The 72,089-nt window shown below is 39.5% G+C and overlaps 3 protein-coding genes across 4 annotated transcripts; 2 read left to right on the forward strand and 1 right to left on the reverse strand.

The window, feature by feature from the left end:
• Positions 1 to 6,910: 6,910 nt before the first annotated feature.
• Positions 6,911 to 8,102, forward strand: LOC137280859 (uncharacterized). Its single transcript, XM_067812053.1, has 2 exons — positions 6,911 to 7,067; positions 7,222 to 8,102. The coding sequence occupies exons 1-2, from the start codon at positions 6,911 to 6,913 to the stop codon at positions 8,100 to 8,102; spliced, it is 1,038 nt and encodes a 345-aa protein (XP_067668154.1).
• A 26,303-nt stretch (positions 8,103 to 34,405) lies between these two features.
• Positions 34,406 to 60,341, reverse strand: LOC137282374 (uncharacterized). Its single transcript, XM_067814118.1, has 3 exons — positions 60,146 to 60,341; positions 38,642 to 38,809; positions 34,406 to 37,173 (listed from the first exon to the last, which is right to left on the reverse strand). The coding sequence occupies exons 1-3, from the start codon at positions 60,256 to 60,258 to the stop codon at positions 35,199 to 35,201; spliced, it is 2,256 nt and encodes a 751-aa protein (XP_067670219.1). The 5' UTR covers positions 60,259 to 60,341; the 3' UTR covers positions 34,406 to 35,198.
• Positions 50,272 to 52,556, forward strand: LOC137282373 (uncharacterized). Of its 2 annotated transcripts, none has more exons than XM_067814116.1 (4): positions 50,272 to 50,519; positions 51,380 to 51,448; positions 51,613 to 51,714; positions 52,292 to 52,556. In XM_067814116.1, exons 1-4 carry the CDS (start codon positions 50,407 to 50,409, stop codon positions 52,314 to 52,316), a joined length of 309 nt encoding a protein of 102 aa, XP_067670217.1. In that variant the 5' UTR covers positions 50,272 to 50,406; the 3' UTR covers positions 52,317 to 52,556. The 2 variants fall into 2 exon arrangements, with proteins under 2 accessions (XP_067670217.1, XP_067670218.1); XM_067814117.1 differs by having other exon boundaries at positions 50,408 to 50,519; positions 51,616 to 51,714.
• Positions 60,342 to 72,089: the final 11,748 nt, after the last annotated feature.

Genomic DNA, 72,089 nt, shown 5'->3' on the forward strand with positions numbered 1-72,089 from the left:
TCTTGCTACTGGCCAATACGACATCGTCTTTTGTTGGTTACCCAGTCACGTAGGTATTTCTGGAAATGTGATGGCCGATCTTGCTGCCAAGGCGGCACTCAACAAATCTGTGACACCACTTTTTCTTCCATGTTCAGATTACAAAGCTTGCATTAGAATGTATATCCGTGATCTGATGCAGAAGAAGTGGGACACTCAAGTAGGTATCAATACATTACATGAAATAAAACCGTATATTGGTTACACCTACTTGGGTTGTTAGTCCAGATTTGAGGAGGTCATCATGCGACGATGTCGTATTGGCCACACAAGATATACACATAAATATTTGCTTAAAGGTGAGGATCCTCCGTTTTGTATCCCTTGTGATGGAAGAATCACAGTCAAGCATATCCTGCTTGACTGTGTCGAGTATTCCATCACAAGGGATCAGTATTTTAATTCACGAACTCTGAAGGATCTTTTTAATAACACAAGCTCTCATTTAATCATTGCATTTTTAAAAGAATTAGATTTATTGTCTGAATTGTAAATAGATAAATATTTTATGATTGGAAGTTTAAATTGAGAACTGTGCTTGTTAGTGGCTGTATCCTCAAAGGGGGTTGAAGTACTGTAAAACTATTGTCCCCCTGAGAGGGTACGTAAGTCCACAAACATTCAAAGTAAATTCAAACTTTCATGTTTGTAATCGTAGCATAAGTGTCTTTTTTATTTGCATGGCTAGGTTTCCCAAATTGCTGCCAGCTGAGGTGATGATGTAAATCCAGCTAGGGTCCATGCAGGTAGCAAAGGTACTGTAAGTCCCCATGGTCCCTAGTATGGTGATCTACCTTCAGTTGTTGGCAATCTATAGCCCATTTTTATCTTGTATTGTCCTGTATAGATACATTGTTTTAGGTATAGTTACTAGTTTTATATTCTCATCTGTGATATTCTAGTTGTTTTACTGTCTCTTGTTGACAGGTTTTATAATAGATATATATATTTCATTTCAGTATTAAATGTTCTCGTCACGATATGGCTGAGATATTGCCGATGTGACGATAAATATTAACTCACTCACTCACTCACTTTATCTCCTGGAGGAGAAAATGAATGGTAACTCATGTACTGCCTTAAATCGAATGAATCGGTATGCTTAAGACAGGTTTCTTGTAGACAGAATGCCGAAGGTTTAAAATCCTGGACTAACAACTGTGTCTCATTAAAAGTCTTTCTAAGTCCTCTGCAATTCCATTGGACTATATTAGATGAATGACTCATGGAGGTTCAATGGGTGATCTCTCACGTGAGCGTGATGAAGCAGAACTCCTCACAGAACTCTGTGATAACGGAGTTACATCCATGTCCATAGCACTGTAGGTGTTAAGGACAGGTACCTCGGATGAAACGGGATTCCTGGGAGATTGGTTTCTATTTAACTTTTTTTCTATTACTTTTTGTGCTTTTTCCACTGGATGGTTGTTCCACGACTGGTTGCGTCTGACTTTCAGCCTGAGAAGTAGAAGATGAACTCGATGTTTGGCTATCAACCATGATGACAGGTGGTATTACAACAGGTTGTTCCGAATTGATGCAAGTCAAGTCCGTCTGACATGAAACAGACGAAGTTGGAGCCGCCTGAGAAACAGCATTAGCATACGTGAGTGTGGACTGAGATGTGGATTGAGAGCCTAGTTGAGAAGTCAATAGCTTCCTGGCTTCTCCAAAAGTAATGTTGTTCTCACATTTTTGTTTTAAGATTTTGGATTCGGTTTGCCAAACAGGGCAGGATTTGGATGAGGCCATATGTTGGCCACCACAATTTGTACAGTGCAGTGCTTGTTGACAGTCGGTGTAATCATGATTATCGCCACAGCGTTGACAAGCTATGGAGCGAGTACAAGTCTTTGATCCGTGGCCAAACTTCTGACATTTAAAGCATCGGAGTGGAGTGGGGACATACACCTCCACTCCGATGCTGACATAACCAGCTTTGATAGAGTGTGGTAATGAAGATCTAGCGTAAACAAGTACGTATTTGTTGGTTCTATTGTTGAATCTTCCTTCCTCCGAGTAAAACGTTTAACAGAAGACACTCCTTGTTGTTTTAATTCATCAGTTATTTCCTGCTCCGACATACCAGACAAGGAACGGGTCCGGTCACGTACTATGCCTCGGCAGGAGTTGAGTGTCCTGTGTTCAGAAACAATCACCGGAATATTGGCAAAGTTAGTGATGGATAACAGATTGAGGGATTGTTGTTTCCTTACACATTCTATCAGTAAAGAGCCAGAGCGCAGCCGGGTAACATTCTTCACCTCGCCACAATGCCCATGAATAGCCTTAGAAATGGCAAAGGGGTTCAGTTTAATTGGTAAGTGGTCTTCAGCTTCTATCAGGATGAATCGAGCCCAGGAGTCAAAATCTGGAATACTCTCGTCAGAAGAAATTGATTCTAGATGCCTGCGTTTTGAACCAGTGTGATTATGAGCCATGGTGACATATATATAAATTCAACAACCCTGCTCCCCACCCACCATGGAGTGTCAGCAGGGACGGTGTCTAACTGCATCGGATTTCCAGCATGCAAACACCAGGGATACAGGGTTGCTATACTCCAGCAAATATGACTTGAATAGCAATACTTGTTTACTAAAACGATTGCAAGGCTGGTTCTACCCATAACAACTATTTAGAAACAGAGAATATTCAGCGGTCAACATCGCCAGATTGGCCCATGAGCCACCGCCTTCTGGCATAGGACTCTAGGCAAACGGATAGTTTATAAATTCAAACACAAAAACAGTCAGTTTCAGAAAAATGCACAATAAGATGCAATAGGTGCATTAATAATGTTGTCCATGCGCAGGGCATGGCGTGACTGGCCGATTGATAGAACCGGGCCAGTTCTACCACCCGTCTAGGTGAAGGTAGGGCCAAAGTGGTGTGTTGGGCAATAGGAACACAGTTGCAGGCTCCTATTGCCCTCAACCACCAGGATCCCCTCCTCCACCGACACAGGGCTGCAACCCACGGCAAACGGGTTGGTGGACCAAATATACCCCGGGTCCACAACGGGGGTGTTGGCGAGCTTTTGGCGTTACCCAGCACCCACCACGAGGAGGTGGCTCGCCACGGGTGCCATAGGCAGGGTTAGATTCATTAGCGTATAATTTAGTAATGTACTGTAAAGCGAATTTTATACGGCGCTGCTCAAGAGACGGTTCATCAGCCTCAACGTAGACACTGTCAATAGGTCTAAAGGTCTAAAGGAGTGCCTGTTCCACAGTGTGTCGCTCTCGTTTTTGATGATTGTTCGATGTTGCAGGACCCGATCGTACAGGACGGACAGCTTGCCTAAGTACTGGTTTTGAATCTACCGGGCCAGGTCAGAGCCATTCTCTTCCCACAGTGGTTACTTGTCATATCTTCCTACGTAACCTCTGTTCTAATACGACCTTTCATGGTGCGAGTGATTGGAGGCAATCAGAATTAGTAGTGCAATCAGCGACCTTGTTTCAAAAGTGATCGTTCGCAAGATCTCGGTAATTTCCGGATGCATCGTGAAAACTAGAACCTCTTCCAGTGAGTGAGTGAGTTAATATTTAACGTCACATCGGCAATATCTCAGCCATATCGTGACGAGAACATTTAATACTGGAATGAAATACATGTATAGTCAAAAACCTGTCAACGAAGGACAGTAAAACTACTAGAATATCACAAATGGGATTAAAACTAGCGTGGAAGGTTAAAACTTATATCACTATTTGGACAATACAATATACAATCAGGCTACAGATTGCCAACAACTGAAGGTAGATCACCATGCTAGGGGCCATGGGGACTTACAGTGCCTTTGCTACCTGCATGGACCCTAGTTGGATTTACATCGTCCCCTCAGCTGTTAGCAATTTAGACACACCTAGCCACAAATGAAAAATACACATATGCTACGATTAAAAACAGTGGAAAGTCTAAATTTACTCAGGAGGACAATAATTGTACGGTACTTCAACCCCCTTCGAGGATACAGCCACTAACAAGCAGTTACGAAATTAAACTTCCCATAATTAAAATACATTTATCTATAGAACACATCATTCAAAACGAATAATTAAATGAGAACTGACGTTTGTAAAAAGATCCTTAACGGTTTTGACATTGAAATATTGATCCCTTGTGATGGAGAATTCAACACAGTCAAGCAGGATATGCTTGACTGTGAGAACCTCTTCCAGAGCGCGATACTCAAATGTTTCATCTAGACAGAACTCAGTCATCTCATATTCATTTCACGACATTGCTTGGATTTGTCAAGTTGAATCTAGGTCGATGTAACACCTGATTGGAAAGAAAAAAAGGGAGATAAATCTGCTGCCATTTTTCGCCGCTAGGGTATTTTATGAGCACCGCGAAATATGAGAAGTAACCTGGGAAGAGGATGGGTCAGAGCTGGTGACCATGTGAAACTCCAGTGAGATGTTGTCGACGCAGTAGCTGCTCACATAGCTTTTAGGTGTGCTCACAACTTTGCCATAGTCATTGAGTTCATATTCCGATCGTTCGCCCAGTGCAGCCTGGTAAAACGGCGCTCCCCCTTGAGCAACTTGAAGTCGAGTGGCACGCAAAAACGGTTCCCATACGCTTCAGAGATGGTTTTTTCATACTCCAAGATCTTGGTGAGCTGGTCTTGCAATTTATTTCTATCGGATGGACTGAACGACATACTGGCCATGGTGATTTAAACCACCCCTTACAACCTTCATGAACTGCAAGGGTTGGAGAAAGCCATGCAAATCATGGTTGGATCGACGACCGTGCTGTCTATGAGACGATAAATCCTGAACAAGCGAGAACTACAACAATTTGATCAGCAGATGTTGCAATGAGGAGAGATTACAGGAGGAAAGACTGGCGCGAATGGAGGCCGCTTCCACCAACTGAAAAGCCCTTTGATCCCAAATCAGTCACATGCGCGAAACCATTGACCGTGTCCTCAACAAAGACAGTATGTTGGCTGACAGGATCCGAACTCTGCTCCGAGAGCAAGGAATCACCATCGCCACCGTTCTGATGGCACTGGGCTTCATTATATCGACTTTGGTCATATCCCTAACCAACGGCGGCAGAAGTGGCACACCACCAATACCAGTACAGCCAGGCAGTGACAGCAGTGACAACCTCGGACACGGGATTAAAATCAGCTGAAATCATTTGGAGAAGCCCTAGCTAAGCTTGCTGGGAAAGCTGCCAAAGTGCTTCCGAGAATCCTGGGGAGCATCATCTTGCGGCTGCTCAAAAGATTGTCAAAAACAGTCACGTGGCTCAGGAAAAAAACCTGTTTGCTTTTGACATCGGCGTGGACAAACTGGTCCCTAAAGAATTATTAACCGAATTAGGCACAACCTCTCCACAATCCCGACAAATGTCAGGGCCGTTTTGCGATTGACGTGCTGCTGAGTGAGTGAGTGAATTTAATTTTACGCCACACTCAGTAATATTACAGCTATATGGCGGCGGTCTGTAAATAATCGAGTCTGGACCAGACAATCCAGTGATCAACAACATGAGCATCGATCTGCGCAATTGGGAACCGATGACATGTGTCAACCAAGTCAGCGAGCCTGCCCACCCGATCCCGTTAGTCGCCTCTTACGACAAGCTGAGTCGCCTTTTATGGCAAGCATGGGTCTAACGTGCTGCTGATGTCTGGTGCCAGCAGATATTGTGATGACGTTGACTCGAGTTGATCGTGGGGTTGATCCCCAACTTTTGATCAGCAGTCGCGATAACAATGTCGTTGTTGTAGCCTCCTACTATCATACACATAGTCAACTTTTGACTGGGAGTTTTCCAGATCTTTGGATGGCACTTGGCAGATACATCAGAGCCACAATTGCATCCTCGACGTTTGCCATGAACTGTTTCTGCACGCCATAGGCCATCTCTTTGCCTAAGATGTTGGGCTGCATTTGCACCTGCACACCCAACAGGGCCCACACATACATTTGAATAGATTTGTTCAGGGTGCCCAGGCATGTGAACCCTTTCGACATGTCCAGCATACACTTACCACACAGCGAAATTAAACTGATGCTGGCAGAACTGCATCAGGTTGCAAAACCAAGCGTCCACCGTTTTTGCAATCATGCATGTGTAAGTTTAGAGTAAAACACTCCCGGTGCAAACATATTGAACGTATACGATAGTGCCTTGTGCATCTGTAACATGTACGTTGTAAAGCCATTCCGCTGCTGCACGCGATCGCCAACAAGTCACCTCGAAGTCACGCTCTGCGACATCATTTACTACCCATGGTCTGTCGAGCATCAGCGTGGCAAAAAACAACAGGACATTCATCAATAGAATTTGCCACGATTTGTCCGAGAGTTATTACAACGAATGCATGCTGAACAAAGACATTTTCAAACCCTTCAGAGCCAATCTAAACTCAACGAGTTGGATGGCACGCTCAACAACTCTTCAAACTAAGCAGAATCATATCATCATCAGAATCATATCAGAAAGATATCATCGATCCTGATCATGACATATGACCTCATCCGCAATGACGTAGACAAATGGACCATACCCTCGGCCTTTGGAGGCGAGCTGTTAGCCCTAAAAGATGTCAAGCACATGGTCGTCATACGAAACTTGCCGTAAGTACTCACGTTCACCGATGACAAGAAATGGACGCTTTTTTGGCACATGGAATCGACTGGATGATTGACATCGCACTCAGCTCTCCACTCCTTTTCACGGAAAACAAGACTCACTACCTAACGAAAGTCATGAACAATGGAACGCTGCCCATGCAAAAATGTAGCGTGGTCCTCATTCCAATGCCACATACAATAGCTCACATGCTATAGAAAAACCCTGCAGTTGGAAATAATGTCGAGTTGGGTGGTGGACTTTGATGGCATGGACGTCATTCGAACAGATCTGCCGGCAAATTCCACGCTGGTACATTCAAGCCTTCCTCAGTGAACCATCGAACAGCAGCATGGAGATGAACTGGATGAATCCCCCTGTAGAAGACCTACCTGAAATTCAGAACATCACGGCCACCTCAGGTAAGTCACTTCACGACAAGATCAGAACCAACCACGTCAAACACCAGCGACACAAAGAAGTTAGTCATCTACGATGTGGTAGACCTATATACCAATATACCCATCCAAGAAGCCATTCATATCCTATCCACTAGACTGGAAACATCTCCACCAGGCCTAGACACCCAACTAACAGCTCAAAGCACCGTCGATCTCATTAGCAAACGCTTCGAGACTTCATATTGCAACTGGAATGGCCAGCTCTACCAACAGATCGATAGACTGCCAATGGGATCCCCTCTATCACCAGTACTGACAGAAATGTACATGATTGCCTCTGAAGGAACCGCCCTGAAAATTGCACCATTCACCCCAAAGCATTGGTTCCGCAACGCAGATGATGTCCTAGCCCTCCTGGACGATAACCAAGATCCAGATGCCCTGCTGCAACACTTGAATTCCCAACACCCAAGAAATCAGTTTACAATGGAAGAAGAGACACACCAACAGCTTCCCTTCCTGGACATTCTTCTCCAACAACGCCATCAATCCATAGCCACCAGTGTTTACCGTAAACCAACACATACGGATCAGTACATTCATCACCAGTCCAACCATCACCCCCAGATCAAGAAAGGCATAGTAGCTAGGCTGGCACGAAGAGCAAAAGCCTTACAAGACCTTAACGAGTACCCACCCCATCCAGTCAGCAACACCATCACTAAGACCCTGAAAGGAACTTCTAAGTCAGCTAAACCAGAACCTTCCCCCATCAGAAATATACCATACAATGGTCGTATAAGTCATTGCATCAGCCGTCTCATCAAGAAAACAACAGGAATAGACGTCACCTTCCGTAGCGACACCAACCTGAAAACGCTACTATCAGCTAATGCACGCGGGCCAACAACACCTAAATGCAATAATCCAGCAGGATGCATCTACCAGATCCAATGTAGTTGTAAAGAGGCATATATCGGAGAAACTGGTCGACCACTGGCTAAAAGAACACGAAACATCAGTTCAAAATTTGGATCAGAAATCTGCTGTATGTGAACACATCATGCACAACCCCAATCACAAGTTTGTTTGGGACAACATCAGGACATTAGGTTGGAACGCTAATGACTTCAAAAGTCGAAAGCTTCTTCAAGGCATTGCAATCAAGCGGAACAAGACAGTGGTGTTTACCTACCCAATGCATGGAACCACCCTATCCTCAGTGTCTAACCTTTATCTAAACATCTTTACCTGCAACTCGTTAACCTAATCAATAGAAGCCTGCACGCCAATCAGTTTCAACAATCAGTTAAACCCGTACATCAATTAATAGAAACCTGTATATCTTGTTACCCATTGTTATCTGTCTGTTGTTATGTGTATATATATACTACATCCCTTTAGTTTCACCATCACTTCACCTGAAGAAGAGTGAGTGAGTGAGTTAATATTAAACGTCACATCGGCAATATCGCAGCCATGTTGTGACGAGAACATATATGACAAAAAAGAATACATAGGGATATTATGAAGAACCTGTCTACGAAGGACAGTAAAACCACTAGATTATCACAGTTAGTATTAAAACTAGCGTGGAAACGTAAAAAATGATAGTATCACTATTTGGACAGTACAATATAAAAACAGGCTATAGATCGCCAACAACAAAGGGTAGATCACCATACCAGGGACCATGGGACTTACAGTACCTCTGCTACCTGTATGGTCCCTGGCTGGATTTACACCATCCCCTCAGCAGTTGGCGACTGTATGCAAGATTAGCCACAAATTAATATGACACATATTCTACGATTAAAAAAGTGGAAGATTCAATCTGACTTAAACCGTTTTGGGACTTATGTACCCTCTCAGGAGGACAATAATCTTACGGTACTTCAACCCCCTTCGGGGATATAGCCACTAACAATCTTAGCTGGTAATTGAACTTCCAATCATAAAATACTTATTTATTTACATGTGAGTCAATAAATTCAATTCTTTAAAAAATGCAATAATTAAATGAGAACATACGTTACTAAAAAGGTCCTTCATAGTTCTTGATTTAAAATAATTGTCCCTTGTGATGGAATATTCAACACAGGCAAGTAAGACATGCTTGACCGTGATGATTTCATCACAAGGGATGCAGAACGGAGGAGCCTCACGTTTCAAAAGATATTCAGGCGTATACCTAGTGTGGCCAATACGACATCGTCGTAGTATGACCTCTTCAAATCTGGACTGACAACCCAAGTAGGTGTAACCAACATATGGTTTTATTGCATGTAATTTATTGATACCTACTTGGGTGTCCCACTTCTTCTGCATCGGATCACGGATGTAAGATCTAATTGTAGCTATATAATCAGTATAGGGAATATGAAGTGGTGTCAGAGATTTGTTTAGCGCTGCCTTAGCAGCAAGGTCAGCCAAAGTGTTACCAGAGATACCAACATGGCTGGGTAACCAACAGAAGACGATGTCGTATTGGCCAGTCGCAAGATAGTTCAATAAAGTTCAATAATTTCTATTAAAAGTGGATGTTTACATGCTAGGTGTTTAATAGCCTGAAGGCAAGAAAGAGAGTCTGAATAGATTATGTACTGTTTATGTTTAGGATGTCTTTGAATATATTTAAGAGCTGTTAATATGGCGTTAGCTTCTGCTGTAAAAGTAGAACTATTATCTGGTAATCTGGAAGATATTGTTCTTGATCCAATGACAGTAGCACAAGCCACTGCGCCACCGTCCTTGGACCCATCTGTAAATGAGGATTTATAATTGCTATATTTATGTTTCAATTGATGATATTCTTGTTTGTATTGTAATTCATTAGTTTCTGATTTTTTAAATGTAGTTAATGTTAGGTCGACTGGTGGCCTAACCATCTGACAAGGAGGAGAAGAAAGAAGACGGGAAGGAGCTATGTTTTCCAGCTCAATGCCAGCCGAAGAAAGAAAGGGTTTAATTTTATACGGTGTTGTGTAAGAGATGGTTCATCGGCTTCAACATACAGACTGTCAACAGGAGAGGTTCTAAAGGACCCAAGACAAAGTCTTAGACCTTGATGATGAACAGAATCTAATAATTTTAAGTTGCTGTTGCAGGCTCCACCATATACGATGGAACCATAATCAAGTTTAGAACGGACAAGTGATCGATATAGATGGAGGAGGGTAGCTTGATCACCTCCCCATTTCGAATTTGATACCACTTTCAACAAATCAAGTGCTTTCAGGCATTTAGTTTTCAGAGATTTAATATGAGGCAGAAACGTTAGGTGTGAGTCAAAAATTAATCCCAAGAACTTGGCCTCCTTGACAACTTTAATGGGAGTGCCATCTAGAGATAGTTCAGGGTCTTTATGTGGTTTATATTTACGACAAAAATGTATGCAATTAGTTTTCGATTTAGAAAATCTAAAGCCGTTTTCAAGACACCATTTATTTATTTTGTTTAAGCACAACTGCAACTGCCGCTCTATGGTATTCATATTTTTACCACGACAAGAAATATTAAAATCATCCACAAATAACGAACCATCAATAGAATCATTTAAAACTTTCGATAAACTATTCATCTTTATACTAAAAAGTGTGACAGATAAAATACTGCCTTGTGGAACACCCTGATCCTAATTGTAATGATCAGACAGGGTAGAACCCACGCGGACCTGAAATTGTCTATCATTTAAAAAGTTGGCTATGAATTGAGGCAAACGACCTCGCAAACCAAAGTCATGTAAGTCTCTTAAAAATACCATGTTTCCAGGTTGTGTCATATGATTTTTCTAAATCAAAAAAGATAGACACAGTGTGTTGTTTTTTAATTAGTGCGTTTTTAACAAATGATTCAAAACGCACTAGGTGATCGACAGTACTTCTATTTTTACGGAAACCACATTGTATATCAGTGATAAGGTTATTTGTTTCCAAGTACCAAACAAGTCGATTATTTATCATGCGTTCCATGGTCTTGCAAACACAGCTAGTCAGTGAAATAGGTCGATAATTAGACGGATCAGTATGATCACGTCAAGGTTTAGGTATTGGTACTACTATAGCGTCACGCCATGAAGATGGAAATTTACCTGAAGTCCAAATATCGTCAAAAATAGATAAGAGTGCCTCTAAACAGGACTCTGGTAAGTGGTAACATCCATTATCAGCTCCAGTAGCAGTGTCATGAGCTTGATCAAGAGCAGAATGGAGTTCATGAATAGAAAATGTTTCATTATAATCTTCCCCATTATCTGAGTTGAAATTAATACTTCTTTTTTCTTGTTGTCTTTGATACGTTTGGAATTTAGGTACATACTTTGAAGAGGAAGAGTGTTTAGCGAGGGTTTCACCCAGTTTATTAGCAATATCTGATTTATCAGTAAGCAATTGGTTTCCATGTCTAAGATGATGGACAGTAGATTTAGTACCTTTACCCTTAATTTTCTGGACCATGTTCCATACCTTGGACATGGGTATCCGGGAATTTATTTTGGATACATAATTTTGCCAAGATTGGCGTTTGTTCTGTTTAAAAGTACGCCGTGCTTTAGCATTTAAAATTTTAAAATTTATTTGAATTATGAACCATACGATGGCGACGGAAATAATGTTCTGCTTTTTTCCTTGCCTTCCTAGCTTGTTTCTATTCATCACTGAAGCATGGTTTCCGTATATGTGGAACTGCAGAGGACTTTGGTATACACTCATCAGCTATGGAGTTCAGTTCATCAGAAAAGCGTTTAATAGCATCTGGAACATCAATAAAACGTTCAGGTTTAAGTTTTTCAGCACACAATGTTTCATATAAAGCCCAGTTAGCCTTTTTAAAATTCCACCTTGATGATGGAGGAACATCAGATGGAGTTACAGATTTTAGTATAGTAGGAAAATGGTCACTTCCACAGAGACCATCATGGATTGCCCATTCGAATTCATTTAGTAGTTCTGAATTTGTGACTGACACGTCGAGAGCAGATTAAGTTCCTGTACCGGGATGTAAATATGTATTGGAGCCATCATTATAAATACATAAATCATTATCTGAACACAATTCCTCCAGTACTTTACCTTTACCATTTATTGTTTCACTACCCCAGAGTGGGTTGTGCCCATTTAAATCTCCCATACTAATGCAGGGCTTTGGGAGTTGATCATATAGAGCCTGAAGATAGAGTTTGTGAAACGTTGAAGACGGAGAAACATACAGAGAACATAATGTAAACGCAACGTGCAAAGTTAGTCGCACTGCAACAGCCTGAAGATTAGTAGTAGGTGTAACTGGGCTATGGAAAACGTTCTGTTTAACTAGAATGGAAGACCCTCCAGTGGCCCTGTCACCCTTAGGCGAAAAACAATGGTATGCACTGAACGAACGTAGGTTAAGAACATTTGTCTCTTTCAAATATGTCTCCTGCAGACAAAACGCTGAGGGTGATAAATCTTGGATTAAAAGTTGTAATTCATGGAAATTATTCCTTAGTCCCCTACAGTTCCATTGTATAATAGGATTATGATAAGCTATCGTTTGGGAGGATTTATTGGGGATCTTCCCCGTACCTTTTTGGCGATCGACAATCTGTGTGCCCTGGAGCGGACGTTTTCACTCACGTCCATGTCCTCAAGGGATCCATATTTGTTGTATAAATTGATTTTATTGTCTGACCCTTTGGGTGCTCTACCACTAAGTTTTTTCAAAGAATCTGGCTTTGTACCTTTGCCTTTAGAGAGCTGTTTAGACTTTGTAGGCTGAGATGATGCGTTAAGATCAGAGTATGTTTCACATTGGCTTTGAGATGTACTAGGAACTGATTCTGTTGTTTGGGTCGATATTGCAGGTGAGAATATCAGAGGAGATTCCGTTTTAACCCAGGTCAGGTTTGTCTGACAGCATACAGATGACGTTGTTTTAGCGGTTACCGTTTCTGACGATGTTCTGGTGATAGAAGCATAGCTCTCCTTATGTTCTGAGCTTTGAACTAGCTTTTTAGCTTCCGCAAAACTAACGTTTTCAGTGAATTTTATCCTATTTATCTCCATTTGATGTTTCCAAACAGGACAACTTTTAGAGTAGTAGGAGTGGTCACCCGCACAGTTTCTACATTTTTTAACATTACTGTCACAATCTTCTGTTGTATGTGTCTTTTCGCCACAGTGAGCACATACAACAGACAATGTGCAAGTATTGGCGCCATGACCGAATTTTTGACATTTAAATCACCGCAAAGAGTTTGGAATGTACATGTCCACATTGATGTTACAATAACCTGCTTTAAGAGATTTTGGAGCAGTTGGTGAGGAAAAGGAGAACAGGTAAGTATTGGTGTTAGTTACAACATCATTCTTCCGGATTGTGAAACGTTTTACATTGAGTACACCCTGATCTTTCATCTCAGAGATGATGTCAAGCTCTGTCATATCCGCAAACAATCGGTCACGATCTCTGATGATTCCCTTGCTCATATTCAGTGTTTTATGAGCCATAACCGTGACTGGAACGCCGACAAACAATTCTGTGTTCATAAGGTTTATGTCTTGCTGCCTTTTCCCACATTCAACCAACAAAGCACCGGAACGCAGACGTCTAATATTCTTGACATCACCTGCAAGGCCCTGTATACCCTTGGATATGGCAAAAGGGTTCAACTTTAATGGAGTCTTGTCAACAGTTTCAATTACAAGAAATCGTGGCCAGTATTCCATTTGACGTGGGCAGTCTTTGATCAGTATCAATTGGATCAGTGTCTAGTTGTCGTTTGGTGTTTTTAGGAGGGTTTTCATAAGCCATGGTTAATTTCCAATAGTTCGTTATCCGAGCTCCCCACCCACCAGGGAGTATCACAAGGACAATGCTAAAACAAGTGGGTCTCCAACTTGCAGCACCAAGGATACTCGGATGATATACTCCAGCAGCAGAGTTATTAATAACACATCTACGAGATTGGCCCATGAGCCACCGACTTCTGGCATAAGACTCTAGGCAAAGTGCAAAACATCATACATCAAAATCATAAACATGTTTAGAGAACAATTCTGCCAAGACCAAAAGTAACACATTTTCCAAACACAGTAGTGTATTGACAAAAAATTAAGTCCATACACAGGGCTTGGCGTGACCAGCCGATTGATAGAATCGGGCCCATTCTACCACCCGTCTAGGTGAAGTAAGGGCCAAAGTGGTGTGTTGGGCAAATGGAACGCAGTTTAAAGCCCATCTGCCCTCAACTACCAGGATCCCGTCCTCCACCGACACGGGACGCAACCCATGGCAAGCAGGTTGCCCAATTTAGTCGCCTCTTACGACAAGCAATGGGGTGCTGCGGACACATTCTGTCCCGGGTCCACACGGGAGAAGAGCACTTAGCGTTACCCAGCACCTACCACGAGGAGGTGGCTCTTCATGGGTGCCCCTGAAGAAGAGACCAGGAACTGTCTCGAAACGTCGTGACCTTGTATAATAAAGAAGTTGAACCATAAAGCATTTTTAGTTTGATTCCACCAACTTCTAAATGCCTTTGAAACAACTAAGACCTAACTGGTTTAAAAAATAAATTGCCAACGAAATAAACGTTGTCATATTATCGTATAGCCATCAAGAACTCCCAGAACAAGTCGTAGGGAGGTCAAGATTTTTTTTAATGATTTCATCAGATTCAGCATGCTTTATTTATGCAAATACATGTACTTTATATGATAAAAATACATTCACCAACGACGTACAAAGGACCAATTGAACATAATATTATGAAAACTACACATACATACAGTATGGGACTGTACCCAGCCATAGGCGACATGTCGAAAACACTCAAAAACACCATAGATAGACTTTGGTTGCAGCAGTTAACGGAAATCATACAAATTGAACTAGAACGGGAGTCAAGCCAAGCGTTGTACAAAAAATATCACAAGGCCATTAAATATATTCGACACTGAACTAATAGCAACCAACACGCCATAAGGCGTTGGATTGCTGTCCACCATAGGCAAGGTGAACAAACACAATAGAAGATCACATTTCCACCATGCTCGCGGACAGAAAAACCTCCGAGGAGGAATTCTTGTTTTTTTCTGAACTCGGAAAATACCACCGAATGAAGCAAGTGATTCGAGCCAAGCTTCCTAAATGCCCCGCCTTTGATGAAGAGTGAGTGAGTGAGTGAGTTAATATTTATCGTCACATCGGGAATATCTCAGCCATATCGTGACGAGAACATTTAATACTGAAATGAAATATATATATCTATTATAAAACCTGTCAACGAGAGACAGTAAAACAACTAGAATATCACAGATGAGAATATAAAACTAGTAACTATACCTAAAACAATTGATCTATAGAGGACAATACAAGATAAAAATGGGCTATAGATTGCTAACAACTGAAAGTAGATCACCATACTAGGGACCATGGGGACTTACAGTACCTTGGCTACCTGCATGGACCCTAGCTGGATTTACATCATCCCCTCAGCCGTCAGCAATTTGGGAAACCTAGCCATGCAAATAAAAAGACACTTATGCTACGATTAAGAACATGAAAGTTTGAATTTACTTTGAATGTTTGTGGACTTACGTACCCTCTCAGGGGGACAATAGTTTTACAGTACTTCAACCCCCTTTGAGGATACAGCCACTAACAAGCACAGTTCTCAATTTAAACTTCCAATCATAAAATATTTATCTATTTACAATTCAGACAATAAATCTAATTCTTTTAAAAATGCAATGATTAAATGAGAGCTTGTGTTATTAAAAAGATCCTTCAGAGTTCGTGAATTAAAATACTGATCCCTTGTGATGGAATACTCGACACAGTCAAGCAGGATATGCTTGACTGTGATTCTTCCATCACAAGGGATACAAAACGGAGGATCCTCACCTTTAAGCAAATATTTATGTGTATATCTTGTGTGGCCAATACGACATCGTCGCATGATGACCTCCTCAAATCTGGACTGACAACCCAAGTAGGTGTAACCAATATACGGTTTTATTTCATGTAATTTATTGATACCTACTTGAGTGTCCCACTTCTTCTGCATCAGATCACGGATATACGTTCTAATGCAAGCTTTGTAATCTGAATATGGAAGAAAAAGTGGTGTCACAGATTTGTTGAGAGCCGCCTTGGCAGCAAGATCGGCCATCACGTTTCCAGAAATACCTACGTGACTGGGTAACCAACAAAAGACGATGTCGTATTGGCCAGTAGCAAGAGTATTATACAGTTCAATAATTTCAATTAAAAGCGGATGTTTACAAGAAATATTTTTAATAGCCTGAAGACAAGAAAGAGAGTCGGAATATATCATATACTGCTTACGTTTAGGGTGTCTTTGAATATATTTAAGAGCTGTTAATATGGCGTTAGCTTCTGCTGTAAAAATAGAACTATTATCTGGTAATCTAGAAGATATTGTTCTCGATCCAATGACAGTAGCACAAGCAACTGCACCACCGTCCTTGGAACCATCTGTAAATAAGGATTTGTAATTGTTATATTTATGTTTCAATTGATTATATTATTGTTTATACTGTAATTCATTAGTTTGTGTTTTTCTAAATGTAGTTAATGTTAGGTCAACCTGTGGCCTAACCAACTGCCATGGGGGAGAGGAAAGAAGACGGGAAGGAGCTATATTGTTTAGCTCAATACCAGCAGCAGCAATAAACGGCTTTATTTTGAGCCCAAGAGGTGGAACAAGAGAAGACTTTTTGCTATACAAATCCTCATAAAGGGGATTGAAGACACAGTTATATGCAGGGTTAGATTCGTTAGAGTATAGTTTTATGATATATTGTAAAGATAATTTGATACGGCGTTGTGCAAGAGATGGTTCATCGGCCTCAACGTAAAGACTGTCAACAGGTGAAGTTCTGAAGGACCCAAGACAAAGTCTTAGACCTTGGTGATGGACAGGATCAAGAAGTTTAAGATTGCTTTTGCAGGCGCCACCATAGACGATGGAGCCATAATCAAGTTTAGAACGAACGAGTGATCGATATAAATGGAGAAGGGTGGCTTGATCCCCTCCCCATTTTGAATTTGAAACCACTTTCAACAAGTCAAGAGCTTTCAGGCATTTACTTCTAAGTGATTTAATGTGTGGTAAAAACGTTAAGTGTGAATCAAAGATTAGACCCAAGAATTTGGCTTCCTTCACAACTTTAATGGGCGTCCCATCTAGAGACAGTTCAGGGTCTTTATGTGGTTTGTATTTACGACAAAAATGTATGCAGTTAGTTTTCGATTTAGAAAATTTAAAGCCGTTTTCAAGACACCATTTATTAATCCTGTATAAACACAACTGCAATTGCTGTTCAATGGTATGCATATTTTTACCACGACAAGAAATATTAAAATCATCCACAAATAACGATCCATCAATTGAATCGTTTAAAACTTTAGATAAACTGTTGATCTTGATGCTAAAAAGAGTGACTGACAAAATACTGCCTTGTGGAACACCCTGATCCTGATTGTAATGATCAGACAGGGTAGAACCCACGCGGACCTGGAATTGTCTGTTATTTAAAAAACTTGGCAATAAATTCCGTCAAACGACCTCGCAAACCGAAAGCATGTAAATCTCGTAAAATGCCATATTTCCAAGTAGTGTCATATGCTTTTTCAAGATCAAAAAAGATAGACACAGCGTGTTGTTTGTTAATCAGTGCGTTTTTTACAAATGATTCTAAACGCACTAAGTGATCGACAGTACTTCTGTTTTTCCGGAAACCACATTGTATATCTGTGATAAGGTTATTAGTTTCCAAGTACCAAACAAGTCGGGCACCCGTGGCGAGCCACCTCCTCGTGGTGGGTGCTGGGTAACGCTAAGAGCTCGCCGACACCCCCGTAGTGGACCCGGGGGGATATTTGGTCCACCAACCCGTTTGCCGTGGGTTGCGGCCCTGTGTCGGCGGAGGAAGGGATCCTGGTGGTTGAGGGCATTAGGAGCTTGCAACCGTGTTCCTGTTGCTCAATACACCAATTTGGCCCTTACTTCGCCTAGACGGGTGGTCGAATGGGCCCGGTTCGACCAATCGGCTGGTCATGCCAAGCCCTGTGCATGGGGTATTATTATATTTATCAATGCACATACACCATTTGGAATTGTTGTAAATTTGGACTTGGCTTTATAATCTAAAACATTTTTGAATTTGAAATATGTTGCTCTGTATTTTGCCTAGAGTCCTATGCCAGAAGGCGATGGCTCATGGGCCAATCTGGTAGAATTATTAATCTTTTAATTCTTCTGCTGCAGTATATCATCCGGGTATCCTTGGTGCTGCAAGCTGGAGGCCCGCTTGCTTTAGCATTGTCCTTGTGATACTCCGTGGTGGGTGGGGAGCTAGGATGATGAACCATATTAGCTTAACCATGGCCTACGAAATACCACTTAAAAAAACAAAACGTCCACTTGATATTGACCCTGTTGATACTGACCTGAGACCATCTGCATCGATTGAATATTGGCCACAATTCATTGTGATTGAGACACCTGACAAGACACCATTAAAACTGAACCTCTTTGCTGTGTCCAAGGGTATTCAGGGTATTGCAGGGGAGGTGAAAAACATTAGACGCTTGCGTTCGGGTGCCCTGCTAGTTGAATGCGGGAAAAAACAACAAGCAACGAACCTCATGAACATAAAATCTTTCGTGGGCATTCCGGTCACGGTCTCTGCTCACAAGACCTTGCATACAAGTAAAGGTATTGTGAGAGATCGTGATCGATTGTTGGATGATGTGTCGGAACTTGATATAGGATCTGAAATGAAGGATCAAGGTGTGCTCTATGTCAAGGCTTTTCAACGCGGAGAAACAACGAAACCATCAAAACGAATACGTACCTGTTTACTTTTTCATCTCCAAATGCACCCAAATCAGTGAAGGCAGGCTACTGTAACATACAAGTTGATACCTACATCCCCAACCCGCTCAGGTGTTTTAAATGCCAGAAATATGGACACGGTGTGAATACTTGCACATTGTCTGTTGTGTGTGCTCACTGTGGTGAGAAGACACACACAACAGAAGATTGTGACAGTGATTATGAAAAATGCACCAATTGCTCAGGCGACCATTCGTCCTTTTCTAAACAGTGTCCTATTTGGAAAGAGCAAATGGAGATCAATAAAATAAAATTTACACAAAATATCTCCTTTTCTGAGGCCAAAAAACTGGTAAAGAGATCTGAACTTTCAGAAAGTTATGCTACAGTAGCAAAAACATCATTGGGGTCTAGTTCTAAAACAACGTCAACCACAGGCTGTCAAACTACCTTGACTTGGGTCAATTGCGACTCTCCACAACATTTGTGCACTGCTATATCATCACAGACTGAGGAATCACTTCCTAGTACCTCAAAGACTTCGTCTGATCATAAATCAGCATCTCAGTCACACTCAAAGTCTCAAACTACAGCTGAGAGTCAACAAACGGTGAAAAGTAAACCGAAGCCAAAGCCTGATGCTTCAAAACAACAAAGTGGCAGAGCTCCTAAAGGATCACAAAATAAAATTCAATTGTACAATAAATATGGGTCTCTTGAAGAAATGGACGTTTCTGAAAATGTCCATTCTAGGGCACATAGCTTGTCGCCCTCCAAAAGCGTGCGGGGTTGATCCCCAATAAATCCCCCTAAAAGATAGTTTATTCCAATACTATTGTACAGTGGAACTGCAGAGGATTGAGGACTAATTTACATGAATTACAGCTATTAGTCCAAGATTTTACACCTTCAGCGATATGTCTCCAAGAGACATATTTAAAACAAACAGATACATTTAATTTTCGTCCGTTTAACACATATCATTGTTTTGCACCTCCGGGTGATCGGGCCACTGGCGGATCATCCATTCTAGTAAAAAAAAACGTTATTCAAAGCCCTGTTTCACTTAATACTAATATGCAGGCTGTTGCAGTGAGAATTACGTTACATGTAGCGTTTACGCTATGCTCTCTTTATATTTCTCCGTCTTCGACGTTTGCCAAAACTGATCTTCAAGCTCTATATGATCAGCTCCCGAAGCCCTGTATTATAATGGGAGATTTAAATGGGCACAACCCACTCTGGGGTAGTGTAACTACAAACACTAAAGGGAAATTGTTGGAGGACTTTTGTTCTGACAATGATTTGTGTATTTATAATGATGGTTCCAGCACACATTTACATCCTGGTACAGGGACCTATTCTGCTCTTGACTTGTCTCTGACAACTTCCGAACTACTAAATGAATTCGAATGGTCAGTCCACGATGACCTCTGTGGAAGTGACCATTTTCCTACTATGTTAAAAGCTGTAACTCCATCCGATGTTCCTCCATCATCAAGACGAAATTTTAAAAAGGCTAACTGGGCTTTATATGAAACACTGTGTGCTGAAAAACTTAAACCTGAACGTTTTATTGACGTTCCCGATGCTATTAAATGCTTTTCGGATGAACTGAATTCCATAGCTGATGAGCGTATACCAAAGTCCTCTGTAGTTCCACACATAAGTAAACCATGGTTCAACGATGAGTGCAAACAAGCTAGGAAGGCAAGGAAAAAAGCAGAACATTATTTCCGTCGCCATCCTATGGTGCATAATTTAAATAAATTTAAAATTTTAAATGCTAAAGCACGGCGTACTTTTAAACAGAACAAACGCCAATCTTGGCAAAATTATGTATCTAAAATAAATTCTCGGACACCCATGTCCAAGGTATGGAACATGGTCCAGAAAATCAAAGGTAAAGGTACTAAATCTACTGTCCATCATCTTAAAGATGGAGATCAATTACTTACTGATAAATCAGATATCGCAAATGAATTGGGCGAAACACTCGCTAAACACTCTTCCTCTTCTAATTATTTACCTAAATTCCAGCAGTATCAAAAAGAACAAGAAAAGAAAACTATTAATTTCAATTCTGATAATGAGGAAGATTATAATGAAACGTTTTCTATTCATGAACTCCATACTGCTCTTGATCAGGCTCATGACACTGCTACTGGAGCTGATAACATACATTATCAACTCCTGAAGCACTTACCAGAATCCTGCCTAGAAACTCTCCTAAATATTTTTGATGATATTTGGACATCGGGTAACTTTCCTCCGTCATGGCGTGACGCCATAGTAGTACCAATACCTAAACCTGGACGTGATCATACGGATCCATCTAATTATCGTCCGATTTCATTAACAAGCTGTGTTTGCAAGACCATGGAACGCATGATAAATAATCGACTTGTTTGGTACTTGGAAACAAATAACCTTATCACAGATATACAATGTGGCTTCCGCAAAAACAGAAGTACTGTCGATCATTTAGTGCGTTTAGAATCATTTGTAAAAAACGCACTGATTAACAAACAACACGCTGTGTCTATCTTTTTTGATCTTGAAAAAGCATATGACACTACTTGGAAATATGGCATTTTACGAGATTTACATGACTTCGGGTTGCGAGGTCGTTTGCCTGAATTTATTGCCAAGTTTTTAAATAACAGACAATTCTAGGTCTGTAGGATCATTACAATCAGGATCAGGGTGTTCCACAAGGCAGTATTTTGTCAGTCACTCTTTTTAGCATCAAGATCAACAGTTTATCTAAAGTTTTAAACGATTCAATTGATGGATCGTTATTTGTGGATGATTTTAATATTTCTTGTCGTGGTAAAAATATGCATACCATTGAACGGCAATTGCAGTTGTGTTTAAACAGGATTAATAAATGGTGTCTTGAAAACGGCTTTAAATTTTCTAAATCGAAAACTAACTGCATACATTTTTGTCAAAAATACAAACCACATAAAGACCCTGAACTGTCTCTAGATGGGACGCCCATTAAAGTTGTGAAGGAAGCCAAATTCTTGGGTCTAATCTTTGATTCACACTTAACGTTTTTACCACATATTAAATCACTTAGAAGTAAATGCCTGAAAGCTCTTGACTTGTTGAAAGTGGTTTCAAATTCAAAATGGGGAGGAGATCAAGCCACCCTTCTCCATTTATATCGATCACTCATTCGTTCTAAACTTGATTATGGCTCCATTGTCTATGGTGGAGCCTGCAAAAGCAGCCTTAAACTTCTTGATCCTGTCCATCACCAAGGTCTAAGACTTTGTCTTGGGTCCTTCAGAACTTCACCTATTGACAGTCTTTACGTTGAGGCCGATGAACCATCTCTTGCACAACGCCGTATCAAATTATCTTTACAATATATCATAAAACTATACTCTAACGAATCTAACCCTGCATATAACTGTGTCTTCAATCCCCTTTATGAGGATTTGTATAGCAAAAAGTCTTCTCTTGTTCCACCTCTTGGGCTCAGAATAAAGCCGTTTATTGCTGCTGCTGGTATTGAGCTGAACAATATAGCTCCTTCCCGTCTTCTTTCCTCTCCCCCATGGCAGTTGGTTAGGCCACAGGTTGACCTAACATTAACTACATTTAAAAAATCAGAAACTAATGAATTACAGTATAAACAAGAATATAATCAATTGAAACATACATATAACAATTACAAATCCTTATTTACAGATGGGTCCAAGGACGGTGGTGCAGTTGCTTGTGCGACTGTCTTTGGATCCAGAACAATATCTTCTAGATTACCAGATAATAGTTCTATTTTTACAGCAGAAGCTAACGCCATACTAACAGCTCTTAAATATATTCAAAGACACCCTAAACGTAAACAGTATATAATATATTCTGACTCTCTTTCTTGTCTTCAGGCTATTAAAAATATTTCTTGTAAACATCCGCTTTTAATTGAAATTATTGAACTGTATAATACTCTTGCTACTGGCCAATACGACATCGTCTTTTGTTGGTTACCCAGTCACGTAGATATTTCTGGAAATGTGATGGCCAATCTTGCTGCCAAGGCGGCACTCAACAAATCTGTGACACCACTTTTTCTTCCATATTCAGATAACAAAGCTTGCATTAGAACGTATATCCGTGATCTGATGCAGAAGAAGTGGGACACTCAAGTAGGTATCAATAAATTACATGAAATAAAACCGTATATTGGTTACACCTACTTGGGTTGTCAGTCCAGATTTGAGGAGGTCATCATGCGACGATGTCGTATTGGCCACACAAGATATACACATAAATATTTGCTTAAAGGTGAGGATCCTCCGTTTTGTATCCCTTGTGATGGAAGAATCACAGTCAAGCATATCCTGCTTGACTGTGTCGAGTATTCCATCACAAGGGATCAGTATTTTAATTCACGAACTCTGAAGGATTTTTTTAATAACACAAGCTCTCATTTAATCATTGCATTTTTAAAAGAATTAGATTTATTGTCTGAATTGTAAATAGATAAATATTTTATGATTGGAAGTTTAAATTGAGAACTGTGCTTGTTAGTGGCTGTATCCTCAAAGGGGGTTGAAGTACTGTAAAACTATTGTCCCCCTGAGAGGGTACGTAAGTCCACAAACATTCAAAGTAAATTCAAACTTTGATGTTTTTAATCGTAGCATAAGTGTCTTTTTTATTTGCATGGCTAGGTTTCCCAAATTGCTGCCAGCTGAGGGGATGATGTAAATCCAGCTAGGGTCCATGCAGGTAGCCAAGGTACTGTAAGTCCCCATGGTCCCTAGTATGGTAATCTACCTTCAGTTGTTAGCAATCTATAGCCCATTTGTATCTTGTATTGTCCTGTATAGATACATTGTTTTAGGTATAGTTACTAGTTTTATATTCTCATCTGTGATATTCTAGTTGTTTTACTGTCTCTTGTTGACAGGTTTTATAATAGATATATATATTTGATTTCAGTATTAAATGTTCTCGTCACGATATGGCTGAGATATTGCCAATGTGACGATAAATATTAACTCACTCACTCACTCACCAAACAAGTCGATTATTTATCATGCGTTCCATGGTCTTGCAAACACAGCTTGTTAATGAAATCGGACGATAATTGGACGGATCCGTATGATCACGTCCAGGTTTAGGTATTGGTACTACTATGGCGCCACGCCATGACGGAGGAAAGTTACCCGATGTCCAAATATCATCAAAAATATTTAGGAGAGTTTCTAGGCAGGATTCTGGTAAGTGCTTCAGGAGTTGATAATGTATGTTATCAGCTCCAGTAGCAGTGTCATGAGCCTGATCAAGAGCAGTATGGAGTTCATGAATAGAAAACGTTTCATTATAATCTCCCCCATTATCAGAATTGAAATTAATAGTTTTCTTTTCTTGTTCTTTTTGATACTGCTGGAATTTAGGTAAATAATTAGAAGAGGAAGAGTGTTTAGCAAGGGTTTCGCCCAGTTTATTTGCGATATCTGATTTATCAGTAAGTAATTGATCTTCATGTTTAAGATGATGGACAGTAGATTTAGTACCTTTACTTTTGATTTTCTGGACCATGTTCCATACCTTGGACATGGGTGTCCGAGAATTTATTTTAGATACATAAGTTTGCGAAGATTGGCGTTTGTTTAAAAGTACGCCGTGCTTTAGCATTTAAAATTTTAAATTTATTTAAATTATATGCACCATAGGATGGCGACGGAAATAATGTTCTGCTTTTTTCCTTGCCTTCCTAGCTTGTTTGCACTCATCGTTGAACCATGGTTTTCTTATGTGTGGAACTACAGAGGACTTTGGTATACACTCATCAGCTATGGAATTCAGTTCATCCAAAAAGCATTTAATAGCATCGGGAACGTCAATAAAACGTTCAGGTTTAAGTTTTTCAGCACACAGTGTTTCATATAAAACCCAGTTAGCCTTTTTTAAAATTTCGTCTTGATGATGGAGGAACATCGGATGGAGTTACAGCTTTTAACATAGTAGGAAAATGGTCACTTCCACAGAGGTCATCGTGGACTGACCATTCGAATTCATTTAGTAGTTCGGAAGTTGTCAGAGACAAGTCAAGAGCAGAATAGGTCCCTGTACCAGGATGTAAATATGTGTTGGAACCATCATTATAAATACACAAATCATTATCAGAACAAAAGTCCTCCAACAATTTCCCTTTAGTGTTTGTAGTTACACTACCCCAGAGTGGGTTGTGCCCATTTAAATCTCCCATTATTATACAGGGCTTCGGGAGCTGATCATATAGAGCTTGAAGATCAGTTTTGGCAAACGTCGAAGACGGAGAAATATAAAGAGAGCATAGCGTAAACGCTACATGTAACGTAATTCTCACTGCAACAGCCTGCATATTAGTATTAAGTGAAACAGGGCTTTGAATAACGTTTTGTTTCACTAGAATGGATGATCCGCCAGTGGCCCTATCACCCGGAGGTGCGAAACAATGATATGTATTAAACTGACGAAAATTAAATGTATCTGTTTGTTTTAAATATGTCTCTTGGATACATATCGCTGAAGGTATAAAATCTTGGACAATTAGCTGTAATTCATGTAAGTTAGTCCTCAATCCTCTGCAGTTCCACTGTACAATATTATTGGAATAAACTATCTTTTAGGGGGATTTATTGGGGATCTACCCCGCACTCTTTTGGAGGGCGACAAGCTATGTGTCCTAGAATGGACGTTTTCAGAAACGTCCATGTCTTCAAGTGACCCGTTTTCATTGAACAATTGAATTTTGTTCTGTGGTCCTTTTGGAGCTCTGCCACTTTGTTGTTTTGAAGCATCAGGCTTTGGCTTCGGTTTATTTTTCGCAGTTTGTTGACTATCAGCTGTGGATTGAGACTTTGAGTTTGACTGAGATGATGATTTGTGATCAGAAGAAGACTTCGAGGTACTAGGAAGTGATTCCTCAGTCTGTGATGATGTAGCAGGGTACAAAAGCTGTGGAGAATCGCAATTTACCCACGTCAAGGTAGTTTGGCAGCCTGTGGTTGATGTAGTGTTAGATTTAGATCCCGATGATGTTTTTGCTACTGTAGCATAAGTTTGTGGAAGATCAGATGTCTTTACCAGTTTTGTGGCCTCGGAAAAAGAGATATTTTGAGTAAATTTTATTTTATTGATTTCCATTTGCTCTTTCCAAATAGGACATTGCTTAGAAAATGAAGAATGGTCGCCTGAGCAATTGGTGCATTTTTTATAATCACTGTCACAATCTTCTGTTGTGTGTGTCTTCTCACCACAGTGAGCACACACAACAGACAATGTGCAAGTATTCACGCCATGTCCATATTTCTGGCATTTAAAACACCTGAGCGGGTTGGGGATGTAGGTATCAACTTGTATGTTACAGTAGCCTGCCTTCACTGATTTAAGAGCATTTGGACATGAAAAAGTAAACAGATGGGTATTAGTTTGGAATGTTTCATTGTTTTTTCGGGTTGAAAAGCGCTTCACATAAAGCACACCTTGATCTTTCATCTCTGATCCTATGTCAATTTCGGACATATCAGCAAACAATCGATCACGATCTCTGATGATACCTTTACTAGTATTCAAGGTCTTGTGAGCAGAGACCGTGACGGGAATGCCCACGAAAGATTTCATGTTCATCAGGTTCGTTGCTTGTTGCTTTTTCCCGCATTCGACTAGCAGGGCACCCGAACGCAAGCGTCTAATGTTTTTCACCTCTCCTGCAACACCTTGAATACCCTTGGATACAGCAAAGGGGTTCAACTTTAACGGTGTCTTCTCAGGATTCTCAATAACAACGAAACGCGGCCAATATTCAATCGATGCAGACGGTCTATGGTCAGTATCAACAGGGTCAATATCAAGTGGACGTTTTGTTTTTTTTGGTTGGGGTTTCATACGCCATAGTTAGTGTAATATGGTTCATCATCCGAGCTCCCCACCCACCACGGAGTATCACAAGGACAATGCTAAAGCAAGCGGGCCTCCAGCTTGCAGCACCAAGGATGCCCGGATGATATACTCCAGTAGAAGAATTACAAAGAATTAATCCACCAGATTGGCCCATGAGCCACCGCCTTCTGGGCATAAGACTCTAGGCAAAATTCAGAACTTCAAATACATTCCAAAACCAGAAAAGTCGATGAATAATTCAGCCAAGACCGAAATTAAAAGTCCAAATAAAATTTGTGCAATGACATATATATATAATTCATGCACAGGGCTTGGCATGACCAGCCGATTGGTTGAATCGTGCCAATTCAACCACCCGTCTAGGTGAAGTAAGGGCCAAAGTGGTGTGTTAGGCAAATGGAAAGTAGTTAAAAGCCCAAATGCCCTCAACCACCAGGTTCCCGTCCTCCACCGACACGGGACGCAACCCACGGCTAACAGGTTGCCCAATTTAGTCGCCTTTTACGACAAGCAATGGGGTGCTGTGGACACATTCTATCCCGGGTCCACACGGGAGAAGAGCACTTAGCATTACCCAGCACCCACCACGAGGAGGTGGCTCTTCATGGGTGCCCTTTGATGAAGAAGAGAAATCAAAGTTCATAAACCAAAGGAGACGAGAGGCCAAAAAACAATTCCTCACGAAAACCAAACAAATTATCATCGACGAAGATTCACGCTAAACTGTTTCGTAGACATCAACGTAACATATCCCACCAAACGGGGCACATTTTAGACATGACCATCAAACACTGAGTCAACAATTGCACCAACATTTTTTTATACCAGAGCAGTCATTTTGCCCTTTGGGGAAATGGCCCAGAACCCGCACTTGCTACACTGTCACTACATGAAAACGAATTATTGTTTGAGCATGTTGATAGATATAATAAGCTAACTGAAAGATTTTTGTAGTTTATTCTTGTATATAACATTGCCACAAATCCTTGTTGTCAGTGTTTTTATACTGTAAATATGAGTGAGTGAATTAATATTTAACGTCACATCAGCAATATCTCAGCAATATTGTGACGAGAACATTTAACAATGAAAAGGATTATATGTATATTATAAAATCTGTCGGCGAAGGACAGTAAAACAACTAGAATATCACAATTGAATTAAAACTAGCGTGGAAAGGTAAACATAATATCACTATTCGGACAATACAACATAAAATCAGGCTATAGATTGCCAACAACCGAAGGTAGATCACCATACTAGGGGCCATGGGGACTTACAGTACCTTTGCTACCTGCATGGACCCTGGTTGGATTTAAATCATCCCCTCAGCTGTTAGCAATTTAGTCCCATCTAGCCAAAAATTAAAAATACCCATATGCTACGATTAAAAACATTGGAAGTCTAAAGCTACAGGAAATGTTTAGGGTCTTACGTACCCTCTCAGGAGGACATTAATTTGACGGTACTTCAACCCCCTTTGAGGTTACAGCCACTAACAATTCAAGTTACTAATCTAAACTACCATGAATATGCAGCTATCTACATAACATAGTAATAAAAATTCAGTAATGAAATCAATTTCTTTTAAAAAACCTATAATTAAATATGAATTAACGCTAGTAAAACGATCCTTCATTGTTTTTACATTGAAATATTTATCCCTTATGATGGAGAATTCAACACAGCCAAGCAGGATATGCTTGACCGTGGTTCTCTCATCACAAGGGATGCAAAACGGAGAATCCTCACCTTTCAATAGGTATGAACGAGTATATCTCGTATGGCCAATACGACATCATCTTAAAATAGTTTCTTCAAATCTGGACTGACAGCCGAAATAGGTGTAACCAATATACGGTTTTACTTCATGCAATTTATTTATACCTACTTCGGTGTCCCACATCTTCTGCATCAGATCACGGATGTAGGTTCTAATGCTTGTTTTGTAATCAGAGTATGGAAGAAGAATTGGTGTCACAGATTTGTTGAGTGCTGCTTTTGCAGCAATATCAGCCATCACATTCCCAGAAATACCTACGTGACTGGGTAACCAACAAAAGGCGATGTCGTATTGGCCAGTAGCAAGAGTATTATGCAGTTCAATAATTTCAATTAAAAGTGGATGTTTACAAGAAATATTTTTAATAGCCTCAAGGCAAGAAAGAGAGTCTGAATATATTATATATTGTTTACGTTTAGGGTGTCTTTGAATATATTTAAGAGCTGTTAGTATGGCGTTGGCTTCTGTTGTAAAAATAGAACTATTGTCTGGTAATCTAGAAGATATTGTTCTGGATCCAAAGACAGTCGCACAAGCAACTGCGCCACCGTCCTTGGACCCATCTGTAAATGATTTGTAATTGTTATATGTATATTTCAATTGATTATATTCTTGTTTATACTGTAATTCATTCGTTTCTGACTTTTTAAATGTAGTTAATGTTAGGTCCACCTGTGGCCTAACCAACTGCCAAGGGGGAGAGGAAAGAAGACGGGAAGGAGCTATATTGTTCAGCTCAATACCAGCAGCAGCAATAAACGGCTTTATTCTGAGCCCAAGAGGTGGAACAAAAGAAGACTTTTTGCTATACAAATCCTCATAAAGAGGATTGAAGACACAGTTATATGCAGGGTTAGATTCGTTAGAGTATAGTTTTATGATATATTGTAAAGATAATTTGATACGGCGTTGTGCAAGAGATCATTCATCGGCCTCAACGTAAAGACTGTCAACAGGTGAAGTTCTGAAGGACCCAAGACAAAGTCTTAGACCTTGTTGATGGAAAGGATCAAGAAGTTTAAGATTGCTTTTGCAGGCTCCTCCATATACGATGGAGTCATAATCAAGTTTAGAACGAACAAGTGATCGATATAAATGGAGAAGGGTGGCTTGATCTCCTCCCCATTTTGAATTTGAAACCACTTTCAACAAGTCAAGAGCTTTCAGGCATTTACTTCTAAGTGATTTAATATGTGGTAAAAACGTTAAGTGTGAATCAAAGATTAGACCCAAGAATTTGGCTTCCTTCACAATTTTAATGGGCGTCCCATCTAGAGACAGTTCAGGGTCTTTATGTGGTATGTATTTACGACAAAAATGTATGCAGTTAGTTTTCGATTTAGAAAATCTAAAGTCGTTTTCAAGACACTATTTATCTATCTTGTTTAAACACAACTGCAATTGCCGTTCAATGGTATTCATATTTTCACCACAACAAGAAATATTAAAATCATCCACAAATAAGGATCCATCAATTGAATCGCTTAAAACTTTTGATAAATTGTTGATCTTGATGCTAAAAAGAGTGACAGATAAAACACTGCCTTGTGGAACACCCTGATCCTGATTGTAATGATCAGACAGGGTAGAACCCACTCGAACTTGAAACTGTCTATCATTTAAAACGTTTCTATAAATTGAGGTAAACGACCTCGCAAGTCAAAGTCATGTAAATCTCTTAAAACACCATATTTCCAGTTTGTTTTTTGCTTTTTCGAGATAAAAAAAGATAGACACAGCATGTTGTTTATTAATTAGTGCATTTTTCACAAATGATTCTAAACGCACTAAGTGATCAACATTACTTCTGTTTTTTATGGAAACCACACTGTATATCCGTGATAAGATTATTTGTTTCCAAGTACCAAACTAGTCGATTATTTATCATGCGTTCCACAGTTTGTTAATGAAATCGGCCGTGTGATCACGTCCAGGTTTAGATATTGGTACTACTATGGCGTCACGCCATGAATGAGGAAAGTTACCCGATGTCCAAATACCATCAAAAATATTTAGAAGAGTTTCCAGACAGGATTCTGGTAAATGTTTCAGGAGTTGATGATGTATGTTATTACCTCCAGTAGCAGTGTCATGAGCCTGATCAAGTGCAGTATGGAGTTCATGAATAGAAAACGTTTCATTATAATCTTCCCCGTTATCAGAATTGAAATTAATAGTTTTCTTTTCTTGTTGTTTTTGATATTGCTGGAATCTTCGTACATAATTTGAAGAGGAAGAGTGTTTAGCGAGAGTTTCACCCAGTTTATTAGCAATATCTGATTTATGAGTAAGCAATTGATCGCAATGTTTAGGATAATGGACTGTAGATCTAGTACCTTTACTTTTGATTTTCTGGACAATGTTCCATACTTTGGACATAGGTGTCCGAGAATTTATTTTGGATACATAATTTTGCCAAGATTGGCGTTTGTTCTGTTTAAAAGTACGCCATGCTTTAGCATTTAAAATTTTAAATTTATTTAAATTATGCACCATAGGATGGCGACGGAAATAATGTTCTGCTTTTTTCCTTGCCTTCCTAGCTTGTTTGCACTCATCAGCTATGGAATTCAGTTCCTCAGAAAAGCATTTAATAGCATTGGGAACGTCAATAAAACGTTCAGGTTTAAGTTGTTCAGCACACAGTGTTTCATATAAAGCCCAGTTAGCCTTTTGAAAATTTCGTCTTGATGATGGAGGAACATCGGATGGAGCTACAGATTTTAGTATAGTAGGAAAATGGTCACTTCCAGAGAGGTCGTCGTGGACTGACCATTCAAATTCATTTAGCAGTTCTAAATTTGTGACTGACAAGTCGAGAGCAGAATAAGTCCCTGTACCAGGGTGTAAATATGTGTTGGAACCATCATTATAAATACATAAATCATTATCAGAACAAAAGTCCTCCAACAACTTACCTTTAGTGTTTGTAGTTACACTACCCCAGAGTGGGTTGTGTCCATTTAAATCTCCCATTATAATACTGGGCTTCGGGAGTTTGTCATACAGGCCTTGAAGATCAGTTTTGGCAAACGTCAAAGACGGCGAAATACAGAGTGAGCATAGCGTAAACGCTACATGTAAAGGAATTCTCACTGCAACAGCCTGCATATTAGCATTAAGTGATACAGGGCTTTGAATAACGTTTTGTCTGACTAGAACGGATGACCCACCTGTGGCTCTATCACCCGGAGGTGCAAAACAATGATATGCATTAAAATGACGAAGGTCAAATGTATTTGTTTGTTTAAATATGTCTCTTGGGGACATATCACTGAAGGTGTAAAATCTTGGACTAATAGCTGTAATTCATGTAAATTAGTCCTCAATCCTCTGCAGTTCCACTGTACAATATTATTGGAATAAACTGTCTTTTGGGGGGATTTATTGGGGATCTACCACGCACTCTTTTGGAGGGCGACAAGCTATGTGTCCTAGAATGGACGTTTTCAGAAACGTCCATGTCTTCAAGAGACCCGTATTTATTGAACAATTGAATTTTGTTCTGTGACCTTTTAGGAGCTCTGCCACTTTGTTATTTTGAAGCATCAGGCTTTGGCTTCGGTTTACCTTTTCCAGTTTGTTGACTATCAGCTGTCGACTGAGACTTTGAGTGTGACGGAGATGATGATTTGTGATCAGAAGAAGACTTTGATGTACTAGGAAGTGATTCCTCAGTCTGTGATGATATAGCAGTGCACAAATGCTGTGGAGAGTCGCCATTTACCCAAGTCAAGGTAGTTTGGCAGCCTGTGGTTGATGTTGTTTTAGAACTAGACACCGATGATGTTTTTGCTACTCTGGCATAAGTTTCTGAAGGTTCAGATCTCTTTACCAGTTTTTTGGCCTCAGAAAAGGAGATATTTTGTGTAAACTTTATTTTATTGATCTCCATTTGCTCTTTCCAAATTGGACACTGTTTAGAAAATGAAGAATGGTCGCCTGAGCAATTGGTGCATTTTTTATAATCACTCTCACAATCTTCTGTTGTGTGGGTCTTCTCACGACAGTGAGCACACACAACATACAATGTGCAGGTATTTACACCGTGTCCATATTTCTGGCATTTAAAACACCTTAGCGGGTTGGGGATGTATGTAGCAACTGGAATGTTACGGTAGCCTGCCTTCACTGATTTGGGAGCATTAGGACATGAAATGTAAACAGATACGTGTTCGTTTTGATGGTTTCATTGTTTCTCCGAGTTGAAAAGCGCTTGATGTAGAGTACACCTTGATCCTTCATTTCAGATCCTATGTCAAGTACATATCATCAAACAATCGGTGTCGATCTCTAACGATACCTTTGCTTCAGTTCAAGGTTTGTGTGCAGACACCGTGATCGGCATGCCCACGAAAGATTTGATGTTCAGCAAGTTAGTTGCTTGTTCATAGTTGCTTGTGCTTTTTCCCGCACTCTACTAGCAGGGCACCTGAACGTAAGCGTCTCATTTTCTTCACATCGCCTGCAATACCTTCACTACCCTTGGATACAGGATCACAATGAAACGCGGCCAATACTCAATCGATGCAGACGGTCTATGGTCAGTATCAACAGGGTCAGTATCAAGTGGACGTTTTGGTTTTTTTGTTGGGTTTTCATAAGCCATGGTTAGTTAAATTTGGTTCATCATCCGAGCTCCCCACCCACCACGGAGTATCACAAGGACAATGCTCAAGTAAGCGGGCCTCCAGCTTACAGCACCAAGGATACTCGGATGACATACTCCAGCAGAAAAATTAAAACATTAATAATTCTACCAGATTGGCCCATGAGCCACCGCCTTCTGGGCATAAGACTCTAGGCAAAAACATGAATTAGTAAAATTTGAAATTCACAGAAGATCCAAAAATCGGCCAAGACCTAATAATATACATATTACGGTTCTCAAAATTTTGTGCAACATTACATACAGTAATGCTCAGGGCTTGGCGTGACCAGCCGATTGGTTGAAACGGGCCCATTCAACCTCCCGTCTAGGTGAAGTCAGGGCCAAAGTGGTGTGTTGAGCAATAGGAACACTGGTCCTGCCCTCATCCACCAGGATCCCCTCCTCCACCGACACAGGGCCGCAACCCACGGCAAACGGGTTGGTTGACCAAATATCCCCCCGGACCCACTACGGGGGTGTCGGCGAGCATTACCCAGCACCCACCACGAGGAGGTGGCTCGCCACGAGTGCCCTGTAAATATGACATATACAAGGCGTTTCTAAGTTGGATAACTTGTGCCCAATTAATTTCATTTACGAATAAAATATGTTTAATACAAAGTTTTAAATAATACAGTCAAGACATGATCTTGCATTTCGGCCGTTGACAATCATCTACATGAATCCTATTCAGATTCAGATTATTTACCTATTGTATTTTCTTGTTAAATATTTCCCGTGGTGTTTTAACTCAAAAGTTGATATCAATGTACACTAAGATAATTTCCCTGTACATACGCTTAACTCTGATATTTTGAAGGTCATAGACTACGATAGGAAGATAGGAAGATTTGTATTCGTCCATTCGTCACCACTCGCCCTTTTCGGTAACCTCCAAGAATATTCGTTGTAGGGCCTGTCCCAGAATGGCACAAGTTGGTCACAAGTTGGTCAGTGCCTGTTTCAGCAACAGCGAGCTGACATGGTGACATGCTGTGCGGATGCGCCAGATTTCTACAGTGTGTTTCGTTGGACTTTCCTCATTAGCGATACGCAATGTTCACTCTCCCTCGTACTTGGGGTGCATCACACTTACATTTAACGTATTTCTGTGTTTTATGTCATGATTCATAGATCTTCTTTGCAGAGAGGACACACCATTCATATTAATACAAAACAGTGTGTTTGAGGAATCAAGCAGATTTATTGATTTACAACATCGAGCACTTAAAGGCATGATAAGTGACGAAGAAGAACCTAAGAGGTACCCCTTAAAGCTATATATAAAGCAAGATGTCTCTTACACAAGTTTCAAATAATCACACTAACTTGTACAGCTATGTACATGCTTTGCTTAACAAGACAGTCACTTCAAACTGTCATATTATCTAACCAAATGAAATGTATGACTATTGAGACTTCTAACACTCTAATCAGTAACCTCCAAATACAGCAATAATGTGTAAACAAACACAAACAAAATATATACAAAAATCAAAAATAAAAGATACACACAAAACAACAAACAAAACAAACAGTGCATACTCTCACTGTCTTACATCCTGAAAGAAACTCAACAAAGAATTATTTTTTTATTTACATACAGATTTTGTATGGTCTGTGTCAGTGAGATCAAAATCATTTTAGATATTTACCATTGGAATACAATCTGAAAACGTATATCTTATTCTTTGAAGATAAGATGTCATAACAAATCATTAGGCCAAAGTGCAAATTAAAGGTATAATCGAATGGCACAGTGTATCAAAAAGAGTGTAGCGTAGAAATCGAACGTTTTGGGCTCTAGGTGTCACCATTGGTAAAAACACACAAGACTTATTGTAATTTTATCCCTCTTAATCTCTATTTGATCTCTACTGTTTCAGAGAACAAGATGTTTAGGACACACAAAGGAGACTCCATCACCTGATTGTTAACCAGGTGAATAAACTTGGTTTTAAATTCTTCTCCAGGTTAGTCATACAACGTTGAAGGCAGGAATTCATCACAGAAAAACCTTTTTCCTTCTGGCATAGAATCTAATTTAGATACTTTAACCGGATGAAGAAAAACATTATGCTTTTTGTAATACTTTTCAAAATGATCCCTTTTTCCATCATACCATAAATATGTTCCCGGTAACTTTACCATGTTTACCCACTCCTCAACAGCTCCAAACACTGTGTGAAATATGATTTCAACAAACAGATTGAATTTTGAAAAATGTTCCATATAGTACTGTACCTCATCTTTGTAGCTTGCAGGAACGTAAGCAATGTCTGATGGACCATAAAATATTGAATCATTTTTCTTTGAATTTTTCCATGTCATTTGTTTGAAAGCGTTATACTTATGCACGTCTACCACTTTCAAAGCGGTAATGGCAGTCTGGTACGTTTTTAAACCAACTTTAGGATTTCCCAACCACACCCAATTCGTTTTTTCAGATGGTTGAAAAACCGATGAGTTGACAAGCCAGAGTTTGTCAAGAGGAAGGGTATGAATATTCCACACATTAAGCAATACATCGTCACCAATGTACAAATATCCATCAACAGCGTACTGCATTTTCATGGCTTGTATAAGACAGTTCTGAGCAAACCATCCATTGCCAATGTCAATCTCTAGAAAGGTCAAATGTTTATGGAGAGGCTCAGAGTAGTTTTGAAATTTATCTTTGTTAGTTCCACAATACATAATGTGTGGGAAGTGCGACCTGTACATTGTCTCAAGAATCGCCAGGTTGGCATAGTGAGGGAAGTTGAAGACAACAATTAATAAAAGGTTTGGATATGTGTGTATTTGATTGAGACCTTTCAGTTCTAACATGCTAAACGAACGATTGGTATTATTATTACAATAAGAAGCTATTTCAGTAATGGGAGAGACAAAATTTAGTGATACCTTGCCTGTGGAATATACTTGAGGTGGTGTCTGTTCAATGGCCCAGAATGTGACATTGACCTGTTGATTTGTCACGCGAGTTTCCTTTGGCAGTTTCGAATCTAGTGTGACTTGAGCGCCATTTTGAAGTGAACCAAATGGAATTCGTCTTGGTTCCTTGTATCCCAGAGCTTTCAGGTCTTTGATCCAGACGTGAATGAGGTCTGCATCTGCCATCTTCCAAAACTGCTCATGTGCCATGTCTGTTGACAGTTTAGTCATGCAGGCAAAGAATGGTTTGTCTGATTCACATGTCCACGCTCGAAGGAAGGCGACAAGACGTTCAGTTTGAAAATACAAATCCTTTTCATTCACAGCATCTCTTATGTAGGAATGTGAATTCCTCTTTTGGAATGCATTTGGTGGAAAGAACCCTAAGTTTCCTCCCATCTCCCAAAGAAGTCTCTGGGCCCAGTAGCCTCTCCAGATGTCACATACTCTGAACGTGGTTGTAGTTGGAATCAAGAGAGCCCACAATGCATCATAGAGGAAAAACGTATTCTGGGAGTTAAAAGGAGAAAACACCCCAGCTGCAACTATTGCTGGTGGAGCTCTGTCATCAAAAGTCACATTAAGCTGAGAATGAGTTTGTGTCCGGGTCATCCTAAAAATGGCATCCATATCTGGGTCACCGTTGACTACACCTTGTTGAATAGATGGAGTTTTCCAGTGATTCAGTACATATTCAGTAGAGATGTTTTCTCCAATGGAACTAAGAGGGTAGCCTCTTGGCCACAAAGTTGGTTGTCCAAAATGTCTGTACGGATTGAAGAATGATCCTCCTTTATAGATCAATCCCCACATTGTTCTTTCTTGGACGAAATTCTTGAGCAGGTCTTGTGGTCGATTGTCATCATCGGTCTCGTATATCATTTGGGCCCCATTAGATATAGCGTACAGATAACCTACTGTTTTTCTTGCGTAGCTGTTTCTAGGAAGAAAACCTACTGTCTCGAAAGGCAGCTTCTGTTGATCCTCTAAGCTTAAATACGTGCAGTTTGGCAATCTGCGGAGAAATGATTCAGCATTAATTATTTTTATCGCAATGGAATCTTGAGTTGCTGGTGGTATATAGATTTCTTTTAATGATATTGTAACATTGATTTATAGGGTACCATAAGATTTTAGTGTCTCATATATACTAGTATAGTATATTTTTCAGTATTGTTTCGACGATGCTTCCATCTTGGGGATGCATGTTTAGGAGTTGGTGAATCATATATATATATATATATATATATATATATATATATACGGAACTAACTGGGCAGCACAGTATTTATATGTAGAAGCGATAACAATAGACTGCATACAGAAAGGGGATGTACAAGTTAGGAGAGTATGGACATGTTTATACAAGTTCATGGGATGATTGACAGGTGATATGGAAGTACAGGAGCAATGTGAGGACAAGGGATTGCATGTAGAGGCCAGTGACAATTGGTGGCATACAGAGGCCAGTGGGTGGGACGGAGCTGGAGAGTGGGACATGTTACAAGCACTTAGCATTGGTTGATGCGTTCGTCATATGCTGACGGGATGAAGTAACCTTGATCTCTGTTGATCCGGTGTGGGTGTCGTTTGATGTGGATGGCCTCTGTTAATTTTCGTTTGGCGAAGTCGAGTTGGTTGGTGGACAGTAGTGTGTATTCTGTCTGGTTGATTTGGTGATTGGGGTTGGACTGAATGTGTTCTGATATGGCTGATTCGTTGTCGTTTGTTGATGCCTGGTGCTCTTTCACTCTGGTGTTGATTTCGCCGACATACGATTGTCCACAGTTACAGTCAGTTTTGTAGACAACACCCTTGGGATTGGATTTTCTGCTTTTGGAGTAGCTACGCCCGTTGGCCTGTAGAAGGTTGTTTAGAGTTCGTGAAGTGGAGAATGTGGTCTCTATGCTGGCTCGTTGCTTCAGGAGTCTGCTTCTCTGTGTGAAGACTTGCCAAAGTAGAGGATGGAAAATGTTATCAGTGCTGGCTCTGTTCTTGTTCTTGCTGACCACCAAGCAACCCGACTTCACCAAACGAAAATTAAGAGAGGCCATCAACATCAAACGACCTGCATAAACATGTTCATACTCGCCTGGCTTGTACATCCCTATTGGCTTCTGTATGCAGTCTATTGTTATGGATTCCACATGTAAATACTGTGCTGCCCAGTTAGTTCATGTTGTTTTTGTTAATTATTAATTATTAATTTTACATTATTTATGTATGATTCACCAACTTTTAAACATGCATCCCCAGGATGCTTACTGTCATCACACCTTTGTGGTTGCTGTTTTGGTCACTAGGTGGATCTGATTTTAACTCATTTGCTAAGTCGCTTTCCTCCATGACACTAATTGTTATAGTCAACTCTATAAATGATTGAGTAAGTTCAAAGTTTACATAAACATCAGCAATATTGCGATTATAGTTGGTTATTGATTCATAAATCTTTGTCATGATTGATGTAAGTCAGTTATGTTCACCTCCACTTGGCCGGGGTCTTGGTATCACCAACCACCACAACATTCCATCCAGAAATGTTGACCAGAAACTGGACGTCAGGAGTAGGGTGAGAGATCGTTGTGAGCACAATCCACCTGTCTCCCTTTATATGTTTGTAAGATTCTGTTCTGTCGTGGACGTCATTGATGCTGTCGAAGACATTTTAAAGGGAATGTGTGTAACATGTCTGATTTCTGACCTATAAATTTTTCTTGAACCTGAAATGGAAACTGACATCGTTTAATGAAAAGGTACGATAAGCCCCGATGGCACTCAGCTGAATGTTGTACCTTTATTTGCTGGCGATCAAGAGTTATGTTATGTATACTGTTATCCCTTTATCATTACGTGGTAGCTTTATATGACCATCAGCGTTTCTCAAATTGTTTACCGTCGCTTTTCGTTGATTGATTTTCATCGTCCAAATGAATTTCATATAATGTACAAACCGTTCTTGTAAACATGTGTGTAAGGAATTTTCAATAAAGTGACTGAAATGACTATATCCACTGTTGGAGAACACTTTCTCTTTATTACTGGGATTGATTACTAGAAATGCACGGGGGTAACATTAACATACAGAGGAACTTGTGTTCTCTTCATATTTATATACCATTGTTGTCATTGTACTGTGGCTGAGGGCGATTGAGTATGGTTTTAAGCCGCTTTTAAAATTTGTTCAAAATCATATCACGGCGGGGACCCCATTAATCTGCTTCACACATTGTACCCATGTGGAGAATCGAACCCGGGTCTTAGGCTTAACGAGCGAACACTTCATGCACTAGGCTACCCTGCTATCCCTATTGAGGTTGAGTGAGTGAGTGAGTTAAGATTTTAAGTCACATCGGCAATATTTCAGACATTTCGTGACTAAAATTAGTTCTCAATACGTAATACTTACATATATTACATAAAACCGTCTTAATGAAGGGCAGTAAAATGTTAACAAACTGTTGAAGAATCTATCTAGCATATATCTTTGAAAACAGGAAACTATATTTGGACAATACCGTATAAAAATGGGCTATTTATCGCCAACACCTGAAGGTGGGGACTTCATTTGTTTTTGCTACCTGCATGGACCCCAGCTGGGTTCACGCCATTCCTTCAGCCATTTGCGTTTGCTACCTGCATGGACCCCAGCTGGGTTCACGCCATCCCTTCAGCCACTTGCGTTTGCTACCTGCATGGACCCCAGCTGGGTTCACGCCATTCCTTCAGCCATTTGCGTTTGCTACCTGCATGGACCCCAGCTGGGTTCACGCCATTCCTTCAGCCATTTGCGTTTGCTACCTGCATGGACCCCAGCTGGGTTCACGCCATCCCTTCAGCCACTTGCGTTTGCTACCTGCATGGACCCCAGCTGGGTTCACGCCATTCCTTCAGCCATTTGCGTTTACGCTGAGATTTAGCCATACATTACAATGACAAAATAACTACGATTAAAACTTAGAGTGTGACTGAGGCAGGCTATCGCTGCATAGTAATGAAACTTACCTACCCTCTCAGGAGGACAATAATACTTTTTTCAACACTTTAACCCCATTTTAGGGTGTGACTGTGACAGGCAATCGCTGTATAGTCGTGAAGCATAGATAATGACACACTTCTGTATCACATAGCGCCTATGTCACAACAGAGTAAAGTGAAACAACATGCTATAACGAGATGTCACTGATGTATGCACACTACTAATCACATACCAGACTTCATGAAAGGTGCATTCATAAAAATGACTAGGAATAGAATAAAATGTAAACATATTGAATACTCAACAACTTGATTATGTATGCACACATGGTGGTGATGAGGGATCAAAACAGCACAGCCGGGCATGCATGAATGTTGCGTTACGGATCAAATAACAACACGTGTCATATTTTACATTTCACTGCTGCAGATAGGTAAAACATTTGTGTTTAAACTCACCTTGTTACCATTATATGGGGCAAACAAACTGAAGTGAAGATGTGGTCAATATTGATCAAACATAACATATATTGAACGTTCTGCAAACTTATGGGATTGAGAAAAAAGAATTATCAAGATAATACTCCTTAGATGTAATCATATTTACCACTGCCTTTCAGTAAATGAGGGCACCCGTGGCGAGCCACCTCCTCGTGGTGGGTGCTGGGTAACGCTAAGAGCTCGCCGACACCCCCGTAGTGGACCCGGGGGGATATTTGGTCCACCAACCCGTTTGCCGTGGGTTGCAGCCCTGTGTCGGCGGAGGAGGGGATCCTGGTGGTTGAGAGCAATAGGAGCTTACAACCGTGTTCCTGTTGCTCAATACACAACTTTGGCGCTGACTTCGCCTAGACGGGTGGTCGAATGGGTCCGGTTCGACCAATCGGCTGGTCATGCCAAGCCCTGTGCATGGATTATACTTGTATTTATCAGTGCACAAATATCATTTGGAATTGGTGTACTTTAGTCTTGGCGTTATTGTGTAAAACATTTGTAATTTGAAATATGTTGTTCTGAACTTTGCCTAGAGTCCAATGCCAGAAGGCGGTGGCTCATGGGCCAATCTGGTGGAATTATTAATCTTTTGATTCTTCTGCTGGAGTATATCATCCGAGTATCCTTGGTGCTGAAAGCTGGAGGCCCCCTTGCTTTAGCATTGTCCTTGTGATACTCCGTGGTGGGTGGGGAGCTCGGATGACGAACCAATATACCAGTAATCATGGATTACTAAACCCCTAACAAAAAAACCAAACGTCAATTGGAAAATGACGATCAGCATCGACCCTCTGTACAAATTGATCACTGGCCACGTTTTTTGATTATTGAGACACTTGACAAGACTCCTTTGAAATTAAATCCCTTTGCAATTTCAAAAGGCATCTCTGGCATTGCAGGTGAGGTGAAAGATATCAAACGTTTGCGATCAGGTTCACTGCTGATTGAATGTAGCAGAAAACAACAAGCTACCAACCTGTTATCAACTGATATGTTTGTCGGAGTAGTTTCTGCCCACAGAACACTGAATACAAGCAAAGGTATAGTTCGAGACCGTGAGCGTCTTCTAGCAGACATGACTGAGCTCGATATAATGTCCGAGATGAAAGATCAAGGAGTATCTTTCGTAAAACGTTTCACAACACGGAGAAATAATGAGACTGTCCAAACCAACACTTATCTGTTTTCATTTTCAGCTCCAACACCTCCAAAGTCAATCAAAGCAGGTTACTGCAATCTCAATGTTGACATATATATTCCAAATCCTCTGCGCTGCTTTAAGTGTCAAAAGTACGGACATGGTGTTAATACTTGCACATTGTCTGTTACATGTGCTCACTGTGCTGAGAATACACATGTAACCGAAGATTGTGACAATATTCACAAAAACTGTGCAAACTGTTCAGGAAATCATTCATCCTTTTCGAAAGAATGTCCCATCTGGAAAAGGCAAATGGAAATTAACAAAGTGAAATTCTCCAGGAACGTCAGTTTTGCTGAAGAAAGAAAGATCGTACAATCTACTGAGCACACTGAAACTTTCGCCTCTGTCACAAAAACATCTGAAACGTTATCACAAGGAACAACTACGCCAGTACTAACTTCGTCAAGCTCATGTCAGACTGATCTAACATGGGTACATTCAGATATTCCTCAGTCTGTCTCACCTGATCTTCCACAGTCTATCTCAGAACAGTCTACTCAGACAGATACAGCTCAGTCTACGCAAAAGACTACATGTATATCTCCTTCGACTACAACTCCTTCACAGTCTGATAGAAATGATAAACAAACTGTAAAATCGAAATTCAAGACAAGGCCAGAAACTTCGAAATCAATCGAGCACCAAAGGGGTCAGATAATAAAATCAAATTGTTTAACAAGTTTGGATCACTTGAGGAAATGGATGTATCGGATCACATCCATCCCAGGGCACATAGCTTGTCGCCCTCCGAAAGAGTGCGGGGTAGATCCCCAATAAATCCCCCCAAAAGATAGTTTATTCCAATAATATTGTACAGTGGAACTGCAGAGGATTGAAGACTAATTTACATGAATTACAGCTATTAGTCCAAGATTTTACACCTTCAGTGATATGTCTCCAAGAGACGTATTTAAAACAAACAAATACATTTGACCTTCGTCATTTTAATGCATATCATTGTTTTTCACCTCCGGGTGACAGAACCACTGGCGGGTCATCCTTTTTAGTCAGACAAAACGTTATTCAAAGCCCTGTATCACTTAATACTAATACTCCCGAAGCCCTGTATTATAATGGGAGATTTAAATGGGCACAACCCATTCTGGGGTAGTGTAAATATAAACACTACAGGTGAGTTGTTGGAGGACTTTTGTTCTGACAATGATTTATGTATTTACAATGATGGTTCCAACACATATTTATACCTTGGTACAGGAACCTATTCTGCTCTTTACTTGTCATTGACAAATTCAGAACTACTAAATGAATTCGAATGGTCAGTCCACGATGACCTCTCTGGAAGTGACCATTTTCCTACTGTATCAAAAGCTCTAACTCCATCCGATGTTCCTCCATCATCAAGACGAAATTTTCAAAAGGCTAACTGGGCTTTATATGAAACACTGTGTGCTGAAAAACTTAAACCTGAACGTTTTATTAACGTTCCAGATGCTATTAAATGCTTTTCTGAGGAACTGAATTCCATAGCTGATGAGTGTATACCAAATTCCTCTGCAGTTCCACACATAAGAGAACCATGGTTCAACGATGAATGCAAACAAGCTAGGAAGGCAAGGAAAAAAGCAGAACATTATTTCCATCGCCATCCTATGGTGCATAATTTAAATAAATTTAAAATTTTAAATGCTAAAGCACGGCGTACTTTTAAACAGAACAAACGCCAATCTTGGCAAAATTATGTATCCAAAATAAATTCTCGGACACCCATGTCCAAGGTATGGAACATGGTCCAGAAAATTAAGGGTAAAGGTTCTAAATCATGTGTTCATCATCTTAGACATGGAAACCGATTGCTTATTGATAAATCAGATATTGCTAATAAACTGGGTGAAACCCTCGCTAAACACTCTTCCTCTTCTAATTATATACCTAAATTCCAAACGTATCAAAGACAACAAGAAAAAAGAAGTATTAATTTCAACTCAGATAATGGGGAAGATTATAATGAAACATTTTCTATTCATGAACTCCATACTGCTCTTGATCAAGCTCATGACAATGCTACTGGAGCTGATAACATACATTATCAGCTCCTGAAGCACTTACCAGAGTCCTGTTTAGAGGCACTCTTATCTATTTTTGATGATATTTGGACTTCAGGTAAATTTCCGTCTTCATGGCGTGACGCTATAGTAGTACCAATACCTAAACCTGGACGTGATCATACCGATCCGTCTAATTATCGACCTATTTCACTGACTAGCTGTGTTTGCAAGACCATGGAACGCATGATAAATAATCGACTTGTTTGGTACTTGGAAACTCATAACCTTATCACTGATATACAATGTGGTTTCCGTAAAAATAGAAGTACTCTCGATCACCTGGTGCGTTTGGAATCATTTGTTAAAAATGCACTAATTAATAAACAACACGCTGTGTCTATCTTTTTTGATTTAGAAAAATCAAATCATATGACACAACCTGGAAATATGCTATTTTAAGAGACTTACATGACTTCGGTTTGCGAGGTCGTTTTTCATAGCCAACTTTTTAAATGATAGACAATTTCAGGTCCGCGAGGGTCCTACCCTGTCTGATCATTACAATCAGGATCAGGGTGTTCCACAAGGCAGTATTTTATCTGTCACACTTTTTAGTATAAAGATAAATAGTTTATCGAAAGTTTTAAATGATTCTATTGATGGTTCGTTATTTGTGGATGATTTTAATATTTCTTGTCGTGGTAAAAATATGAATACCATAGAGCGGCAGTTGCAGTTGTGCTTAAACAAAATAAATAAATGGTGTCTTGAAAATGGCTTTAAATTTTCTAAATCCAAAACTAATTGCATACATTTGTCGTAAATATAAACCACATAAAGACCCTGAACTATCTCTAGATGGCACTCCCATTAAAGTTGTCAAGGAGGCCAAGTTCTTGGGATTAAGTTTTGACTCACACCTAACGTTTCTGCCTCATATTAAATCTCTGAAAACTAAATGCCTGAAAGCACTTGATTTGTTGAAAGTGGTATCAAATTCGAAATGGGGAGGTGATCAAGCTACCCTCCTCCATCTATATCGATCACTTGTCCGTTCTAAACTTGATTATGGCTCCATCGTATATGGTGGAGCCTGCAACAGCAACTTAAAATTATTAGATTCTGTTCATCATTTACAATATATAACAAAGCTATACTCTAACGAATCTAACCCTGCATATAACTGTGTTTTCAATCCTCTCTACTAGGACTTGTACAACAAAAAGTCGTCTCGGGCTCAGAATTAAACCTTTTCTTTCTTCGGCTGGCATTGAGCTGGAAAACATAGCTTCTTTCCGTCTTCTTTCTTCTCCTCCTTGGTAGATGGTTAGGCCACGAGTCGACCTAACATTAACTACATTTAAAACATCAGAAACTAATGAATTACAACACAAACAAGAATATCATCAATTGAAACATAAATATAGCAATTATATATCCTTATTTACGGATGGGTCCAAGGACGGTGGCACAGTGGCTTGTGCCACTGTCATTGGATCCAGAACAATATCTTCCAGATTACCAGATAATAGTTCTATTTTTACTGCAGAAGCTAACGCCATATTAACAGCTCTTAAATATATTCAAAGACATCCTAAACATAAACAGTACATAATCTATTCAGACTCTCTTTCTTGCCTTCAGGCTATTAAACACCTAGCATGTAAACATCCACTCATAATAGAAATTGTTGAACTTTATAACTATCTTGCGACTGGCCAATACGACATCGTCTTCTGTTGGTCACCCAGCCATGTTGGAATCTCTGGTAACACTTTGGCTGACCTTGCTGCTAAGGCAGCGCTAAACAAATCTCTGATTATAAAGCTACAATTAGATCTTACATTCGTGATCTGATGCAGAAGAAGTGGGACACCCAAGTAGGTATCAATGAATTACATGCAATAAAACCATATGCTGGTTACACCTACTTGGGTTGTTGGCCTAGATTTGAAGAGGTCATACTACGACGATGTCGTATTGGCCACACTAGGTATACGCATGAGGCTCCTTCGTTCTGCATCCCTTGTGATGAAATCATCACGGTCACGCATGTCTTACTTGCCTGTGTTGAATATTCCATCACATGGGACAATTATTTTAAATCAAGAACTATGAAGGACCTTTTTAGTAACGTACGTTCTCATTTAATTATTGCATTTTTAAAAGAATTGAATTTATTGACTGACATGTAAATAAATAAGTATTTTATGATTGGAAGTTCAATAAACAGCTAAGATTGTTAGTGGCTGTATCCTCGAAGGGGGTTGAAGTACCGTAAAATTATCGTCCTCCTGAGAGGGTACGTAAGTCCCAAAACGGTTTAAGTCAGATTGAATCTTCCATTTTTTTTTAATCGTAGAATATGTGTCATTTTAATTTGTGGCTAATCTTGCATACAGTCGCCAACAGCTGAGGGGATGGTGTAAATCCAGCCAGGGACCATGCAGGTAGCAGAGGTACTGTAAGTCCACATGGTCCCTGGTATGGTGATCTACCCTTTGTTGTTGGCCACTGTCCAAATAGTGATACTATCATTTTTTAAGTTTCCATGCTAGTTTTAATACTAACTGTGATAATTTAGTGTCCTTCGTAGACAGGTTCTTCATAATATCCATATGTATTTTTTTGTCATATATGTTCTCGTCACAATATGGCTGCGATATTGCCGATGTGACGTTAAATATTAACTCACTCACTCACTCAGTAACTGAGAATACAACCCAAATTCTTACTCACTTTACGATGTTCAAGTTTACATCTATATAAAAACAAATTGACTCCTGTGAAGAACATTCGGTTTGGGCGACTTTCTTGTTAAGCCAGTGTGATCAAATCAACATTCAACAGCACACGCACACATGCACGCACGCACAGACACATACAAGCACAATATACCTACCCGCATACATACACAGCATGACACAACATAAGCATTACTGTCTTTAAAATCAAGAAACTAGCGACACTACCTTTTGCAACTTTGGAACCACTTCTTAAAATAGATTGTTGCTGATGACCTGTTCACACTGATGAAAATGACAAGTGAACAGCCAACACTGATAAGTATCAGATACACATACAATTTCTTCATAAACATGTTTGCTGAACCTTCCGTCAGCGGGTAGAATGACCATTGCCGACTGGTACGTCGACTATTGATCGCCTGTGTGGTAAATCACTTACAGTGAACGGCAACAAAGCCTTGTCAAGAAGGCTTGTGCAGTCGTTATTCCTGTTGCTTGCTCTCAGGTGACATAATTAACGGCTTACTTATTGAAATGCTTTGCCTTCAATAAGATTTACCTCGTCTTTGGTATTTCATGACTGACACAGCCCCCATGTTGTTGTTTTTCTATTAAGGTTTTCATTTTTAGTTTTTAGTTTTAGTTTTCAGTGTTCATTAGTGGTATGGGGATCTGTCAAAATCGACGTAAATTTTACAAAGTTAACAGCAAGTAAAATTTCTGGACTTCAGACGGAAGATATCGGCACTAATTTACAAGCTGCAAATTGAAAGGAAAGCACGTCAAATTTTCAATGACATCGTTCATGTCCTGTTTCCAGATTTTCAACTTCTTCCAATTTGTCCGACAGAGGTCTCGAAATTCGCTCAATCCATCCTTTCCTTCACGATAATAAGCATTATCTTATCAGCGCTCTCAATAGTGTCCAGATTAACGGTTAATGACAACGCAGACATCGAACATGCTCATTTTATCACGATTTTAACGCTCGACACACGACTGGTGCTAAATATATTTTGTATCGAAGATAGACATTGATGGTGGACATGTGAAGGAAATTTCCAAATTAGACGAAGCAGTGACAAAAATGACGCATGGTCAATTTCCTATTTTGATTTGCACTACACGTTCCCGATTTGTTTCTCGTGAACAGCTACCAAACCTCTGCGCATGTTTCAAATGACTCATAAACAAATGCCTACGATATATTGCACAACCGACCTCTTATTTCTTTACTTAAAGGTCACATGCAACCAAAAAATCAAACATAATTAAAACACAGTGATAACTTGTTCATGATATATAAACTGCATTCATGGTTAAGAAAACACACCAAAAAAAACAAAATTATAAGCGTATAATTGCAAATCAAAAGTACAAATTTTGTTTACCTCCCTCGGAACGAAGCAGCCGCGATACCGAACCCAGTCAGGGCCAGTGGATGTGCACTCAAGCATATGCTTAGCAGGCTCTTTGTTCATGGCTTATACGCCCGATAGTAGTTAATTTCAAATTGCAAATAGACAGTAATAGAACTGTGAACTGCATAAGTATTTAGAGTCGACATTTATAGGCGACACACGACACCTTCAGGGTCAAGCTCAAGAGGAAGCCTAACTGTAATTGCTAGTAACCGCACTCTTGTTGCACTGGATTTGTCATCTGACCGTATTGGACCTCACCTATCTGCGATAGCATAACGGTGCATTCAGCGATCTTGCCCATGTCAACAGATTGACTGATACTAGAGCGTTTAGTTTGTTTTTCAGTGTTGCTTTAAGCAGCACTCAATAATAGGTCAGCTTTATGGTGGCGATCTAATAATTGAGTCTTGGCCAGACAGTCCGCTGATCAACAACATGAGCATCGGTCTAAGTAATTAGGATACGATCATATGTGTCAACCAAGTCAGCAAGTCTCACCTCCCGATCCCGTTAAACTGAATTAAAAGGGTTGCTGAAGATCAATTCTAACGCCGTTAAACACGGAGCTTCACGCACTACAAAAATGACTTGGTTTCCAGAAACCTGGAAACCATCCGTAATGTGTGTAATTGCGGATTCCAGTTGGTTTCCATTCCCTGAAACTCACTAACTGAGTTTCCAACTAGATTCCATTTTGGAAATGTGATTTTGGTATTTCTGTAAATGGAAACCAAACTGAAACTAAGTTCGGGGGTTTCTTGTTGGTTTCCATACCTGGAATTTGCAACTCTCAGATCTCACTAAATGGAAACCAACATAAAAGTAGAAAATGTAGTTTCATGTTGGTTTCCATTGCGCTGTTTTGAACTAAGTAACATAAATTGTTTACCATCCTGACATCCAGTTGGTATCCATTGAGTAAAACTGGGTGACCTAGTTTCCAAATAGAATCCATAATGGATACTCTAAGCTCCGGTGATGGAAACTGACACGAAGCTATGGTCATGTGTTGGTTTCCATTCCTGACTGAAACTTAGCTTTGACGAGGTGTTATAATTCAATGTGAATGTGCCTGGGGAAGGAATAGTAGATTCGTATCATTGCTTAGATGACAACAAGACAACAAAAGTAAATTGTTGACGCATCATTCTGTGGATATCACAATAATAAATGTGGCTTCAAACTGATGATACAAGAACAAACTATACACTTTTTACCTTCACATTCTTGTTTATTCGTAATGTAATGAAGCATCATATTCCAACTACCATGCACACAAACTTCACAATAACCGTACTAAATATGCAAATGGTGAAAGGACGAATGGCTATAAATGGCCTTTGCCAAGCTGTGTGCGCGAGGCACACTTAGTTCCGTTTCTCTAGATTGTGATGAATGGGACAAGTCCAGGTTTCGGTTGTCTGCTTTGTCAAATTGAGGATCAGACGCTTTATCTGAAAAGTAGTAATAAAACAGTGATATCTATATACAAGAATAAAAGATGAGTTGACTCTGCATAGAAACATTGCTCAAACTTTTATTATATATTAATTATAACTTATTGGATCATTGAGTTGTGTACGGGCTTGTATTCCTTTCAGTAAAATATTGTATAAAAATAAATAAAATTAAAGCCACTTTAGCAATAGCAATAGTTCAGATATATATTAATAATTAAAAGGTGAATGATGCAATATATATATAGGCTATAGACTGCCAACTCCTGGGAATGTGAAAGAGTGTAAGCATTTAGGAAGATTAGTATAAGTCATTAAAACAATTGTCAGTTTGGTACTTACATGATGATATTTATGCAGAATATACGTGAATTATACGATACACTGAGGCAGTGCGTAAAGTTTAGCGTTAAAAGCATTTATAGTTGGCATACTTTGACACTGAGTTCAAATACTTGACAACTAATCAGTGTCAGGTCATTAGTGCGTCGGGGTTCGTGTGTCGGCTTCACTGGGGCAGTCCCCACTTAACAGGCTCCTATTATCAAAATTAGCTAGCTGTAAAAACAATAGAACTTACCTGAGTCAGGTGTTGACAGACAAAACCGGAAGTAATGAACCGGTAATCCATGGGCACGCGAACTCGTGACATTTTATAAAAGCAACAGTTTTAAGTACTGAAGTAGTCGTTTTCAGTCTTTGTCTTAAAATCACATCCAAATTGGGTCAGAGAAGGATTTCGTGCCTGCCAATCGAAAAAGGATCAGGTATTTCTTATTACCCACAATGCCCCTACGCCCAGTTGCCGCCATTTTGTCGCTTGATCCCAAGTTGTTTTGAGACGACTATGTTGAAAGCAGTTCTCACCCGGTATGTCCAGTAACGACAAGGAAGTCAACACAGTATTCCTACGTTTGTCCGTGTTATCTGATTCAAGAGAATGGCAATGAGATTTACAATAGAAGCTTTGGAGATTCGGATACGTGAAAAATTGAGAACAGCAGCAGTCGTCGATCGCAGCGGGAGAAAAGGAACATTCCACGATCTGGTCAGGTACAGTGTTATTTTCTTGAAATAAGCAATAGCACATGTTACTCGGAATGTTTAACGTAAATAAGTAACTACTACAATACATATGAAATTTTAGACTTGATGGGCCTCGGTAAACACATGCGTGTCGAATTCTTAGCAAGAGAGATGTATGGCTTCCTTCACTCAGCACTCGGTTAATTCAAGAACTCAATATTACTGTGATTTGGATCAGCTCACACACGATTAAAATGGTTCAATGTGTTAATGAATGAGAAATTATCTTTGCAAGAAAAAAATAAATCACAAATATCTCTAGTATATTATTGCTAATGTGCTTGTTACGACTCAAAATAACTTCAAACGTATTTATAAATACGAATATTTATTTAAGAAATCCTTTTCATATTGCTTTTGATATTTGCACGTTTGAAAACAATGTAGTTGGGGATAGTGTGTCATTTTGCATTTATGGGTTAGGGATTCTCTGACCAGATTTCAAAATTGAAATTTCACAGTGTTTTCAAACTAATATTGAAGATTTTTATATTATTGATTTATGAGATAATTTAGATTTGCCATCTGATGTAAGTAGTGTTATGCTTATCATATCAAGATTTAACGAACTCTGAATGAAGAAATGTGGATTGTGTTAGTCCCACAGAAAAGGTTACGAAGAGTATATAAAGAATATATGGGTATACAATGATGGATTGCCAACCCAAAATAGTATATGAATTTGCTGACCTGGATTCTTTTCATCTAGCATATTCTACACTTTGCAAATTGATATTTATTCTTTTTATTCGACACTTTATTGTTATCAAGAGTGCAATATGACAAGTTCCTGACTTTTTTGAATCGATGCATTTCTACGTTTCCAGCATAAAGGAGGGCAGTGTTGGAAAAACTGAAGAAGGCAGCCAGGACCAACTCATTTTGACATACAAAAGGTATGTATGACCTGAACCGTCCAGTACATAATGTAAATACAACATAACCAAATGTAAATCCTAGGAATCAGTAAAAGTGCATGGCGCATGTCATTATTCTTGTAACCTCCAACTGGAAACATGTTTCACTTATAGTTATGCATCATGCACATGTCTCCTTTCAGAAGCTTTTTGATGGGTTTGGATGAACAAGATGGATCACTTATGAAGGTGTGGGGAAAGCAGAGGCCCACGGCTTGTATACAAAGAACGGCAAAAAGTTCAGAGTAAGTAAACGTATTCTAGTCATTTTACATCTTGCAGAGATTAAAAATTTTAAGGAAACCTTTAAAATATCAAGTTAATTTGGATTCTTTCTATGTACATTCAAGGAATTTCAAAATGAACAATGTGCAATTTATCCTTTGAAAAATCCAGCTTAAAAAGTTTTAAATATTATGGAGCACATTATGCTGCAGCGTATGCTTGTGACCCCATATTCATAGCTTGTCTGCCTGAATGACTCCACATTATTGGTTAAGAAAACATGTCTTTTCACAATAACGGATAAATCGTAGTTCTATACTCATAATGTGCATTGTAAGTAACATTCAGAAAATAAATTATGGCTTTCAAAGGCGAATTTCTTCATGTCCCTGCACTCTATCATATATCAATACGCTGTTCTGCGATTGAAACTTTTGATGTCAAATGCTCAGTTTATACTTTTTGATCTCTTCGCTTATCGGACATGGGGTTCAGTGTATTTCACCTCAAGCAATGTTTGACAGTTTTCTTTTCTCTAGCCATGGATATCGTAGACGAATGCTTGTTTGTACTGATAGTTTGTTTTCTAAATTTCAGAAGCTGGAAAGCAGGAAGGCTGTGAAACGATTGACTGGCCGGAGGAGAAGAAGCACACAGTTCTTCCTCTCTTGGGGAAAGAGCTAACATTTTTCAAACTAGGAAGCCAAGTGATATGGGCTGGTCTACAGTGTGTTTAAGAAAAATATTCTGTACTCACTGCTAATTATTCCCTTGCTTTTGTTTCATTTACTAACTTGAATATTCCGGATATTATTTGTTTACAAACATATTGTTGAATATAAATAAACTTTTAATGAATTTTTGTTTTATTCTGTTATTTGTCATCCTGAAGCCTTTTACCATTATGCAATTGTATAAAATACCTGATTTGCTACATGTGAGACATGAAACAACATCTTTTCCGGAGGACCGGGTAAAGGGCTGACACGAGCAAGTTTCAGTTCATGGAAACTAGGTATTAAACTAGGTTGGAAACTACAACACGGAAACCGGGTTGAAACCTACAGTGAACTCATACATGGAAACCAGGTTGAAACCTGCAAGAAACTCATACATGGAAACCAGGTTGAAACCTACAGTAAACTCATACATGGAAACCAGGTTGAAACCTGCAAGAAACTCATACATGGAAACCAGGTTGAAACCTACAGTAAACTCATACATGGAAACCAGGTTGAAACCTGCAATAAACTCATACATGGAAACCAGGTTGAAACCTACAAAAAACTCATACATGGAAACCAGGTTGAAACCTACAATAAACTCGTAAATGGAAACCAACTGGATCCCGCTTGGAGGAGTGGGTAATGAAACGAACTGGAAACCATCCTGAAATGGTGCAGTTTCAGTTGCATGGAAACCACAATGAAACTATAGGAAACTCCCTGGAAACCAACTGGAAATGTTGGTTTCCATGACGTTTCTTCTAGGTTTCAGTGTTCCGGAAACCAGCTTATTTTTGCTGTGACGAGGAGACAAGCATGGGTTGCTGAAGATCAATTGCAACCCAGATCTTCTTGGGACCATCACTTAATGTTCATTTCTCAGACCAAATATTGGCCAAATCGTTCACTTTGTAAAACAAGCACCATTAACGGCATGAGTGCTCACCATAGGCTCCCTGCTCAGAAGATAACGCTGGCCAATCAAAAATCCAAGATGGCCGCCACTGGTTATACAATTATGTTATCATTTTCTTTTTTGGCAGATGCTTATCACCAGATGTCTAATTCCACTTCAGTTTAGCTTGCAGGACAATGCTTTAATGAAAAACGACAAGTAATATATTATGTGGGTGGATTTATCTGAATATGGTAAAACATGTAAAGAACTGTTAGCAGTAACACGAACATGAGAAAAGCAAACACGAATATTTCATTATATATTATGATCATGTATATATCATATGATACATTTATTATAGTGTGTATAATATTTAAACAATATTTTCATTTTATATATAATTATTATATTATTGCAATATTTTCACGAATGTTCTTAAGGGATGTCTCTTTAAAACACATTTAGATATCAATACCATAGTGATGGAAATCTGCAAAGAAAATCTGAAGAAAGCCAAAACTTCAGTAGCAGCCATCTTGAAAAATATGTCAGCCATCTTAGATTGTTGAGTGGCGAATGATGTTTCCTTTTTTGTTGAGTAAACGTACCTGTTTTGGTCCTTTAACATATAAACCTTAAGGCACTACAAACATTTAATATAGACGAGAGTTACGACAAAAAATAACAATATATATACATACACACACACACACACAGAGATTATATATATATACACACACACACACACACACACACACACACACACACACACACACACACACACACACACACACACACATACATACATACATACATACATACATACATACATACATATCTCATTTTTCCATGGTTTGAAATGAGTAATGGAATAAATTTGCCTTTGAAATATTATCGCTTTTCTTTCGACGTGGCAGCCATCTTGGATTTCTCTCAGCAAAATGAATGTTTTTTAACCTATTACATCATTCAGTTTTGAGGTGCTATGATTAAAATCAAATATCCAGACTACTTTTGATTTTGTTATGTTTAGATATCAAAATACAAGAAATATCATGAAAACTTTGCCGGTACTGAAAAAGTGGCGGCCATCTTGTATGTTGGAAGCATGTATATTTGCTACATAGCATTAAACAATATCTTCATTAACACGTTGAGACACAAATACGTTGAAAATCAGAGAGAAATTATGTTCGTATGAACTGAAACAAAGAAAGTGCAATGCAAATGAAGGCCATCTTGGAATTTTGAGCGTCCCCGTTTTTTTTCAGTCAGTGTACCAACGTGAACACGTGTGCACAGTTTGTTGCTTGTATCACAAAGTGAACGATTTTTCCATTATCTAGACTATTAAGTGTAAATAATTCCGATATGGGATTATACGGGATGTTGTAGGTTTATGTAGGATATTGTAGATTTATTTCCACTGCGCTGTTGTATGAAGCAGTTATATTACAAATGAACATTGACTAATTTGAGGAGTGGACGAGTTTTCTGTAAGGACGACTGACATTTCCATGCTTATGGTCTATAGTTTCACTGCAAATGTTGAAACACTTATCGACTTATGCAGCACACCTGTGGCCGTGAAAAATAAGTTTTATGAAAAGTTTCCCTAAGAAGCATTTTCGAGGCTGCATGTTATTCAAGAACGCACGTCTAAAGATTGTCCTACCTTTGGCAATCACCGCAACACATACGTGACTGCACAATACGACAGTTCTTGTATCGATCTTGTAATGTATCTCGGATCAAACATTCATTCTGCAGTTGAGTCAGCACATATCAGCGATACTGAGCTTATAACGGATTTCGAGGTACGGATTATCTAACAGCGATTTCCTGCCCAAACGCGCCATGGCAGTTTACTTGCAAGTGCGTTTCTTTTATCTGTGCAGCCATAAATTACGTTTATCCAAACTGAATTGCCAAGTCGTTAAGGCGTTCGCATGCATTTGTCAGTTTCGTAAGAGTGTGTTGGGTACCACACAGGTATTTTCACTCCATGGAATCGTTATGCACACTACAACAGCAGTTGATTACATAACCTTTTGACAAAGCCATTCTACATTGCAAACAGAAGTAATTAATCATTCTTACTTGGTTGGTGTGTAAATATGCACGTCGAATATAATTTTGTGATACTAGATCTTCACTGCCCTGAATTTCACAAAGCACAACTAAAAATCATATGTAGCCTTCCATTATGGTACAATGATGGATTTCACATGCTTCCAGGATAACTCTACCGATCTGTTTATTGTTGGTTATTCTCTGAATAACATAAAACATTGTATAATATGAAAACCAAAATTCTGAGATCACCTCTTTTATATAAGCAGGTGAGACTGTAGAATAGTCTTACTTGACTTTTTATGCACAATAGATTATCTAATTTATTCAAACTCTACTTACTGATCCTGGGTTTGTGTGAGTGTATGTTTTCTTGTTTTTTAATTTGTTTTGTTGTTGTTGGTTGTTTTTTTTGTTTTTGTGTTGTTTTTGTTGTTTTGGGGTTTTTTGCTTTTTGTTTTGTTTTTGTTTTTTTGTTGTGTTTTGTTTTGCATGATGTAACCTCTTTGCTCTGTGGCAGTGGTGTTATATATTTGTTCTGAAATGAAGTTGATAGCGGTAAAGACTCGGAGTAGAATGTGTCCTAACACAGATAACGGTGAAGACCCGGGGTGGAATGTGTCCTAAAACAGACAACGGTGAAGACGGTGAAATGTGTCCTCACGCAGTCTATAAATATAAAGAGAGTCCGTGGTTTTAGTTCGAAACAAAGGTTCCTAGAAGCCTAGAGTTATAATTTAACGTCATATCGACAATATCTTAGCCATATCTTGACGAGAACAAACATGACTACAAAGAAATTGTATAGATTATAAAACCCGTCGTCAAAGTATGGTAAAATAACTAGTGCATCGCAATTCAAATTTCAAACTAGCATATGAAGTTGAAACTAACTGCATCATTTGGACTACGCATAAGATTAAAATAGTCTATAGATCACCAACAACTGAAGGTAGATCACCATGCTAGGGACCAAAGGGACTTACATTACTCTTGCTACCTGCATGGACCCTAGCTGGATTTACGCCATCCCTCAGGAGCTGGCGATTGCAGGAAAATGTAGTCAAAATTTAAAATGACAAAAATACTATGTTTAAAATGCTGGTAAGTTTATGTTTCAATTTGAACATTTGGGGAAAACTGGAGATGATTAAAGTAAAAATGATGTCCAATGCACTTCCATATTTGGACTCATACCATATGCTGACACACTTTACCAGGTGAACAACTGAAAAGTATTTGCATGTGTTTGTGAGAGGTATCATCGTAAGCCTGGTAAGCATAACTATGTCATAACCTTTCATACACGCATGCTCATGACAAGCCTTAGAGACGTGCATTTTTAATCATTAACTAGCTTCAAAAATGCTTTCCGATGAAACTGTTCAGAAAGCTGATTTTTCACGTTTTCCACAAGTAATGTGCTGTGATCTTTTATATGGAAAGTTGGACAGATAAGGCAAACTGTAGCTGTGGGGTTTAGAAATATACCTTTACCCTTTAATGACATGCTTTTCGGATCTCAAAGTATTCTTTTCAGTGCTACCAGACAGCCAAACGTATATTATTTACAGCTAATGTATTCATAGGAAGAGCAGAAACAAGACAACACATCTGTTTGTTCTGGGACAAGTTCGACATGATACGTTTCGGACAAAATGACACATTGAGAACTACATGCATTCTTCAGTTTGGTACCCAGGAGGGTGGACATACACGGAAACGACATTTGGCAAAAGAAAAAAAAACATGACGACGATTTGAGCAAACCGATCAAAGTAAAGACCATCACCGAAGTGGCCAACCACTGGTTACGATTCCACAACTGCGATGGATCAGAACCGCACTCCTCAGACACGGGTTCTTGACAACAGTCATTACAGCCCGTACTGTACCAGGCAACATTGGTGTATCTGCAAGAACAGTTCGATCATGTCCGCCGCATCCGTGGATGGGGGTGTATTCTGTAACCAGAACACTGACATCTCCAGACGTTCTTCTCTCAGAAATAATTTCTACCACAACGAGGCATGCAGTACCTCAGGTGCTCTCAACTAAGGACGATTTTCACTATTCTTTCCATACATTTTTTTAAAAATTGACCTTGTTTGCACGTGCAATGGTGAAGTTTGTACAGATTTCTCAAGCAACTCGTGTGAATTTTTTGGTTAGTACCCAAGCCGTACCAGCCATCTCACCCTGCAAAGGTCCAGAGGATAACAATGGACACCAATGAAGAACTGCTAAAGCCAGCTCATCTCAAGAGGTCACTCAGTCAGGAAATGTTAGCCTGTTATGAGACCCACTGATGAAAACAAAAGACTCTCTATGCACTTACAATAAGACAGTTTCCATCTTATCAGACAACTTGGTATATAAGCCAACCAGACGAGGGGTGAATGCAGGAAAGAAGAAACAGAGACCAATTACCGTGTGGTATATTTGCAACTGCAGTAAACTCAGGCACTTGTCTTTGCAATGACAACCCTGTTAAAGTACACCCATGGTACGTATCTAGTCTACTTCAGATTGCACTTTGGAAAACCTAGTCTGTACGGAACAAAACTCTGATCATCCAGGATAAGATCTGTGAGCGGGACCTGGACATTTTGTTTGTCACTGAATCATGGTTGAAGTAGGCAGGCGATGAGTCAAAAGTGTGAGGAGATGGCACCCCCTGGATACACATTCTCCAAGAACACATTCAGTAGGAGGTGGCGTTGCTGTCATATTCAAGAGGTGTTTGGATATTGAATGTTGCAACCCTTCATGTGAGGTGTTCAGTTCCTTTGAATCTATATTACTGAGTGTCTAGTCAGCAAGAAATCTAAACCTAACACCATCTTCAGCGGAGATTTTAATGTTCACTCTGAGAATAATGAAAATGACAGCGACTAAGAAGATAATCAACTTGTCAACATGCAGTCTTAATCAAATGGTTGATTTACCAACTCATACATATGGGCGGCACATCTTATATTAGGCTGGCTGGTGGGTCATGACAGCAGTAACCTTGTCACTGCTATAAGAGTTGAAGATCTAGTTTCTGATCATTTCCTTTTAACATTGGCATGACATGTATGTAGGCAGAAGTCCAAAATGTCTGTATTCAAGTGTCGAAATATCCAGACGATTGACATGGGCGATTTCAAGTCTGACCCGAGAAGTTCATCTCTCTTCCTCAACACACTAACTGACGTCCATAGACTGTCTGAGGTGTTGTGTGGCACATTGTCTTGCTTGTTGGACAAACATACTCCACTTGTGACGAATCAGAGGAGAGAGACGTATGACTATATACGGCCGGAAACAGAAAAAATGTTCTTTTTTCCACATTTATCTCTACCATTCATGTAGTTGATGTTTGAAACACGGTGATGCAAATAACCAAATAACTATAGAGGAATAACATTACTGAGTATATTCAGTAAAATTTTCACTTTCATAGTTAATAAGCTGGGCAGATAGAATTGATAAGATAAATAAATCACAACCTGAATTTAGACATGGGTATACTACGATTGACAACGTATTTATTTTACAAAGTATAAAACAAAGATATTTGAATTCAATAGGAGGAAACAAATATGCCCTGTTTGTAGATTTTGCGAAAGCCTTTGATTCTGTCCAACTTAACAAACTTTGGTCTCTATTCCATTACGATTGTCTCAGTAACAGAATGAACAAACTTTGTCTAATATATATATATAACCGTGAAGGCATGTGTTAAAAATATAAAAACATTTCGGAAACGTTCGAATTACAACTTGGTGTAAGGCAAGGATGTATTCTTGGTCCATTCCTGTTTTCATTTTTCATCAATGAGCTTGACGTTCACATCGAAATTAAGTGTTCAAGTGGCATACGACTTCATACAGAAATGGTTAAAAATTTCCTTCTTTTGTTTGCAGAGGACGTTGTGTTGCTTTCAAGTACTGTTAGAGGCCTCCAGAACCAAATATATGAACTTGAACACTTCTGCGATAAATGGAAACTAAGAGTAAACAGGGAGAAAACAAAAACCGTTGTCTTTGAAAAAGGAGGTAAATTTTTAAAGATGAACAGTGGTTGTTTAAGGGTATACACCTAGACTGTGATTGTTACTATAAATATTTGGGATTGTATTTTACCAATAGTTTGCGTTGGACCATGCATGCCAAATATGCTTCGCCCCGAGCCCCAAAAGGCACGTATTGGTTTTATGAAGACACTAAGTACACTTGGCGATTACATACATTTAATGCAGTGGTTTATGGTGAATGTGTCAGATATGCAATGCACTTATTTACAAGCATAAGGGTTGTCAAATATCGGTTGAAACTGTTAAATATTTCTATATCCATCCAAGCATCATGAAATTCTCTACTCTTATAAGCAGTAAAAATCAAAATATATTGCAAAATCTTGCCATGTTCATTCACTATGCAGTGCTGTATAGAACAGAAGTTTCATCACATTAATGTTAATGTATTTATTAATGTAATTCTCCATTATAATCATGCATATGTACTATAGGCCTGTGGCCTCTTCAGTACGAAATAACCATTGATTGATAAAGAAAATATGTTCCCGGTAACTTCACCATGTTTACCCACTCCTCAATAGCTCCAAACACTGTGTGGGATATGATTTCAACAAACAGATTGAATTTTGAAAGATGTTCCATATAGTACCGTACCTTGTAGCTTACAGGAACGTACAAACATGCGCCTTACACACTCACTAGGTACGTATCAGGAAACTGGCGTTACTTACCTTGTGTAATTTGTTATTTGAGCTGATGATGACCAGCCCGTATTGATGAAAATTACAATAGAAAAAGCAACACTGAGAAGTATCACATACACAAACAGTTTCTTCGTCAACATTTTGCTCACGCCCTCGTCAGTGCGAGTTCCTTGTCGTTAGTAAACATTGAGTAATGAACATTATCGCTGACACTAGATTGAATGACGATGGTCTATTTGATAAAACACCTGCAGTGAAAAAAGAAATACTGACATGAAGGAGAGTGCAATCATCATTCCCGCTGATAGTTGTCTGATGACGTAACATGCGATTGGCATATTGCATTTTTTGTCTTGTTTTAAAGGTCACATGTAATCAAAAAATCAAACATAAATATAACACAATTATCACTTATTCGTGACATATAATATGCATTGCTGGTTATGAAAAAAACCCAAATAAACAAAATTATAAGCGTACAATCGAAAATCAAAATTGCAATATTTTGTTCTTGGATGTGCTGCGCTCGAAACGAAGGCCCCGGGATATTGAACCAAGTCAGGTCCGTTGGGTGTGCACTCAAGTGTAACGAAATATTCTCATTGACTGGCTCATTAGCCGATACGCATGTGGTCAATGATTGAAGTTGTGCATTGCATATCGCATTGCATTGAGTTTTCTCTGTGACAGAGACTGCCTATCACAATCAGCATGTGTTTTTATGTAACCGTAGATTATTTACTTGTTTGAGTACACAACCAAGATTAGACTACTGCTCCCGGTCTCCTACTCCCGGCATGCATACTGTTTCAAGCTCCACGAAACTATTCAGCGCATGCGTTATGGGCGCAGCGCAGCACAGCTTTTGAAACCACTTTTTTCCCCAGCGCTCCTCCAATTTCGCGGGCCTTTTTTCGTCGCGGTTTTGCTTCAACTTTGGAAGCTGAATTGGGATTTTTTATGGTTTGCTTCGGCAAGTGCATACCGAAAGGTATCAGAATCTGCAAAGTTGTGCTTTACGTTGCATGCGACCTTTAAAGAAGGAACGTCATGCTCAAAAGTGCTTCTATCCACCTAACAACATTCAAGGCCCCGCGATATCTGTCACATTTTTAATGTTGGCCATGTTTTTTTTCACGTGAACAACAGACTACAGTCCATTTTGATTCAAATGAGAACGAAGAAAGATGGCATAACTCGAAATACTTGATTTGTGCAGTTTTCTAGGGTTTTTTTACTATTCATCGTTCTCATTTAAACCAAAACGGGCTGTAGCATCAGGATATGCTTCTAAGGATTCATAGACCCATTACAATGCTAGAATTGTACAACACACCCTGCCTTCTGTAGAATTGGATTGTCGCTGTAAGTGTTATACATAATGGCTCCCATGTTTACCTTTATTTGTTACATGTTCCGACCAATGCTACTCTAAAATCACTTTTTGCAGTAAGAGGTGTAGGTTACCAAGTAAGAAATGTGTATTCGGAAGATACAGTGAATAAAAGACAAAATGTATACGTTTTTTCTGACTGCCTATGCAAGGAGAAGTCACTTTTGCTAGTATCTTCTCTCAGGGAAATTTGCAGAAGTTAATTTGAAAGCTTAAAAGACATGTTTTACTGCAAGTAAATTTCAAACTTCAAAAACGGATTGAGAAATATGCATTTAGAAATTAGCTTAGAATGATTACGTGTGTAGTGCTAATGGCAATAGCAGCAACAGTAATAGTAGCAGTAGTAGTAGCAGTAGCAGTAGCAGTAGTAGTCGTAGCAGTAGTAGTAGTAGTAGTAGTAACAGTAGTAGTAGTAGTAGCAGCAGTAGCAGTAGTAGTAGTAGTAGTAGTAGCAGCAGTAGTAGCAGCAGCAGCTGTAGTAGTAGTAATAGCAGCAGCAGCAGTAGCAGCAGCAGTAGTAGTAGCAGTAGCAGCAGCAGCAGCAGCAGCAGTAGTAGTAGTAGTAGTAGTAGTAGTAGTAGTGATTAAGCAGTTATTTTTTTAAAAAGAACAACATGGTAATGTCCCTGGAACTGGAACTTCCCCATTGAAGACCTTATTCAGAATTGGCCCGCAGCAACACATGTTAGAAGCAAATAACGGGGTCAGGTGGATGAAGGTCATTGCATTCTAGTTGCGCTGATTGGTGCTCATGATATCCATCATTACACTGTTTGGTCTTGTGACTGACCACGGTCATACAGCCGAACTGCTGCTGTATATCGCGACAAACAACAAACAAGCCAAAGTAAACCAATAAAATTAAACAGAAACCAGAGTTATCGTTCATGTTTGAAATATTCCCAATGTTTATGCTCCAGTATGATGCTCGAGTCACCATTCACTTGGATCAAACATTGCTGTTGTTGCATCAGCATAAATGAATGATACTTAGCTTATGACGAAAGTCGTGAATTTCAGTCCATCAACAGAGACAGCATAACAGTAATGATGTTTGTTTGTTGTTTGAAGATGGTCTGATTACATGCCATGGTATCTTAAACGCCATGTGCGCCATGTACAATGTACCGCAGTAGTAAATGTTCAATATATATACATAAGGTCCCTATTCAGGTCGAGTTTTCTTTGTGGCTGGACAAGCGAATGACAAACGATCACTAAACACAGACTTCCACATTAACTGGAAACATCTTAAACACCTGTTTAGTGAATCACAACTGTCGTTCCGTCATAGTATTAGTTTCAGACACAAGTGAAGATCTGGGACAGGATTAGTCTTCCGTAAGAGGTGGGTTTTTTTCACTTCCGGGGGCGGGTGGTCAGGCTCGCTGACTTGGTTGACAGATGTTTTATTATACCAGTTACTTAAATGGATACTCATGCTGTTGATCACTGGATTGTCTGGTCCAAACAAAAATTATTTACAGATCGCAGCCATATAGATGGAATATTTCTGAGTGCAAGAAATCAACGTAAACACAACAGCCTAAACAACAGAACAAACGATTGGAACCAGAATAAGACAATCTGTTGAGGGCAAGATCGTTAGGTGCATTAGACATAATATTTTATCTAAGATAGAAGAGGTGCAATAGAACAGGGTGGCGGTTATCACTGACTACAATAGGCTTTCATTTGATCTGGACCCTCACTGACCTTTGCGCACGAGTCTGGAGTTTGTGAGGTAATGATAAACGGTTTGTAAACACTTTACACGGCCACGCATACTGTTTTTCTTGCAGCTGATTTTGATAACGTGAGCACTCATAATGTGTTCTAAGGCACATTTACACCCACATTTCCTTAAAAATCAATATTGCATTTCTCTCTCTCTATTGCATACACACTATCAACCCCAGGCAAACCGAGTTTTTCCGAAAAATATTGAGATTACAATATGAAATATAAATTAACATGAAACAATGTAACATCTGCCCGCTTCATTGATCAAGCGGTGAGACCCTTCGTCGTGCCACATTTTGGTCGTCAAGGAAACCACTTATTCCAGCAGGACAACGTGCGTGCCCATACTGCCAGAGCAAATAGAGATTTTATCCGTCAACACGGCATACAAACTGAATCCAGACCCGATAAAACGAGATTCAAGGAGGCTCAGTGATGTGAGATCAAGGCCGACAAGTGCAGCTGAACTCTCTCAGGCGTGTCACCGAGTATGGGCGCAAGTTCCTATGGTCTTCATCAATCGTCTCATCCACTCCATGTACAGACTTGTTGTCAACGCTCAAGTAGGCCATACAAGTTATTAACTTTCGAATCGCACTGTCGCGCAACCTGTCGTCATTGTGACTTGTAATTGTCTCAACTTCGTCTGTAGGTATGGATGATCAGACACATCAAATGTAAAATCTTTCCTGCAATTATTATGTTATTTACATGTGTTTGAATTCAAGTGATTATCATTTTCACGATCCCGAGGTAGAATAGACCTTCAGCAACCGATGCTTGCCATGAAAGGCGACTATGCTTGTTTTAAAAGGCGACTAACAGGATCGGGTGGTCAGGCTCGCTGACTTGGTTGACACATGTCATCGGTTCCCAATTGCGCAGATCGATGCTCATGTTGTTGATCACTGGATTGTCTGGTCCAGACCCGATTATATATAGACTGTCGCCATACGGCTGGACTATTGCTGAGTGCGGCGTAAAACTAAACTCACTCACTGACTATCAGTTTCAAAAAGGAAGTGACGTGGTTTTTGCGGTTTAATGTCTATTTCTAGCGAAATGTGTTGGATGAACTACCTATGATCTATCCACTGGACCACGTGCAACCTTTTATCATTTTCACGATTTCACTATCACAGTAACAAAACAGCGGAAACCAAGGTAGAAATGAACATACACTCTGTCAAAAAAGGAGACTCTGTAAAATGGTATTTTTTCAAAAGCAAGTTGTGTGATACGTGAGCATATTGCAGACATCGTCCATGCACGTTAACGTTCGAACATACCAATTAGAACGCATAGGGATCTTTATTCTCTCATTTATGCACCATGAAGTTTTCATGGTGACGCCAAAAGCCAAATGCACGTGCAAACTATGGAAGTGACAGTTAATGTTGGGGTATATAAAAGTCAGTGTGAATTCGTGTCTCACTCCCTCTTTCGTCAAGGTCAAATGAAGTTCGAAAGTGTCAAGGTTGAATGCTGCAGATCGAACTACATTGGTAGATTTGAAGCCGGAGAAAGTTTCACTTCAATGAACTCAAAACAACGATTTCCTGACTTTGGAACTGTTTCAGCCAATTCAGTTCGACTCAGGATCGCCCACGAAGTGGTATGCCCAAAATCAGAACGTCAGTTCGAGAGCGGTTTATCCGACTTATAGAGCCATAATGACTGACACAGAAACACAAAAGCCAGGTTTGAGGAGCGTCAGCACAAACGACCAGGAACCATCAGCGAGAGTCTACGAGCAAGAAGTCCACTTGTTGCACCTGAACCACGCCTCCTACATCGACGCCGACGACTCAGCTGGTGTAATAACGTAAGCATGTGAACCTTGAGAGACTGAAAGTGAGTCTGATTTAGTGACGAGCCATGTTTTCTGTTGCAACGTCGCGACGAAAGGCAGCGGGTCTACAGACGACGAAATGATCGCTGGGCACCTATGTTTCTTTATATAGGTGGACAGATTTGATGGAGTTTGCGTCATGGTTTAGGGAGCCATGTCATACAAAAGAGTCGGTGATCATTCGTGTCAATCTGACAGCTGAACGCTACATCAACGCCATCTCCTACTGTGCATCGCTCAACAGTGGGTAATCTGTCAACACGATAACGCCAGATCTCATACAACACGTGCAACAGTGAATTTCTTACAGAATTTTGACGTGAATGTGTTGCCATAGACCTCTAGATAGATCCCCAGTCCTTAACGCCATAGAGCATCTGTGGGTTTTTCTTGACAGACGTGTACGTCTGTGGTGCCCTTAAGTGCACAATGGTCTTAAGTGCACAGAAAGTATTAATATTCATCAGTGGGCGGAGCTTATGTGACTGCGTCACATTCACAACACAGTATCTTTCGCCGAACTAATGGAGGGAGTGAACGAACGCGCTTCAACACCTTACGTCAACGTCGTCTGCCGCCGCAGGTGCTCCAACTACCAGCCCTTCCACTACAGGAGGAGTAGAGAGATTTCCTCAGGAAATGATCCGACGTTTTATCTGGTCTGTTCCAAGGAGGTGCCGTGCAGTGATTGCAGTCTGTGGTGCACACACGAAGTACTACGAGAGGCGCCCCCCTTGTGACAAACCAGTATCATATATAGGGCCCTTTAAGATGATTATCTCAAACTAGAATATCTAGACTATCATCATTCACAGAGCTATATTTAAGCATTTTGGGGGGATCGTTCGTGTCCCTGTGTAATGTTATGAAATGATGATGATGCAGGGTATTGTTTCACGTTCAGTGTTCTTAATCAGTGATAGAATATATGGTACTTTCGAGTGTATTAAGGAATACGAGGGTGGGTCAAAACGTTGTCGGACTCCCATAGAAAGACCCTCCGCCGGCTCAAACTGCTACCACCGCTCATCTCTCTAAGCGTATGCACGAACCAGATTAACACACACCCAAAAGGTAAACATATATCACGCACGGTTGATAAGAATGACCGTACCTGAAGAATAATTATCTCACCCACGGAATAAAATACCACATTCACTAACTACCAAGACATCCAATCCCTTCATGTGAGAGTACTAATGTATCCTTCATTAACAACAGTATACGAACCCGTAGACAGCTATAACTTGGCTGATCATCATTAACCTTAATACTGCGTTGACGTCATCGCTCCAAAAAAATGGTCTCATATTTAATGTACTTTGTGTGTGATTATTTCTTCTATATTAATTTTACAAGGACAAGTTGTTGTTAATGAAGGATAGATTAGTACTCTCACATGACAGGATTGGATGTCTTGGTAGTTAGTGAATGTGGTATTTTTGTTTTCCGTGGGTGAGATAATTATTCTTCAAGTACGGTCATTCTTATCAACCGCGTGTGATATATGTTTACCTTTTGTGTGTTTGTTCATTTGGTTCGTATATACGCTTAGAGAGATAAGTGGCGGTAGCAGTTTGAGCCGGCGGAGAGTCCTATTGGTTTAACATAGGGTGTTTTCCGGCAAAAGAGCAACACTATTCTATTCATATTATCTGTCAACCTCCAGGAAATTGGTTTTGCGGTGTTCCAGCCTCACGATTCCGATTTTGCTTGAAGGTTTATCTAGACGACATCACAAAATAAGTAAGAAACATTTTATGTGTCTGGGATGGCGAAAAGACCGCTGGAATCGAACTTAGATATTAAAGTGCATGAAAAAGGAGTTTGAAACTACATCGCTTGTTGAAATGGCTCCCCTCTACACATTTACTGAAAGAGCTTGTTTGGGGGACACTACCTACCCCACGACCACCCCCGTTTAAATGACGTATGGGGATGTCCTTAAAACAGCCCCGTCCAAATATCAGCAACCCACAGGCCACAATCAACTGTGTCAGTAACTGAATATCTGCATTGCACACGTGAAGTCTGAAGCCTTGAGATTTTTCGATTAACAAACACAAACACCAATTATTGTTTTGTAAATCACATTATTGATCACTTTCTACAGGTTATTGATACGTTTTTAGCACGTCACTCAAACTATGAAATATTTTTACAGCATCCCCATTGCAATTGGTATGGGGTGCTCGTGAAAAGACAATATTTATATATTGAAGCTGCTGTAAAATACTACCAGTGTTTGATATTCGATTTCAGAAAAAATACACATCAAACAGTAAATAAAAGACATTTAATGTATTCGTAACAAATTGTAAAAAAAACAAGAAATAAGTCAAATGCAAAAAAAATGTACATAAGTGTCTTATAAAACACAAATTCGTTACATCTAAACAAAACGACAAGCTACATCTAAAATCTGCTCATCCTGATTACCATCACCATTTTACAGACCTTTTTGAGTGGGTAAGTGAGTCAACTCAAGTTTAAACAATGTACCCGACTTAACATTACAGTATCGTTTACATTGTAAAACATGTACAATATTATTCATAACTGTCCGCTTAAAATTGCTGAAAGATGAAGGTTCTATTTCACAGACACAGATTCAAAGTTGTCATTAACGGCTGGAGTACAGCCTACCGTGTTATAATTAGGAGATAAACATCATGTGTTGGCCAATTTCCGGGTGTTATTGAGTATTTGAAGCACGGGAATGCATTTGGAACCGACGGCGTCAGCCAGAGGTTTCAAATGAAATATTCCCGTGCTTCAAATACTCATCTCACCCACGGAATAAAATACCACATTCACTAACTACCAAGACATCCAATCCCTTCATGTGAGAGTACTAATGTATCCTTCATTAACAACAGTATACGAACCCGTAGACAGCTATAACTTGGCTGATCATCATTAACCTTAATACTGCGTTGACGTCATCGCTCCAAAAAAATGGTCTCATATTTAATGTACTTTGTGTGTGATTATTTCTTCTATATTAATTTTACAAGGACAAGTTGTTGTTAATGAAGGATAGATTAGTACTCTCACATGACAGGATTGGATGTCTTGGTAGTTAGTGAATGTGGTATTTTTGTTTTCCGTGGGTGAGATAATTATTCTTCAAGTACGGTCATTCTTATCAACCGCGTGTGATATATGTTTACCTTTTGTGTGTTTGTTCATTTGGTTCGTATATACGCTTAGAGAGATAAGTGGCGGTAGCAGTTTGAGCCGGCGGAGAGTCCTATTGGTTTAACATAGGGTGTTTTCCGGCAAAAGAGCAACACTATTCTATTCATATTATCTGTCAACCTCCAGGAAATTGGTTTTGCGGTGTTCCAGCCTCACGATTCCGATTTTGCTTGAAGGTTTATCTAGACGACATCACAAAATAAGTAAGAAACATTTTATGTGTCTGGGATGGCGAAAAGACCGCTGGAATCGAACTTAGATATTAAAGTGCATGAAAAAGGAGTTTGAAACTACATCGCTTGTTGAAATGGCTCCCCTCTACACATTTACTGAAAGAGCTTGTTTGGGGGACACTACCTACCCCACGACCACCCCCGTTTAAATGACGTATGGGGATGTCCTTAAAACAGCCCCGTCCAAATATCAGCAACCCACAGGCCACAATCAACTGTGTCAGTAACTGAATATCTGCATAGCACACGTGAAGTCTGAAGCCTTGAGATCTTTCGATTAACAAACACAAACACCAATTATTGTTTTGTAAATCACATTATTGATCACTTTCTACAGGTTATTGATACGTTTTTAGCACGTCACTCAAACTATGAAATATTTTTACAGCATCCCCATTGCAATTGGTATGGGGTGCTCGTGAAAAGACAATATTTATATATTGAAGCTGCTGTAAAATACTACCAGTGTTTGATATTCGATTTCAGAAAAAATACACATCAAACAGTAAATAAAAGACATTTAATGTATTCGTAACAAATTGTAAAAAAAACAAGAAATAAGTCAAATGCAAAAAAAATGTACATAAGTGTCTTATAAAACACAAATTCGTTACATCTAAACAAAACGACAAGCTACATCTAAAATCTGCTCATCCTGATTACCATCACCATTTTACAGACCTTTTTGAGTGGGTAAGTGAGTCAACTCAAGTTTAAACAATGTACCCGACTTAACATTACAGTATCGTTTACATTGTAAAACATGTACAATATTATTCATAACTGTCCGCTTAAAATTGCTGAAAGATGAAGGTTCTATTTCACAGACACAGATTCAAAGTTGTCATTAACGGCTGGAGTACAGCCTACCGTGTTATAATTAGGAGATAAACATCATGTGTTGGCCAATTTCCGGGTGTTATTGAGTATTTGAAGCACGGGAATGCATTTGGAACCGACGGCGTCAGCCAGAGGTTTCAAATGAAATATTCCCGTGCTTCAAATACTCATCTCACCCACGGAATAAAATACCACATTCACTAACTACCAAGACATCCAATCCCTTCATGTGAGAGTACTAATGTATCCTTCATTAACAACAGTATACGAACCCGTAGACAGCTATAACTTGGCTGATCATCATTAACCTTAATACTGCGTTGACGTCATCGCTCCAAAAAAATGGTCTCATATTTAATGTACTTTGTGTGTGATTATTTCTTCTATATTAATTTTACAAGGACAAGTTGTTGTTAATGAAGGATAGATTAGTACTCTCACATGACAGGATTGGATGTCTTGGTAGTTAGTGAATGTGGTATTTTTGTTTTCCATGGGTGAGATAATTATTCTTCAAGTACGGTCATTCTTATCAACCGCGTGTGATATATGTTTACCTTTTGTGTGTTTGTTCATTTGGTTCGTATATACGCTTAGAGAGATAAGTGGCGGTAGCAGTTTGAGCCGGCGGAGAGTCCTATTGGTTTAACATAGGGTGTTTTCCGGCAAAAGAGCAACACTATTCTATTCATATTATCTGTCAACCTCCAGGAAATTGGTTTTGCGGTGTTCCAGCCTCACGATTCCGATTTTGCTTGAAGGTTTATCTAGACGACATCACAAAATAAGTAAGAAACATTTTATGTGTCTGGGATGGCGAAAAGACCGCTGGAATCGAACTTAGATATTAAAGTGCATGAAAAAGGAGTTTGAAACTACATCGCTTGTTGAAATGGCTCCCCTCTACACATTTACTGAAAGAGCTTGTTTGGGGGACACTACCTACCCCACGACCACCCCCGTTTAAATGACGTATGGGGATGTCCTTAAAACAGCCCCGTCCAAATATCAGCAACCCACAGGCCACAATCAACTGTGTCAGTAACTGAATATCTGCATTGCACACGTGAAGTCTGAAGCCTTGAGATCTTTCGATTAACAAACACAAACACCAATTATTGTTTTGTAAATCACATTATTGATCACTTTCTACAGGTTATTGATACGTTTTTAGCACGTCACTCAAACTATGAAATATTTTTACAGCATCCCCATTGCAATTGGTATGGGGTGCTCGTGAAAAGACAATATTTATATATTGAAGCTGCTGTAAAATACTACCAGTGTTTGATATTCGATTTCAGAAAAAATACACATCAAACAGTAAATAAAAGACATTTAATGTATTCGTAACAAATTGTAAAAAAAACAAGAAATAAGTCAAATGCAAAAAAAATGTACATAAGTGTCTTATAAAACACAAATTCGTTACATCTAAACAAAACGACAAGCTACATCTAAAATCTGCTCATCCTGATTACCATCACCATTTTACAGACCTTTTTGAGTGGGTAAGTGAGTCAACTCAAGTTTAAACAATGTACCCGACTTAACATTACAGTATCGTTTACATTGTAAAACATGTACAATATTATTCATAACTGTCCGCTTAAAATTGCTGAAAGATGAAGGTTCTATTTCACAGACACAGATTCAAAGTTGTCATTAACGGCTGGAGTACAGCCTACCGTGTTATAATTAGGAGATAAACATCATGTGTTGGCCAATTTCCGGGTGTTATTGAGTATTTGAAGCACGGGAATGCATTTGGAACCGACGGCGTCAGCCGGAGGTTTCAAATGAAATATTCCCGTGCTTCAAATACTCATCTCACCCACGGAATAAAATACCACATTCACTAACTACCAAGACATCCAATCCCTTCATGTGAGAGTACTAATGTATCCTTCATTAACAACAGTATACGAACCCGTAGACAGCTATAACTTGGCTGATCATCATTAACCTTAATACTGCGTTGACGTCATCGCTCCAAAAAAATGGTCTCATATTTAATGTACTTTGTGTGTGATTATTTCTTCTATATTAATTTTACAAGGACAAGTTGTTGTTAATGAAGGATAGATTAGTACTCTCACATGACAGGATTGGATGTCTTGGTAGTTAGTGAATGTGGTATTTTTGTTTTCCGTGGGTGAGATAATTATTCTTCAAGTACGGTCATTCTTATCAACCGCGTGTGATATATGTTTACCTTTTGTGTGTTTGTTCATTTGGTTCGTATATACGCTTAGAGAGATAAGTGGCGGTAGCAGTTTGAGCCGGCGGAGAGTCCTATTGGTTTAACATAGGGTGTTTTCCGGCAAAAGAGCAACACTATTCTATTCATATTATCTGTCAACCTCCAGGAAATTGGTTTTGCGGTGTTCCAGCCTCACGATTCCGATTTTGCTTGAAGGTTTATCTAGACGACATCACAAAATAAGTAAGAAACATTTTATGTGTCTGGGATGGCGAAAAGACCGCTGGAATCGAACTTAGATATTAAAGTGCATGAAAAAGGAGTTTGAAACTACATCGCTTGTTGAAATGGCTCCCCTCTACGCATTTACTGAAAGAGCTTGTTTGGGGGACACTACCTACCCCACGACCACCCCCGTTTAAATGACGTATGGGGATGTCCTTAAAACAGCCCCGTCCAAATATCAGCAACCCACAGGCCACAATCAACTGTGTCAGTAACTG

This window comes from Haliotis asinina, chromosome 4 (genome assembly GCF_037392515.1).
Source record: "Haliotis asinina isolate JCU_RB_2024 chromosome 4, JCU_Hal_asi_v2, whole genome shotgun sequence".
NCBI lineage: Eukaryota > Metazoa > Mollusca > Gastropoda > Lepetellida > Haliotidae > Haliotis > Haliotis asinina.

Coding starts and splice junctions, on each gene's coding strand:
- LOC137280859 (XM_067812053.1), top strand. CDS start 6,911: ATGGCATGGACGTCATTCGAACAGATCTGCCGGCAAATTCCACGCTGG. Junction 7,068..7,221: donor GAACATCACGGCCACCTCAG/GTAAGTCACTTC, acceptor CATCTCCACCAG/GCCTAGACACCCAACTAACA.
- LOC137282373 (XM_067814116.1), top strand. CDS start 50,407: ATGGCAATGAGATTTACAATAGAAGCTTTGGAGATTCGGATACGTGAA. Junction 50,520..51,379: donor ACATTCCACGATCTGGTCAG/GTACAGTGTTAT, acceptor CTACGTTTCCAG/CATAAAGGAGGGCAGTGTTG. Junction 51,715..52,291: donor AGAACGGCAAAAAGTTCAGA/GTAAGTAAACGT, acceptor TCTAAATTTCAG/AAGCTGGAAAGCAGGAAGGC.
- LOC137282374 (XM_067814118.1), bottom strand. CDS start 60,258: ATGTTGACGAAGAAACTGTTTGTGTATGTGATACTTCTCAGTGTTGCT. Junction 38,810..60,145: donor CAAATAACAAATTACACAAG/GTAAGTAACGCC, acceptor TGTCTTCGACAG/CATCAATGACGTCCACGACA. Junction 37,174..38,641: donor AAGACCCCGGCCAAGTGGAG/GTGAACATAACT, acceptor ATTTCTCCGCAG/ATTGCCAAACTGCACGTATT.